Below are 70,900 nucleotides of genomic sequence, written 5' to 3' on the forward strand. Positions count from 1 at the left end.
GTGTTGTGTGTGTATTTGTGGTGTGTGTATATATTTGTGGTGTGTGTGTATATTTGTGGTGTGTGTGTGGTGTATGTGTATTTGTAGTGCGTGTGTGCGTGTGTGTGGTGTGTTTGTGTGTGTGGCGTGTGTGTATTTGTGGTGTGTGTGTGTTTGTGGTGTGTGTTGTGTGTGTGTGTGTATTTGTGGTGTGTGTGTGGTGTATTTGTTGTGTGTGTGTGGCTGTGGTGTGTGTATATTTGTGGTGTGTGTATTTGTGGTGTGTGTGTGTGTATTTGTGGTGTGTGTGTGGTGTATTTGTGGTGTGTGTGTGTGTGTGTGGTGTGTGTATTTGTGGTGTGTGTATTTGTGGTGTGTGTGTGTATTTGTGGTATATGTGTTTGTGGTGTGTGTGTTTGTGGTGTGTGTATTTGTGGTGTGTGTGTTTGTGGTGTGTGTGTGTGGTGTGTATGTGTTTATGGTGTGCGTGGTCAGTGTGTGTATATTTGTGGTGTGTGTGTGTATTTGTGGTGTGTGTATTTGTGGTGTATGTGTGTGGTGTGTGTGTGTGTGGTGTGTGTTTGTGTTTGTGGTGGGTGTGGTGCGTGTGTATATTTGTGGTGTGTGTGTGTGGATTTGTGGTGTGTGTGTGGATTTGTGGTGTGTGTGTATTTGTGGTGTGTGTGTGTGGTGTGTATGTGTTTATGGTGTGCATGGTCTGTGTGTGTATATTTGTGGTGTGTGTGTATTTGTGGTGTGTGTGTATTTGTGGTGTGTGTATATATTTGGTGTTTGTGTGTGTGCGCGTGTTTGGTGTGTGTGTGTGTGGGTATTTGTGGTGTGCGTGTGTGTTTGTATTTGGTGTGCGCGTGTGTGACTGGTGTATTTGTGGTGTGTGTGTGTATTTGTGGTATGTGTGTATTTGTGCTGTGTGTGTGGTGTGTTTGTGTTTGTGATGTGTGTTGTGTGTGTATGTATTTGTGGTGTGTGTGTGGTGTGTGTATTTGTGGTGTGTGTGTGTGTGGGGTGTGTTTCTGTTTGTGGTGGCTGTGGTGCGTCTATATTTGTGGTGTGTGTATTTGTGGTGTGTGTGTGTGTATTTGTGGTGTGTGTGTGGTGTATTTGTGGTGTGTGTGTGTGGTGTGTGTATTTGTGGTGTTTGTGTATTTGTGGTGTGTGTGTGGTGTATTTGTGGTGTGTGTGTGTGGTGTGTGTATTTGTGGTGTTTGTGTGGTGTATTTGTGGTGTGTGTGTGGTGTGTGTATTTGTGGTGTTTGTGTATTTGTGGTGTGTGTGTGTGGGGTGTGTTTGTGTTTGTGGTGGGTGTGGTGTGTGTGTGGATTTGTGGTGTGTGTGTGTATTTGTGGTGTGTGTGTTTGTGGTGTGTGTGTGTATTTGTGGTGTGTGTGTGGTGTATTTGTGGTGTGTGTGTGGTGTGTGTATTTGTGGTGTGTTTATTTGTGGTGTGTGTGTGTATTTGTGGTATATGTGTTTGTGGTGTGTGTGTTTGTGGTGTGTGTGTTTGTGGTGTGTGTATTTGTGGTGTGTGTGTTTGTGGTGTGTGTGTGTATTTGTGGTATATGTGTTTGTGGTGTGTGTGTGTTTGTGGTGTGTGAGTGTATTTGTGCTGTGTGTGTGTGGTGTGTATGTGTTTATGGTGTGCGTGGTCTGTGTGTGTATATTTGTGGTGTGTGTGTGTATTTGTGGTGTGTGTATTTGTGGTGTGTGTGTGTGTGTGGTGTGTGTTTGTGTTTGTGGTGGGTGTGGTGCGTGTGTATATTTGTGGTGTGTGTGTGAATTTGTGGTGTGTGTGTGGATTTGTGGTGTGTGTGTATTTGTGGTGTATGTGTTTGTGGTGTGTGTGTGTGTTTGTGGTGTGTGTGTTTGTGGTGTGTGTGTGTGTTTGTGGTGTGTGAGTGTATTTGTGCTGTGTGTGTGTGGTGTGTATGTGTTTATGGTGTGCATGGCCTGTGTGTGTATATTTGTGGTGTGTGTGTATTTGTGGTGTGTGTGTGTGGTGTGTGTATTTGTGGTGTGTGTGTGTGTGGGGTGTGTTTGTGTTTGTGGTGGCTGTGGTGCGTCTATATTTGTGGTGTGTGTATTTGTGGTGTGTGTGTGTGTATTTGTGGTGTGTGTGTGGTGTATTTGTGGTGTGTGTGTGTGGTGTGTGTATTTGTGGTGTTTGTGTATTTGTGGTGTGTGTGTGTGTGTGGGGTGTGTTTGTGTTTGTGGTGGGTGTGGTGTGTGTGTGGATTTGTGGTGTGTGTGTGTATTTGTGGTGTGTGTGTTTGTGGTGTGTGTGTTTGTGGTGTGTGTATTTGTGGTGTGTGTGTTTGTGGTGTGTGTGTGTGGGGTGTGTTTGTGTTTGTGGTGGGTGTGGTGTGTGTGTGGATTTGTGGTGTGTGTGTGTATTTGTGGTGTGTGTGTTTGTGGTGTGTGTGTTTGTGGTGTGTGTATTTGTGGTGTGTGTGTTTGTGGTGTGTGTGTGTATTTGTGGTATATGTGTTTGTGGTGTGTGTGTGTTTGTGGTGTGTGAGTGTATTTGTGCTCTGTGTGTGTGGTGTGTATGTGTTTATGGTGTGCGTGGTCTGTGTGTGTATATTTGTGGTGTGTGTGTGTATTTGTGGTGTGTGTATTTGTGGTGTGTGTGTGTGTGTGGTGTGTGTTTGTGTTTGTGGTGGGTGTGGTGCGTGTGTATATTTGTGGTGTGTGTGTGGATTTGTGGTGTGTGTGTGGATTTGTGGTGTGTGTGTATTTGTGGTGTGTGTGTTTGTGGTGTGCGTGTGTGTGTTTGTGGTGTGTGAGTGTATTTGTGCTGTGTGTGTGTGGTGTGTATGTGTTTATGGTGTGCATGGTCTGTGTGTGTATATTTGTGGTGTGTGTGTATTTGTGGTGTGTGTGTATATTTGGTGTTTGTGTGTGTGCGCGTGTTTGGTGTGTGTGTGTGGGTATTTGTGGTGTGCGTGTGTGTTTGTATTTGGTGTGCGCGTGTGTGACTGGTGTATTTGTGGTGTGTGTGTGTATTTGTGGTGTGTGTGCGTGTGTGTGGTGTGCTTGTGTGTGTGGTGTGTGTGTATTTGTGGTGTGTGTGTGGTGTGTTTGTGTTTGTGGTGTGTGTTGTGTGTATGTATTTGTGTTGTGTGTGGTGTATTTGTGGTGTGTGTGTGTGGTGTGTGTGTGTGTAGTGTGTGTGTATTTGTGGTGTGTGAGTGTATTTATGCTGTTTGTGTGTGGTGTGCGTGGTGTGTGTGTGTATATTTGTGGTGTGTGTGTGTATTTGTGGTGTGTGTGTATATTTGGTGTTTGTGTGTGTGTGTTTGGTGTGTGTGGGTATTTGTGGTGTGTGTGTGCTGTGGTGTGTGTATGTATTTGTGGTGTGTTTGTGTTTGTGGTGTGTGCGTGTGTATTTGTAGTGTGTGTGTGTATTTGTGGTGTGTGTGTGTGGTGTGTGTATTTGTGGTGTGTGTGTGTGGTGTGTGTGTATTTGTGCTCTGTGTGTGTGGTGTGTGTGTGGTGTGTTTGTGTTTGTAGTATGCATGGTGTGTTTGTGTATATTTGTGAAGTGTGTGGGTATTTGTGGTGTTTGTGTGTGTGGTGCGTTTGTGTTTGTGGTGTGTGTGTGTGTTTTGTGTGTGTATTTGTGGTGTGTGTGTGGTGTGCGTGTGTGTTTGTATTTGTTGTGTGTGTGTGTGTGTCTGATGTATTTGTGGTGTGTGTGTGGTGTGTGTGGTATGTTTGTATTTGTGGTATGTGTGTGTATTTGTGGTGTGTGTGTATATTTACGTGTGTGTGTGGTGTATGTGTATTTGTGGTGTGTGTGTGCGTGTGTGTGGTGTGTGTATTTGTGGTGTGTGTGTGTGGGTGTGGTGTGTGTTTTTGTGGTGTGTGTGTGTGTGGGTGTGGTGTGTGTTTTTGTGTTGTGTGGTGTGTGTATATTTGTGGTGTGTGTGTGTATTTGTGGGGTGTGTATTTGTGGTGTGTGTGTGTGTATTTGTGGTGTGTGTGTGGTGTATTTGTGGTGTGTGTGTTTGTGGTGTGTGTGTATTTGTGGTGTGTGGTGTGTGTGTTTGTGGTGTGTGTGTGTTTGTGGTGTGTGTTGTGTGTGTGTGTGTATTTGTGGTGTGTGTGGTGTATTTGTTGTGTGTGTGTGGCTGTGGTGTGTGTATATTTGTGGTGTGTGTATTTGTGGTGTGTGTGTGTGTATTTGTGGTGTGTGTGTGGTGTATTTGTGGTGTGTGTGTGTGGTGTGTGTATTTGTGGTGTGTGTTTATTTGTGGTTTGTGTGTGTGTGGGGTGTGTTTGTGTTTGTGGTGGGTGTGGTGTGTGTGTGTATTTGTGGTGTGTGTGTGTATTTGTGGTGTGTGTGTTTGTGGTGTGTGTGTTTGTGGTGTGTGTATTTGTGGTGTGTGTGTTTGTGGTGTGTGTGTGTGGGGTGTGTTTGTGTTTGTGGTGGGTGTGGTGTGTGTGTGGATTTGTGGTGTGTGTGTTTGTGGTGTGTGTGTTTGTGGTGTGTGTATTTGTGGTGTGTGCGTTTGTGGTGTGTGTGTGTATTTGTGGTATATGTGTTTGTGGTGTGTGTGTGTTTGTGGTGTGTGAGTGTATTTGTGCTGTGTGTGTGTGGTGTGTATGTGTTTATGGTGTGCGTGGTCTGTGTGTGTATATTTGTGGTGTGTGTGTATTTGTGGTGTGTGTATTTGTGGTGTGTGTGTGGTGTGTGTGTGTGGTGTGTGTGTGTGTGTGGTGTGTGTTTGTGTTTGTGGTGGGTGTGGTGCGTGTGTATATTTGTGGTGTGTGTGTGGATTTGTGGTGTGTGTGTATTTGTGGTGTATGTGTTTGTGGTGTGTGTGTGTTTGTGGTGTGTGTGTTTGTGGTGTGTGTGTGTTTGTGGTGTGTGAGTGTATTTGTGCTGTGTGTGTGTGGTGTGTATGTGTTTATGGTGTGCATGGTCTGTGTGTGTATATTTGTGGTGTGTGTGTATTTGTGGTGTGTGTGTATTTGTGGTGTGTGTGTATATTTGGTGTTTGTGTGTGTGCGCGTGTTTGGTGTGTGTGTGTGGGTATTTGTGGTGTGCGTGTGTGTTTGTATTTGGTGTGCGCGTGTGTGACTGGTGTATTTGTGGTGTGTGTGTGTATTTGTGGTGTGTGTGCGTGTGTGTGGTGTGCTTGTGTGTGTGGTGTGTGTGTATTTGTGGTGTGTGTGTGGTGTGTTTGTGTTTGTGGTGTGTGTTGTGTGTATGTATTTGTGTTGTGTGTGGTGTATTTGTGGTGTGTGTGTGTGTGTGGTGTGTGTGTGTAGTGTGTGTGTATTTGTGGTGTGTGAGTGTATTTATGCTGTTTGTGTGTGGTGTGCGTGGTGTGTGTGTGTGTATATTTGTGGTGTGTGTGTGTATTTGTGGTGTGTGTGTATTTGTGGTGTGTGTGTATATTTTGTGTTTGTGTGTGTGTGTGGGTATTTGTGGTGTGTGTGTGCTGTGGTGTGTGTGTGTATTTGTGGTGTGTTTGTGTTTGTGGTGTGTGTGTGTATTTGTAGTGTGTGTGTGTATTTGTGGTGTGTGTGTGTGGTGTGTGTATTTGTGGTGTGTTTGTGTTTGTTGTGTGCGTATGTATTTGTGGTGTGTGTGGATTTGTGGTGTGTGTGTGTATTTGTGGTGTTTGTGTGGTGTGTTTGTGTGTGTGGTGGGTTTGTGTTTGTGATATGTGTGGTGTGTATGTATTTGTGGTGTGTGTGTAGTGTGTTTGTGTTTGTGGTGTGTTTGTGTGTGTGGTGTGTGTGTGTATTTGTGGTGTGTGTGTTGTGTGTGTGTGTGTGGTGTGTGTATTTTGTGGTGTGTGTATTTGTGGTGTGTGTGTATTTGTGGTGTGTGTGTATTTGTGGTGTGTGTGTGTGTATTTGTGGTGTGTGTGTCCATTGGTGTGTGTGTATTTGTGCTGTGTGTGTGTGAATGTGGTGTGTGTGTATTTGTGGTGTGTGTGTATTTGTGGTGTGTGTGTGTGTGTGGTGTGTTTGTGTTTGTGTGTGTGGTGTGTGTATTTGTGGTGTGTGTTTATTTGTGGTTTGTGTGTGTGTGGTGTGTTTGTGTGTATGTGTTGGGTTTGTATTTGTGAAATGTGTGGTGTGTGTGTATTTGTGGTGTGTGTGTGGTGTGTGTGTGTGTATTTGTGGTGTGTGTGTATTTGTGGTGTGTGTGTGTGTATTTATGGTGTGTGTGTGTATCTGTGGTGTGTGTGTGTATTTGTGGTGTATGTGTGTGGTGTGTGTGTGTGGTGTTTGTGTATTTGTGGTGTGCGTGTGTGTGTGTGTGGTGTGTGTGTGTATTGTGTGTGTGTGGTGTGTGTGTGTATTTGTGGTGTGTGTGTGGTGTGTGTGTATTTGTGCTCTGTGTGTGTGGTGTGTGTGTGGTGTGTTTGTGTTTGTAGTATGCATGGTGTGTTTGTGTATATTTGTGAAGTGTGTGGGTATTTGTGGTGTTTGTGTGTGTGGTGCGTTTGTGTTTGTGGTGTGTGTGTGTTTTGTGTGTGTATTTGTGGTGTGTGTGTGGTGTGCGTGTGTGTTTGTATTTGTTGTGTGTGTGTGTGTGTCTGATGTATTTGTGGTGTGTGTGTATTTTTGGTGTGTGTGTGGTGTGTGTGTGTGGTGTGTGTGTGGTATGTTTGTATTTGTGGTATGTGTGTGTATTTGTGGTGTGTGTGTATATTTACGGTGTGTGTGGTGTATGTGTATTTGTGGTGTGTGTGTGCGTGTGTGTGGTGTGTGTATTTGTGGTGTGTGTGTGTGTGGGTGTGGTGTGTGTTTTTGTGGTGTGTGTGTGGGGGTGTGGTGTGTGTTTTTGTGTGTGTGTGGTGTGTGTATATTTGTGGTGTGTGTGTGTATTTGTGGGGTGTGTATTTGTGGTGTGTGTGTGTATTTGTGGTGTGTGTGTTTGTGGTGTGTGTGTGTATTTGTGGTGTGTGTGTTTGTGGTGTGTGTGTGTATTTGTGGTGTGTGTGTGTGGTGTGTGTGTGTTTGTGGTGTGTGTGTGTTTGTGGTGTGTGTTGTGTGTGTGTGTGTGTATTTGTGGTGTGTGTGGTGTATTTGTTGTGTGTGTGTGGCTGTGGTGTGTGTATATTTGTGGTGTGTGTATTTGTGGTGTGTGTGTGTGTATTTGTGGTGTGTGTGTGGTGTATTTGTGGTGTGTGTGTGTGGTGTGTGTATTTGTGGTGTGTGTGTATTTGCGGTGTGTGTGTGGTGTGTGTGTGTGTGTGGGGTGTGTTTGTGTTTGTGGTGGGTGTGGTGTGTTTGTGGATTTGTGGTGTGTGTGTGTATTTGTGGTGTGTGTGTTTGTGGTGTGTGTGTTTGTGGTGTGTGTATTTGTGGTGTGTGTGTTTGTGGTGTGTGTGTGTGTATTTGTGGTATATGTGTTTGTGGTGTGTGTGTGTTTGTGGTGTGTTTGTGTGTGTGTGTTGGGTTTGTATTTGTGATATGTGTGGTGTGTGTGTATTTGTGGTGTGTGTGTGTGGTGTGTGTATATTTGTGGTGTGTGTGTGTATTTGTGGTGTGTGTGGATTTGTGGTGTGTGTGTGTATTTGTGGTGTTTGTGTGGGTGTGTTTGTGTGTGTGGTGGGGTTGTGTTTGTGTATGTGTGGGGGGTGTGTTTGTGGGGGGTGTGTAGTGTGGTTGGGGGGTGTGGTGTGTGTGTGTGTGTGGTGTGTGTGTGTGTGGGTGTGTGTGTGTGTTGGGGGGGGGGGGGGGGGGGGGGGGGTGGGGGTGTGGTGTGTGTATTTTGTGGTGTGTGTATTTGTGGTGTGTGTGTATTTGTGGTGTGTGTGTATTTGTGGTGTGTGTGTGTGTATTTGTGGTGTGTGTGTCCATTGGTGTGTGTGTATTTGTGCTGTGTGTGTGTGAATGTGGTGTGTGTGTATTTGTGGTGTGTGTGTATTTGTGGTGTGTGTGTGTGTGTGGTGTGTTTGTGTTTGTGTGTGTGGTGTGTGTATTTGTGGTGTGTGTGTATTTGTGGTTTGTGTGTGTGTGGTGTGTTTGTGTGTATGTGTTGGGTTTGTATTTGTGATATGTGTGGTGTGTGTGTATTTGTGGTGTGTGTGTGGTGTGTGTGTGTGTATTTGTGGTGTGTGTGTATTTGTGGTGTGTGTGTGTATTTATGGTGTGTGTGTGTATCTGTGGTGTGTGTGTGTATTTGTGGTGTATGTGTGTGGTGTGTGTGTGTGGTGTTTGTGTATTTGTGGTGTGCGTGTGTGTGTGTGTGGTGTGTGTGTGTATTGTGTGTGTGTGGTGTGTGTGTGTATTTGTGGTGTGTGTGTGGTGTGTGTGTATTTGTGCTCTGTGTGTGTGGTGTGTGTGTGGTGTGTTTGTGTTTGTAGTATGCATGGTGTGTTTGTGTATATTTGTGAAGTGTGTGGGTATTTGTGGTGTTTGTGTGTGTGGTGCGTTTGTGTTTGTGGTGTGTGTGTGTTTTGTGTGTGTATTTGTGGTGTGTGTGTGGTGTGCGTGTGTGTTTGTATTTGTTGTGTGTGTGTGTGTGTCTGATGTATTTGTGGTGTGTGTGTATTTTTGGTGTGTGTGTGGTGTGTGTGTGTGGTGTGTGTGTGGTATGTTTGTATTTGTGGTATGTGTGTGTATTTGTGGTGTGTGTGTATATTTACGGTGTGTGTGGTGTATGTGTATTTGTGGTGTGTGTGTGCGTGTGTGTGGTGTGTGTATTTGTGGTGTGTGTGTGTGTGGGTGTGGTGTGTGTTTTTGTGGTGTGTGTGTGGGGGTGTGGTGTGTGTTTTTGTGTGTGTGTGGTGTGTGTATATTTGTGGTGTGTGTGTGTATTTGTGGGGTGTGTATTTGTGGTGTGTGTGTGTATTTGTGGTGTGTGTGTTTGTGGTGTGTGTGTGTATTTGTGGTGTGTGTGTTTGTGGTGTGTGTGTGTATTTGTGGTGTGTGTGTGTGGTGTGTGTGTGTTTGTGGTGTGTGTGTGTTTGTGGTGTGTGTTGTGTGTGTGTGTGTGTATTTGTGGTGTGTGTGGTGTATTTGTTGTGTGTGTGTGGCTGTGGTGTGTGTATATTTGTGGTGTGTGTATTTGTGGTGTGTGTGTGTGTATTTGTGGTGTGTGTGTGGTGTATTTGTGGTGTGTGTGTGTGGTGTGTGTATTTGTGGTGTGTGTGTATTTGCGGTGTGTGTGTGGTGTGTGTGTGTGTGTGTGGGGTGTGTTTGTGTTTGTGGTGGGTGTGGTGTGTTTGTGGATTTGTGGTGTGTGTGTGTATTTGTGGTGTGTGTGTTTGTGGTGTGTGTGTTTGTGGTGTGTGTATTTGTGGTGTGTGTGTTTGTGGTGTGTGTGTGTGTATTTGTGGTATATGTGTTTGTGGTGTGTGTGTGTTTGTGGTGTGTTTGTGTGTGTGTGTTGGGTTTGTATTTGTGATATGTGTGGTGTGTGTGTATTTGTGGTGTGTGTGTGTGGTGTGTGTATATTTGTGGTGTGTGTGTGTATTTGTGGTGTGTGTGTATTTGTGGTGTGTGTGTATATTTGGTGTTTGTGTGTGTGTGTTTGGTGTGTGTGTGGGGGTATTTGTAGTGTGTGTGTGTATTTGTGGTGTGTGTGTGTGGTGTGTGTATTTGTGGTGTGTTTGTGTTTGTTGTGTGCGTATGTATTTGTGGTGTGTGTGGATTTGTGGTGTGTGTGTATTTGTGGTGTTTGTGTGGTGTGTTTGTGTGTGTGGTGGGTTTGTGTTTGTGATATGTGTGGTGTGTGTGTAGTGTGTTTGTGTGTGTGGTGTGTTTGTGTTTGTGGTGTGTTTGTGTGTGTGGTGGGTGTGTGTATTTGTGGTGTGTGTGTTGTGTGTGTGTGTGTGGTGTGTGTATTTTGTGGTGTGTGTGTATTTGTGGTGTGTGTGTATTTGAGGTGTGTGTGTATTTGTGGTGTGTGTGTGTATTTGTGGTGTGTGTGTCCATTGGTGTGTGTGTATTTGTGCTGTGTGTGTGTGAATGTGGTGTGTGTGTATTTGTGGTGTGTGTGTGTGTGTGTCTGGTGTGTTTGTGTTTGTGTGTGTGGTGTGTGTATTTGTGGTGTGTGTGTATTTGTGGTGTGTGTGTGGTGTGTTTGTGTGTGTGTGTTGGGTTTGTATTTGTGATATGTGTGGTGTGTGTGTATTTGTGGTGTGTGTGTGGTGTGTGTGTGTGTATTTGTGGTGTGTGTGTATCTGTGGTGTGTGTCTGTATTTGTGGTGTGTGTGTGTGGTGTGTGTGTGTGGTGTTTGTGTATTTGTGTTGTGTGTGTGTGTATTTGTGGTGTGTGTGTGTGTGTATTGTGTGTGTGTGGTGTGTGTGTGTATTTGTGGTGTGTGTGTGGTGTGTGTGTATTTGTGCTCTGTGTGTGTGGTGTGTGTGTGGTGTGTTTGTGTTTGTAGTATGCATGGTGTGTTTGTGTATATTTGTGAAGTGTGTGGGTATTTGTGGTGTTTGTGTGTGTGGTGCGTTTGTGTTTGTGGTGTGTGTGTGTTTTGTGTGTGTATTTGTGGTGTGTGTGTGGTGTGCGTGTGTGTTTGTATTTGTTGTGTGTGTGTGTGTGTCTGATGTATTTGTGGTGTGTGTGTATTTTTGGTGTGTGTGTGGTGTGTGTGTGGTATGTTTGTATTTGTGGTATGTGTGTGTATTTGTGGTGTGTGTGTATATTTACGGTGTGTGTGTGGTGTATGTGTATTTGTGGTGTGTGTGTGGTGTGTGTGTATTTGTGCTCTGTGTGTGTGGTGTGTGTGTGGTGTGTTTGTGTTTGTAGTATGCATGGTGTGTTTGTGTATATTTGTGAAGTGTGTGGGTATTTGTGGTGTTTGTGTGTGTGGTGCGTTTGTGTTTGTGGTGTGTGTGTGTATTTGTGGTGTGTGTGTGGTGTGCGTGTGTGTTTGTATTTGTTGTGTGTGTGTGTGTGTCTGATGTATTTGTGGTGTGTGTGTATTTTTGGTGTGTGTGTGGTGTGTGTGTGGTATGTTTGTATTTGTGGTATGTGTGTGTATTTGTGGTGTGTGTGTATATTTACGGTGTGTGTGTGGTGTATGTGTATTTGTGGTGTGTGTGTGTGTGTGGTGTGTGTATATTTGTGGTGTGTGCGTGTATTTGTGGTGTGTGTGTATTTGTGGTGTGTGTGTATATTTGGTGTTTGTGTGTGTGTGTTTGGTGTGTGTGTGGGGGTATTTGTAGTGTGTGTGTGTATTTGTGGTGTGTGTGTGTGGTGTGTGTATTTGTGGTGTGTTTGTGTTTGTTGTGTGCGTATGTATTTGTGGTGTGTGTGGATTTGTGGTGTGTGTGTATTTGTGGTGTTTGTGTGGTGTGTTTGTGTGTGTGGTGGGTTTGTGTTTGTGATATGTGTGGTGTGTGTGTATTTGTGGTGTGTGTGTAGTGTGTTTGTGTGTGTGGTGTGTTTGTGTTTGTGGTGTGTTTGTGTGTGTGGTGGGTGTGTGTATTTGTGGTGTGTGTGTTGTGTGTGTGTGTGTGGTGTGTGTATTTTGTGGTGTGTGTGTATTTGTGGTGTGTGTGTATTTGAGGTGTGTGTGTATTTGTGGTGTGTGTGTGTGTATTTGTGGTGTGTGTGTCCATTGGTGTGTGTGTATTTGTGCTGTGTGTGTGTGAATGTGGTGTGTGTGTATTTGTGGTGTGTGTGTGTGTGTGTGTCTGGTGTGTTTGTGTTTGTGTGTGTGGTGTGTGTATTTGTGGTGTGTGTGTATTTGTGGTGTGTGTGTGGTGTGTTTGTGTGTGTGTGTTGGGTTTGTATTTGTGATATGTGTGGTGTGTGTGTATTTGTGGTGTGTGTGTGGTGTGTGTGTGTATTTGTGGTGTGTGTGTATCTGTGGTGTGTGTCTGTATTTGTGGTGTGTGTGTGTGGTGTGTGTGTGTGGTGTTTGTGTATTTGTGGTGTGTGTGTGTATTTGTGGTGTGTGTGTGTGTGTATTGTGTGTGTGTGGTGTGTGTGTGTATTTGTGGTGTGTGTGTGGTGTGTGTGTATTTGTGCTCTGTGTGTGTGGTGTGTGTGTGGTGTGTTTGTGTTTGTAGTATGCATGGTGTGTTTGTGTATATTTGTGAAGTGTGTGGGTATTTGTGGTGTTTGTGTGTGTGGTGCGTTTGTGTTTGTGGTGTGTGTGTGTTTTGTGTGTGTATTTGTGGTGTGTGTGTGGTGTGCGTGTGTGTTTGTATTTGTTGTGTGTGTGTGTGTGTCTGATGTATTTGTGGTGTGTGTGTATTTTTGGTGTGTGTGTGGTGTGTGTGTGGTATGTTTGTATTTGTGGTATGTGTGTGTATTTGTGGTGTGTGTGTATATTTACGGTGTGTGTGTGGTGTATGTGTATTTGTGGTGTGTGTGCGTGTGTGTGGTGTGTGTATTTGTGGTGTGTGTGTGTGGGTGTGGTGTGTGTTTTTGTGTGTGTGTGGTGTGTGTATATTTGTGGTGTGTGTGTATTTGTGGGGTGTGTATTTGTGGTGTGTGTGTGGTGTATTTGTGGTGTGTGTGTTTGTGGTGTGTGTGTGTATTTGTGGTGTGTGTGTGTGGTGTGTGTGTGTTTGTGGTGTGTGTGTGTTTGTGGTGTGTGTTGTGTGTGTGTGTATTTGTGGTGTGTGTGGTGTATTTGTTGTGTGTGTGTGGCTGTGGTGTGTGTATATTTGTGGTGTGTGTATTTGTGGTGTGTGTGTGTGTATTTGTGGTGTGTGTGTGGTGTATTTGTGGTGTGTGTGTGTGGTGTGTGTATTTGTGGTGTGCGTGTATTTGTGGTGTGTGTGTGGTGTGTGTGTGTGTGGATTTGTGGTGTGTGTGTGTATTTGTGGTGTGTGTGTTTGTGGTGTGTGTGTTTGTGGTGTGTGTATTTGTGGTGTGTGTGTTTGTGGTGTGTGTGTGTATTTGTGGTATATGTGTTTGTGGTGTGTGTGTGTTTGTGGTGTGTGAGTGTATTTGTGCTGTGTGTGTGTGGTGTGTATGTGTTTATGGTGTGCGTGGTCTGTGTGTGTATATTTGTGGTGTGTGTGTATTTGTGGTGTGTGTATTTGTGGTGTGTGTGTGGTGTGTGTGTGTATTGTGTGTGTGTGGTGTGTGTGTGTATTTGTGGTGTGTGTGTGGTGTGTGTGTATTTGTGCTCTGTGTGTGTGGTGTGTGTGTGGTGTGTTTGTGTTTGTAGTATGCATGGTGTGTTTGTGTATATTTGTGAAGTGTGTGGGTATTTGTGGTGTTTGTGTGTGTGGTGCGTTTGTGTTTGTGGTGTGTGTGTGTTTTGTGTGTGTATTTGTGGTGTGTGTGTGGTGTGCGTGTGTGTTTGTATTTGTTGTGTGTGTGTGTGTGTCTGATGTATTTGTGGTGTGTGTGTATTTTTGGTGTGTGTGTGGTGTGTGTGTGGTATGTTTGTATTTGTGGTATGTGTGTGTATTTGTGGTGTGTGTGTATATTTACGGTGTGTGTGTGGTGTATGTGTATTTGTGGTGTGTGTGCGTGTGTGTGGTGTGTGTATTTGTGGTGTGTGTGTGTGGGTGTGGTGTGTGTTTTTGTGTGTGTGTGGTGTGTGTATATTTGTGGTGTGTGTGTATTTGTGGGGTGTGTATTTGTGGTGTGTGTGTGGTGTGTTTGTGGTGTGTGTGTTTGTGGTGTGTGTGTGTATTTGTGGTGTGTGTGTGTGGTGTGTGTGTGTTTGTGGTGTGTGTGTGTTTGTGGTGTGTGTTGTGTGTGTGTGTATTTGTGGTGTGTGTGGTGTATTTGTTGTGTGTGTGTGGCTGTGGTGTGTGTATATTTGTGGTGTGTGTATTTGTGGTGTGTGTGAGTGTATTTGTGGTGTGTGTGTGGTGTATTTGTGGTGTGTGTGTGTGGTGTGTGTATTTGTGGTGTGCTTGTATTTGTGGTGTGTGTGTGGTGTGTGTGTGTGTGGATTTGTGGTGTGTGTGTGTATTTGTGGTGTGTGTGTTTGTGGTGTGTGTGTTTGTGGTGTGTGTATTTGTGGTGTGTGTGTTTGTGGTGTGTGTGTGTATTTGTGGTATATGTGTTTGTGGTGTGTGTGTGTTTGTGGTGTGTGAGTGTATTTGTGCTGTGTGTGTGTGGTGTGTATGTGTTTATGGTGTGCGTGGTCTGTGTGTGTATATTTGTGGTGTGTGTGTATTTGTGGTGTGTGTATTTGTGGTGTGTGTGTGGTGTGTGTGTGTGGTGTGTGTGTGTATGGTGTGTGTTTGTGTTTGTGGTGGGTGTGGTGCGTGTGTATATTTGTGGTGTGTGTGTGGATTTGTGGTGTGTGTGTATTTGTGGTGTATGTGTTTGTGGTGTGTGTGTGTATTTTTGGTGTGTGTGTGGTGTGTGTGTGTGGTGTGTGTGTGTGGTATGTTTGTATTTGTGGTATGTGTGTGTATTTGTGGTGTGTGTGTATATTTACGGTGTGTGTGTGGTGTATGTGTATTTGTGGTGTGTGTGCGTGTGTGTGGTGTGTGTATTTGTGGTGTGTGTGTGTGTGGGTGTGGTGTGTGTTTTTGTGTGTGTGTGGTGTGTGTATATTTGTGGTGTGTGTGTGTATTTGTGGGGTGTGTATTTGTGGTGTGTGTGTGTATTTGTGGTGTGTGTGTGGTGTATTTGTGGTGTGTGTGTGTGGTGTGTGTGTGTGGGGTGTGTTTGTGTTTGTGGTGGGTGTGTGTATTTGTGGTGTGTGCGTTGGTTGTGTGTGTGTGTGGTGTATGTGTGTGGTGTGTTTGTGTTTGTGGTGTGTGCTGTGTGTGTGTGTGTATTTGTGGTGTGTGTGTGTGGTGTGTGTGTGTATTTGTGGTGTGTGTGGTGTATTTGTGGTGTGTGTGTGGTGTGTGTGTGTATTTGTGGGGTGTGGTGTATTTGTGGTGTGTGGTGTGTGTGTATTTGTGGTGTGTGGTGTGTGTGTGTATTTGTGGTGTGTGTGGTGTGTGTGTATTTGTGGTGTGTGTGTTGTGTTTTTGTGTTTGTGGTGTATTTGTGGTGTGTGTGTATTTGTGGTGTGTGGGCTGTCTGTGTATTTGTGGTGTGTTTGTATTTGTGGTGTGTGTGTATTTGTGGTGTGTGTGGTGTGTGTGTGTATTTGTGGTGTGTGTGTATTTGTGGTGTGTGTGGTGTGTGTGTATTTGTGGTGTGTGGGGTGTGTTTATTTGTGGTGTGTGTATTTGTGGTGTGTGTGTGTGTATTTGTGGTGTGTGTGTGGTGTATTTGTGGTGTGTGTGTGTGGTGTGTGTATTTGTGGTGTGCGTGTATTTGTGGTGTGTGTGTGGTGTGTGTGTGTGTGGATTTGTGGTGTGTGTGTGTATTTGTGGTGTGTGTGTTTGTGGTGTGTGTGTTTGTGGTGTGTGTATTTGTGGTGTGTGTGTTTGTGGTGTGTGTGTGTATTTGTGGTATATGTGTTTGTGGTGTGTGTGTGTTTGTGGTGTGTGAGTGTATTTGTGCTGTGTGTGTGTGGTGTGTATGTGTTTATGGTGTGCGTGGTCTGTGTGTGTATATTTGTGGTGTGTGTGTATTTGTGGTGTGTGTATTTGTGGTGTGTGTGTGGTGTGTGTGTGTGGTGTGTGTGTGTATGGTGTGTGTTTGTGTTTGTGGTGGGTGTGGTGCGTGTGTATATTTGTGGTGTGTGTGTGGATTTGTGGTGTGTGTGTATTTGTGGTGTATGTGTTTGTGGTGTGTGTGTGTATTTTTGGTGTGTGTGTGGTGTGTGTGTGTGGTGTGTGTGTGTGGTATGTTTGTATTTGTGGTATGTGTGTGTATTTGTGGTGTGTGTGTATATTTACGGTGTGTGTGTGGTGTATGTGTATTTGTGGTGTGTGTGCGTGTGTGTGGTGTGTGTATTTGTGGTGTGTGTGTGTGGGTGTGGTGTGTGTTTTTGTGTGTGTGTGGTGTGTGTATATTTGTGGTGTGTGTGTGTATTTGTGGTGTGTGTGTGTATTTGTGGTGTGTGTGTGGTGTATTTGTGGTGTGTGTGTGTGGTGTGTGTGTGTGGGGTGTGTTTGTGTTTGTGGTGGGTGTGTGTATTTGTGGTGTGTGCGTTGGTTGTGTGTGTGTGTGGTGTATGTGTGTGGTGTGTTTGTGTTTGTGGTGTGTGCTGTGTGTGTGTGTGTATTTGTGGTGTGTGTGTGTGGTGTGTGTGTGTATTTGTGGTGTGTGTGGTGTATTTGTGGTGTGTGTGTGGTGTGTGTGTGTATTTGTGGGGTGTGGTGTATTTGTGGTGTGTGGTGTGTGTGTATTTGTGGTGTGTGGTGTGTGTGTGTATTTGTGGTGTGTGTGGTGTGTGTGTATTTGTGGTGTGTGTGTTGTGTTTTTGTGTTTGTGGTGTATTTGTGGTGTGTGTGTATTTGTGGTGTGTGGGCTGTCTGTGTATTTGTGGTGTGTTTGTATTTGTGGTGTGTGTGTATTTGTGGTGTGTGTGGTGTGTGTGTGTATTTGTGGTGTGTGTGTATTTGTGGTGTGTGTGGTGTGTGTGTATTTGTGGTGTGTGGGGTGTGTTTATTTGTGGTGTGTGTATTTGTGGTGTGTGTGTGTGTATTTGTGGTGTGTGTGTGGTGTATTTGTGGTGTGTGTGTGTGGTGTGTGTGATTTGTGGTGTGGGTTTGTGGTGATATGTGGTGGTGTGTGTGTGTGGTGATTTGTGGTGTGTGTGTGTATTTGTGGTGTGTGGTGTATGTGGTGTGTGTGTTTGTGGTGGTGTGTATTTGTGGTGTGTGTGGTGGTGTGTGTGTGTATTTGTGGTATATGTGTTTGTGGTGTGTGTGTGTTGTGGTGTGTGAGTGTATTTGTGCTGTGTGCTGTGTGTGGTGTGTATGTGTTTATGGTGTGCGTGGTCTGTGTGTGTATATTTGTGGTGTGTGTGTATTTGTGGTGTGTGTATTTGTGGTGTGTGTGTGGTGTGTGTGTGTGGTGTGTGTGTGTATTTGTGGTGTGTGTGGTGTATTTGTGGTGTGTGTGTGGTGTGTGTGTGTATTTGTGGGGTGTGGTGTATTTGTGGTGTGTGGTGTGTGTGTATTTGTGGTGTGTGGTGTGTGTGTGTATTTGTGGTGTGTGTGGTGTGTGTGTATTTGTGGTGTGTGTGTTGTGTTTTTGTGTTTGTGGTGTATTTGTGGTGTGTGTGTATTTGTGGTGTGTGGGCTGTCTGTGTATTTGTGGTGTGTTTGTATTTGTGGTGTGTGTGTATTTGTGGTGTGTGTGGTGTGTGTGTGTATTTGTGGTGTGTGTGTATTTGTGGTGTGTGTGGTGTGTGTGTATTTGTGGTGTGTGGGGTGTGTTTATTTGTGGTGTGTGTATTTGTGGTGTGTGTGTGTATTTGTGGTGTGTGTGTGGTGTATTTGTGGTGTGTGTGTGTGGTGTGTGTATTTGTGGTGTGCGTGTATTTGTGGTGTGTGTGTGGTGTGTGTGTGTGTGGATTTGTGGTGTGTGTGTGTATTTGTGGTGTGTGTGTTTGTGGTGTGTGTGTTTGTGGTGTGTGTATTTGTGGTGTGTGTGTTTGTGGTGTGTGTGTGTATTTGTGGTATATGTGTTTGTGGTGTGTGTGTGTTTGTGGTGTGTGAGTGTATTTGTGCTGTGTGTGTGTGGTGTGTATGTGTTTATGGTGTGCGTGGTCTGTGTGTGTATATTTGTGGTGTGTGTGTATTTGTGGTGTGTGTATTTGTGGTGTGTGTGTGGTGTGTGTGTGTGGTGTGTGTGTGTATGGTGTGTGTTTGTGTTTGTGGTGGGTGTGGTGCGTGTGTATATTTGTGGTGTGTGTGTGGATTTGTGGTGTGTGTGTATTTGTGGTGTATGTGTTTGTGGTGTGTGTGTGTATTTTTGGTGTGTGTGTGGTGTGTGTGTGTGGTGTGTGTGTGTGGTATGTTTGTATTTGTGGTATGTGTGTGTATTTGTGGTGTGTGTGTATATTTACGGTGTGTGTGTGGTGTATGTGTATTTGTGGTGTGTGTGCGTGTGTGTGGTGTGTGTATTTGTGGTGTGTGTGTGTGGGTGTGGTGTGTGTTTTTGTGTGTGTGTGGTGTGTGTATATTTGTGGTGTGTGTGTGTATTTGTGGTGTGTGTGTGTATTTGTGGTGTGTGTGTGGTGTATTTGTGGTGTGTGTGTGTGGTGTGTGTGTGTGGGGTGTGTTTGTGTTTGTGGTGGGTGTGTGTATTTGTGGTGTGTGCGTTGGTTGTGTGTGTGTGTGGTGTATGTGTGTGGTGTGTTTGTGTTTGTGGTGTGTGCTGTGTGTGTGTGTGTATTTGTGGTGTGTGTGTGTGGTGTGTGTGTGTATTTGTGGTGTGTGTGGTGTATTTGTGGTGTGTGTGTGGTGTGTGTGTGTATTTGTGGGGTGTGGTGTATTTGTGGTGTGTGGTGTGTGTGTATTTGTGGTGTGTGGTGTGTGTGTGTATTTGTGGTGTGTGTGGTGTGTGTGTATTTGTGGTGTGTGTGTTGTGTTTTTGTGTTTGTGGTGTATTTGTGGTGTGTGTGTATTTGTGGTGTGTGGGCTGTCTGTGTATTTGTGGTGTGTTTGTATTTGTGGTGTGTGTGTATTTGTGGTGTGTGTGGTGTGTGTGTGTATTTGTGGTGTGTGTGTATTTGTGGTGTGTGTGGTGTGTGTGTATTTGTGGTGTGTGGGGTGTGTTTATTTGTGGTGTGTGTATTTGTGGTGTGTGTGTGTGTATTTGTGGTGTGTGTGTGGTGTATTTGTGGTGTGTGTGTGTGGTGTGTGTATTTGTGGTGTGCGTGTATTTGTGGTGTGTGTGTGGTGTGTGTGTGTGTGGATTTGTGGTGTGTGTGTGTATTTGTGGTGTGTGTGTTTGTGGTGTGTGTGTTTGTGGTGTGTGTATTTGTGGTGTGTGTGTTTGTGGTGTGTGTGTGTATTTGTGGTATATGTGTTTGTGGTGTGTGTGTGTTTGTGGTGTGTGAGTGTATTTGTGCTGTGTGTGTGTGGTGTGTATGTGTTTATGGTGTGCGTGGTCTGTGTGTGTATATTTGTGGTGTGTGTGTATTTGTGGTGTGTGTATTTGTGGTGTGTGTGTGGTGTGTGTGTGTGGTGTGTGTGTGTATGGTGTGTGTTTGTGTTTGTGGTGGGTGTGGTGCGTGTGTATATTTGTGGTGTGTGTGTGGATTTGTGGTGTGTGTGTATTTGTGGTGTATGTGTTTGTGGTGTGTGTGTGTATTTTTGGTGTGTGTGTGGTGTGTGTGTGTGGTGTGTGTGTGTGGTATGTTTGTATTTGTGGTATGTGTGTGTATTTGTGGTGTGTGTGTATATTTACGGTGTGTGTGTGGTGTATGTGTATTTGTGGTGTGTGTGCGTGTGTGTGGTGTGTGTATTTGTGGTGTGTGTGTGTGGGTGTGGTGTGTGTTTTTGTGTGTGTGTGGTGTGTGTATATTTGTGGTGTGTGTGTGTATTTGTGGTGTGTGTGTGTATTTGTGGTGTGTGTGTGGTGTATTTGTGGTGTGTGTGTGTGGTGTGTGTGTGTGGGGTGTGTTTGTGTTTGTGGTGGGTGTGTGTATTTGTGGTGTGTGCGTTGGTTGTGTGTGTGTGTGGTGTATGTGTGTGGTGTGTTTGTGTTTGTGGTGTGTGCTGTGTGTGTGTGTGTATTTGTGGTGTGTGTGTGTGGTGTGTGTGTGTATTTGTGGTGTGTGTGGTGTATTTGTGGTGTGTGTGTGGTGTGTGTGTGTATTTGTGGGGTGTGGTGTATTTGTGGTGTGTGGTGTGTGTGTATTTGTGGTGTGTGGTGTGTGTGTGTATTTGTGGTGTGTGTGGTGTGTGTGTATTTGTGGTGTGTGTGTTGTGTTTTTGTGTTTGTGGTGTATTTGTGGTGTGTGTGTATTTGTGGTGTGTGGGCTGTCTGTGTATTTGTGGTGTGTTTGTATTTGTGGTGTGTGTGTATTTGTGGTGTGTGTGGTGTGTGTGTGTATTTGTGGTGTGTGTGTATTTGTGGTGTGTGTGGTGTGTGTGTATTTGTGGTGTGTGGGGTGTGTTTATTTGTGGTGTGTGTGTATTTGTGGTGTGTGTGTATTTGTGGTGTGTGTGGTGTGTGTGTATTTGTGGTGTGTGTGTATTTGTGGTGTGTGTGGTGTGTGTGTGTAATTGTGGTGTGTGTGGTGTGTGTGTGTATTTGTGGTGTGTGGGGTGTGTGTGTGTATTTGTGGTGTGTGGGGTGTGTGTGTATTTGTGGTGTGTGGGGTGTGTGTGTATTTGTGGTGTGTGTGGTGTGTGTGTATTTGTGGTGTGTGTGTATTTGTGGTGTGTGGGGTGTGTTTATTTGTGGTGTGTGTGTATTTGTGGTGTGTGTGTATTTGTGGTGTGTGTGGTGTGTGTGTATTTGTGGTGTGTGTGTATTTGTGGTGTGTGTGGTGTGTGTGTGTAATTGTGGTGTGTGTGGTGTGTGTGTGTATTTGTGGTGTGTGGGGTGTGTGTGTGTATTTGTGGTGTGTGGGGTGTGTGTGTATTTGTGGTGTGTGGGGTGTGTGTGTATTTGTGGTGTGTGTGGTGTGTGTGTATTTGTGGTGTGTGTGTATTTGTGGTGTGTGGGGTGTGTGTGTATTTGTGGTGTGTGTGTATTTGTGGTGTGTGGGGTGTGTGTGTATTTGTGGTGTGTGTGTATTTGTGGTGTGTGGTGTGTGTGTGTATTTGTGGTGTGTGTGTATTTGTGGTGTGTGGGCTGTCTGTGTATTTGTGGTGTGTTTGTATTTGTGGTGTGTGGGGTGTGTGTGTATTTGTGGTGTGTGTGTATTTGTGGTGTGTGTGGTGTGTGTGTATTTGTGGTGTGTGTGTATTTGTGGTGTGTGGGGTGTGTGTGTATTTGTGGTGTGTGTGTATTTGTGGTGTGTGGTGTGTGTGTGTATTTGTGGTGTGTGTGTATTTGTGATGTGTGGGCTGTCTGTGTATTTGTGGTGTGTTTGTATTTGTGGTGTGTGGGGTGTGTGTGTGTATTTGTGGTGTGTGTGGTGTGTGTGTATTTGTGGTGTGTGTGTGTGTATTTGTGGTGTGTGTGTGTGTGTATTTGTGGTGTGTGTGGTGTGTGTGTGTATTTGTGGTGTGTGTGTGTGTGTATTTGTGGTGTGTGTGTGTGTGTGTATTTGTGGTGTGTGTGTGTGTGTGTGTATTTGTGGTGTGTGTGGTGTGTGTGTGTATTTGTGGTGTGTGTGTGTGTGTGTATTTGTGGTGTGTGTGTGTGTGTGTGTATTTGTGGTGTGTGTGTATTTGTGATGTGTGGGCTGTCTGTGTATTTGTGGTGTGTTTGTATTTGTGGTGTGTGGGGTGTGTGTGTGTATTTGTGGTGTGTGTGGTGTGTGTGTATTTGTGGTGTGTGTGTGTGTATTTGTGGTGTGTGTGTGTGTGTATTTGTGGTGTGTGTGGTGTGTGTGTGTATTTGTGGTGTGTGTGTGTGTGTATTTGTGGTGTGTGTGTGTGTGTGTGTATTTGTGGTGTGTGTGGTGTGTGTGTATTTGTGGTGTGTGTGTGTGTGTATTTGTGGTGTGTGTGTGTGTGTATTTGTGGTGTGTGTGGTGTGTGTGTGTATTTGTGGTGTGTGTGTGTGTGTGTATTTGTGGTATGTGTGTGTATTTGTGGTGTGTGTGTATATTTACGGTGTGTGTGTGGTGTATGTGTATTTGTGGTGTGTGTGCGTGTGTGTGGTGTGTGTATTTGTGGTGTGTGTGTGTGGGTGTGGTGTGTGTTTTTGTGTGTGTGTGGTGTGTGTATATTTGTGGTGTGTGTGTATTTGTGGGGTGTGTATTTGTGGTGTGTGTGTGGTGTATTTGTGGTGTGTGTGTTTGTGGTGTGTGTGTGTATTTGTGGTGTGTGTGTGTGGTGTGTGTGTGTTTGTGGTGTGTGTGTGTTTGTGGTGTGTGTTGTGTGTGTGTGTATTTGTGGTGTGTGTGGTGTATTTGTTGTGTGTGTGTGGCTGTGGTGTGTGTATATTTGTGGTGTGTGTATTTGTGGTGTGTGTGTGTGTATTTGTGGTGTGTGTGTGGTGTATTTGTGGTGTGTGTGTGTGGTGTATTTGTGGTGTGTGTGTGTGGTGTGTGTATTTGTGGTGTGCGTGTATTTGTGGTGTGTGTGTGGTGTGTGTGTGTGTGGATTTGTGGTGTGTGTGTGTATTTGTGGTGTGTGTGTTTGTGGTGTGTGTGTTTGTGGTGTGTGTATTTGTGGTGTGTGTGTTTGTGGTGTGTGTGTGTATTTGTGGTATATGTGTTTGTGGTGTGTGTGTGTTTGTGGTGTGTGAGTGTATTTGTGCTGTGTGTGTGTGGTGTGTATGTGTTTATGGTGTGCGTGGTCTGTGTGTGTATATTTGTGGTGTGTGTGTATTTGTGGTGTGTGTATTTGTGGTGTGTGTGTGGTGTGTGTGTGTGGTGTGTGTGTGTATGGTGTGTGTTTGTGTTTGTGGTGGGTGTGGTGCGTGTGTATATTTGTGGTGTGTGTGTGGATTTGTGGTGTGTGTGTATTTGTGGTGTATGTGTTTGTGGTGTGTGTGTGTATTTTTGGTGTGTGTGTGGTGTGTGTGTGTGGTATGTTTGTATTTGTGGTATGTGTGTGTATTTGTGGTGTGTGTGTATATTTACGGTGTGTGTGTGGTGTATGTGTATTTGTGGTGTGTGTGCGTGTGTGTGGTGTGTGTATTTGTGGTGTGTGTGTGTGGGTGTGGTGTGTGTTTTTGTGTGTGTGTGGTGTGTGTATATTTGTGGTGTGTGTGTGTATTTGTGGGGTGTGTATTTGTGGTGTGTGTGTGTATTTGTGGTGTGTGTGTGGTGTATTTGTGGTGTGTGTGTGTGGTGTGTGTGTGTGGGGTGTGTTTGTGTTTGTGGTGGGTGTGTGTATTTGTGGTGTGTGCGTTGGTTGTGTGTGTGTGTGGTGTATGTGTGTGGTGTGTTTGTGTTTGTGGTGTGTGCTGTGTGTGTGTGTGTATTTGTGGTGTGTGTGTGTGGTGTGTGTGTGTATTTGTGGTGTGTGTGGTGTATTTGTGGTGTGTGTGTGGTGTGTGTGTGTATTTGTGGGGTGTGGTGTATTTGTGGTGTGTGTGTATTTGTGGTGTGTGGTGTGTGTGTGTATTTGTGGTGTGTGTGGTGTGTGTGTATTTGTGGTGTGTGTGTTGTGTTTTTGTGTTTGTGGTGTATTTGTGGTGTGTGTGTATTTGTGGTGTGTGGGCTGTCTGTGTATTTGTGGTGTGTTTGTATTTGTGGTGTGTGGGGTGTGTGTGTATTTGTGGTGTGTGTGGTGTGTGTGTGTATTTGTGGTGTGTGTGTATTTGTGGTGTGTGTGGTGTGTGTGTATTTGTGGTGTGTGGGGTGTGTTTATTTGTGGTGTGTGTGTATTTGTGGTGTGTGTGTATTTGTGGTGTGTGTGGTGTGTGTGTATTTGTGGTGTGTGTGTATTTGTGGTGTGTGTGGTGTGTGTGTGTAATTGTGGTGTGTGTGGTGTGTGTGTGTATTTGTGGTGTGTGGGGTGTGTGTGTGTATTTGTGGTGTGTGGGGTGTGTGTGTATTTGTGGTGTGTGGGGTGTGTGTGTATTTGTGGTGTGTGTGGTGTGTGTGTATTTGTGGTGTGTGTGTATTTGTGGTGTGTGGGGTGTGTGTGTATTTGTGGTGTGTGTGTATTTGTGGTGTGTGGGGTGTGTGTGTATTTGTGGTGTGTGTGTATTTGTGGTGTGTGGTGTGTGTGTGTATTTGTGGTGTGTGTGTATTTGTGGTGTGTGGGCTGTCTGTGTATTTGTGGTGTGTTTGTATTTGTGGTGTGTGGGGTGTGTGTGTATTTGTGGTGTGTGTGTATTTGTGGTGTGTGTGGTGTGTGTGTATTTGTGGTGTGTGTGTATTTGTGGTGTGTGGGGTGTGTGTGTATTTGTGGTGTGTGTGTATTTGTGGTGTGTGGTGTGTGTGTGTATTTGTGGTGTGTGTGTATTTGTGATGTGTGGGCTGTCTGTGTATTTGTGGTGTGTTTGTATTTGTGGTGTGTGGGGTGTGTGTGTGTATTTGTGGTGTGTGTGGTGTGTGTGTATTTGTGGTGTGTGTGTGTGTGTATTTGTGGTGTGTGTGTGTGTGTATTTGTGGTGTGTGTGGTGTGTGTGTGTATTTGTGGTGTGTGTGTGTGTGTATTTGTGGTGTGTGTGCGTGTGTGTATTTGTGGTGTGTGTGTGTGTGTGTGTATTTGTGGTGTGTGTGTGTATTTGTGGTGTGTGTGTGTGTGTGTATTTGTGGTGTGTGTGTGTGTGTGTATTTGTGGTGTGTGTGTATTTGTGATGTGTGGGCTGTCTGTGTATTTGTGGTGTGTTTGTATTTGTGGTGTGTGGGGTGTGTGTGTGTATTTGTGGTGTGTGTGGTGTGTGTGTATTTGTGGTGTGTGTGTGTGTGTATTTGTGGTGTGTGTGTGTGTGTATTTGTGGTGTGTGTGGTGTGTGTGTGTATTTGTGGTGTGTGTGTGTGTGTATTTGTGGTGTGTGTGTGTGTGTGTATTTGTGGTGTGTGTGGTGTGTGTGTATTTGTGGTGTGTGTGTGTGTGTATTTGTGGTGTGTGTGTGTGTATTTGTGGTGTGTGTGGTGTGTGTGTGTATTTGTGGTGTGTGTGTGTGTATTTGTGGTATGTGTGTGTATTTGTGGTGTGTGTGTATATTTACGGTGTGTGTGTGGTGTATGTGTATTTGTGGTGTGTGTGCGTGTGTGTGGTGTGTGTATTTGTGGTGTGTGTGTGTGGGTGTGGTGTGTGTTTTTGTGTGTGTGTGGTGTGTGTATATTTGTGGTGTGTGTGTATTTGTGGGGTGTGTATTTGTGGTGTGTGTGTGGTGTATTTGTGGTGTGTGTGTTTGTGGTGTGTGTGTGTATTTGTGGTGTGTGTGTGTGGTGTGTGTGTGTTTGTGGTGTGTGTTTGTTTGTGGTGTGTGTTGTGTGTGTGTGTATTTGTGGTGTGTGTGGTGTATTTGTTGTGTGTGTGTGGCTGTGGTGTGTGTATATTTGTGGTGTGTGTATTTGTGGTGTGTGTGTGTGTATTTGTGGTGTGTGTGTGGTGTATTTGTGGTGTGTGTGTGTGGTGTGTGTATTTGTGGTGTGCGTGTATTTGTGGTGTGTGTGTGGTGTGTGTGTGTGTGGATTTGTGGTGTGTGTGTGTATTTGTGGTGTGTGTGTTTGTGGTGTGTGTGTTTGTGGTGTGTGTATTTGTGGTGTGTGTGTTTGTGGTGTGTGTGTGTATTTGTGGTATATGTGTTTGTGGTGTGTGTGTGTTTGTGGTGTGTGAGTGTATTTGTGCTGTGTGTGTGTGGTGTGTATGTGTTTATGGTGTGCGTGGTCTGTGTGTGTATATTTGTGGTGTGTGTGTATTTGTGGTGTGTGTATTTGTGGTGTGTGTGTGGTGTGTGTGTGTGGTGTGTGTGTGTATGGTGTGTGTTTGTGTTTGTGGTGGGTGTGGTGCGTGTGTATATTTGTGGTGTGTGTGTGGATTTGTGGTGTGTGTGTATTTGTGGTGTATGTGTTTGTGGTGTGTGTGTGTATTTTTGGTGTGTGTGTGGTGTGTGTGTGTGGTGTGTGTGTGTGGTATGTTTGTATTTGTGGTATGTGTGTGTATTTGTGGTGTGTGTGTATATTTACGGTGTGTGTGTGGTGTATGTGTATTTGTGGTGTGTGTGCGTGTGTGTGGTGTGTGTATTTGTGGTGTGTGTGTGTGGGTGTGGTGTGTGTTTTTGTGTGTGTGTGGTGTGTGTATATTTGTGGTGTGTGTGTGTATTTGTGGGGTGTGTATTTGTGGTGTGTGTGTGTATTTGTGGTGTGTGTGTGGTGTATTTGTGGTGTGTGTGTGTGGTGTGTGTGTGTGGGGTGTGTTTGTGTTTGTGGTGGGTGTGTGTATTTGTGGTGTGTGCGTTGGTTGTGTGTGTGTGTGGTGTATGTGTGTGGTGTGTTTGTGTTTGTGGTGTGTGCTGTGTGTGTGTGTGTATTTGTGGTGTGTGTGTGTGGTGTGTGTGTGTATTTGTGGTGTGTGTGGTGTATTTGTGGTGTGTGTGTGGTGTGTGTGTGTATTTGTGGGGTGTGGTGTATTTGTGGTGTGTGTGTATTTGTGGTGTGTGGTGTGTGTGTGTATTTGTGGTGTGTGTGGTGTGTGTGTATTTGTGGTGTGTGTGTTGTGTTTTTGTGTTTGTGGTGTATTTGTGGTGTGTGTGTATTTGTGGTGTGTGGGCTGTCTGTGTATTTGTGGTGTGTTTGTATTTGTGGTGTGTGGGGTGTGTGTGTATTTGTGGTGTGTGTGGTGTGTGTGTGTATTTGTGGTGTGTGTGTATTTGTGGTGTGTGTGGTGTGTGTGTATTTGTGGTGTGTGGGGTGTGTTTATTTGTGGTGTGTGTGTATTTGTGGTGTGTGTGTATTTGTGGTGTGTGTGGTGTGTGTGTATTTGTGGTGTGTGTGTATTTGTGGTGTGTGTGGTGTGTGTGTAATTGTGGTGTGTGTGGTGTGTGTGTGTATTTGTGGTGTGTGGGGTGTGTGTGTGTATTTGTGGTGTGTGGGGTGTGTGTGTATTTGTGGTGTGTGGGGTGTGTGTGTATTTGTGGTGTGTGTGGTGTGTGTGTATTTGTGGTGTGTGTGTATTTGTGGTGTGTGGGGTGTGTGTGTATTTGTGGTGTGTGTGTATTTGTGGTGTGTGGGGTGTGTGTGTATTTGTGGTGTGTGTGTATTTGTGGTGTGTGGTGTGTGTGTGTATTTGTGGTGTGTGTGTATTTGTGGTGTGTGGGCTGTCTGTGTATTTGTGGTGTGTTTGTATTTGTGGTGTGTGGGGTGTGTGTGTATTTGTGGTGTGTGTGTATTTGTGGTGTGTGTGGTGTGTGTGTATTTGTGGTGTGTGTGTATTTGTGGTGTGTGGGGTGTGTGTGTATTTGTGGTGTGTGTGTATTTGTGGTGTGTGGTGTGTGTGTGTATTTGTGGTGTGTGTGTATTTGTGATGTGTGGGCTGTCTGTGTATTTGTGGTGTGTTTGTATTTGTGGTGTGTGGGGTGTGTGTGTGTATTTGTGGTGTGTGTGGTGTGTGTGTATTTGTGGTGTGTGTGTGTGTGTATTTGTGGTGTGTGTGTGTGTGTATTTGTGGTGTGTGTGGTGTGTGTGTGTATTTGTGGTGTGTGTGTGTGTGTGTATTTGTGGTGTGTGTGTGTGTGTGTATTTGTGGTGTGTGTGTGTGTGTGTGTATTTGTGGTGTGTGTGTGTGTGTGTATTTGTGGTGTGTGTGTGTGTGTGTATTTGTGGTGTGTGTGGTGTGTGTGTGTATTTGTGGTGTGTGTGTGTGTGTGTATTTGTGGTGTGTGTGTGTGTGTGTATTTGTGGTGTGTGTGTCTTTGTGATGTGTGGGCTGTCTGTGTATTTGTGGTGTGTTTGTATTTGTGGTGTGTGGGGTGTGTGTGTGTATTTGTGGTGTGTGTGGTGTGTGTGTATTTGTGGTGTGTGTGTGTGTGTATTTGTGGTGTGTGTGTGTGTATTTGTGGTGTGTGTGGTGTGTGTGTGTATTTGTGGTGTGTGTGTGTGTGTGTGTGTGTATTTGTGGTGTGTGTGTGTGTGTATTTGTGGTGTGTGTGGTGTGTGTGTGTATTTGTGGTGTGTGTGTGTGTGTATTTGTGGTGTGTGTGTGTGTGTGTATTTGTGGTGTGTGTGGTGTGTGTGTATTTGTGGTGTGTGTGGTGTGTGTGTGTATTTGTGGTGTGTGTGGTGTGTGTGTGTATTTGTGGTGTGTGTGGTGTGTGTATTTGTGGTGTGTGTGGTGTGTGTGTGTATTTGTCGTGTGTGTGTGGTGTGTGTGTGTATTTGTGGTGTGTGTGTGTGTGTGTATTTGTGGTGTGTGTGGTGTGTGTGTGTATTTGTGGTGTGTGTGTGTATTTGTGGTGTGTGTGTGTGTGTGTATTTGTGGTGTGTGTGGTGTGTGTGTATTTGTGGTGTGTGGTGTGTGTGTGTATTTGTGGTGTGTGTGGTGTGTGTGTGTATTTGTGGTGTGTGTGGTGTGTGTGTGTATTTGTGGTGTGTGTGGTGTGTGTGGTGTGTGTGTATTTGTGGTGTGTGTGTATTTGTGGTGTGTGTGGTGTGTGTGTATTTGTGGTGTGTGTGGTGTGTGTGTATTTGTGGTGTGTGTGGTGTGTGTGTGTATTTGTGGTGTGTGTGGTGTGTGTGTATTTGTGGTGTGTGTGTATTTGTGGTGTGTGTGGTGTGTGTGTATTTGTGGTGTGTGTGTATTTGTGGTGTGTGTGGTGTGTGTGTATTTGTGGTGTGTGTGGTGTGTGTGTGTATTTGTGGTGTGTGGTGTGTGTGTATTTGTGGTGTGTGTGTATTTGTGGTGTGTGTGGTGTGTGTGTATTTGTGGTGTGTGTGTATTTGTGGTGTGTGTGGTGTGTGTGTATTTGTGGTGTGTGTGGTGTGTGTGTGTATTTGTGGTGTGTGGGGTGTGTGTATTTGTGGTGTGTGTGGTGTGTGTGTGTATTTGTGGTGTGTGGTGTGTGTGTGTATTTGTGGTGTGTGTGTGTATTTGTGGTGTGTGTGTGTATTTGTGGTGTGTGTGTGTATTTGTGGTGTGTGGTGTGTGTGTATTTGTGGTGTGTGTGTGTATTTGTGGTGTGTGTGTGTATTTGTGGTGTGTGTGTGTGTATTTGTGGTGTGTGTGTGTATTTGTGGTGTGTGTGTGTATTTGTGGTGTGTGTGTGTATTTGTGGTGTGTGTGTGTGTATTTGTGGTGTGTGTGTGTATTTGTGGTGTGTGTGTGTGTGTAATTTTGTTAATATATCACATCTGTCTGAGTGATGTTCTGCCTGTATGGACTGAGCCTCTCCAGGGGCTGAATATCGTACTCAGAATGATCTCCTGCAGTTTTGCTCAGGGATTGAAGAGCCATTTCACTGAGTTGTATCTGGGATGTTTTCCCTTTGTTATTGACCAGGGAGGTTGAACAATTCGGGTGGGTCCAGTGTAAGTTGAGTGTGATATCCCCAGCACAGTGTTGATGTAACTGTCTCGAGCTGTACGGTCTGTCGTGTTTCACTGGTGACTCACTCCTGAGAAATCTCAGTCTTGGCGTCGAACATCCCTCACACACCAACAACAACACAGTAAAACCCTCCTTTCTCGATCGAATGACAAGCATTTCATGTCAGACAAATTACACATTATATTGCCAATATATCTCGGACTGAACATATGTCTTTGTCACTGCTCTCCCCTCCTTTCTTGAAGGTGTTCTGGTGTACAGTCTCAGGGGCTGGGGTACAGTCTCAGGGGCTGGGGTACAGTCTCAGGGGCTGGGGTAGAGTCTCAGGGTCTGGGGTACAGTCTCAGGGGCTGGGGTACAGTCTCAGGGGCTGGGGTACAGTCTCAGGGTCTGGGGTACAGTCTCAGGGGCTGGGGTACAGTCTCAGGGGCTGGGGTACAGTCTCAGGGGCTGGGGTACAGTCTCAGGGGCTGGGGTACAGTCTCAGGGGCTGGGGTACAGTCTCAGGGTCTGGGGTACAGTGTCAGGGTCTGGTGTACAGTCTCAGGGGCTGGGGTACAGTCTCAGGGGCTGGGGTACAGTCTCAGGGTCTGGTGTACAGTCTCAGGGTCTGGGGTACAGTGTCAGGGTCTGGTGTACAGTCTCAGGGGCTAGGGTACAGTCTCAGGGTCTGGGGTACAGTCTCAGGGTCTGGGGTACAGTCTCAGGGTCTGAGGTACAGTCTCAGGGTCTGGCGTACAGTCTCAGGGTCTGGGGTACAGTCTCAGGGTCTGGTGTACAGTCTCAGGGGCTAGGGTACAGTCTCAGGGTCTGGGGTACAGTCTCAGGGTCTGGGGTACAGTCTCAGGGTCTGGGGTACAGTCTCAGGGTCTGGGGTACAGTCTCAGGGGCTAGGGTACAGTCTCAGGGTCTGGCGTACAGTCTCAGGGGGTGGGGTACACTCAGGGACTGGGGTACAGTCTCAGGGTCTGGGGTACAGTCTCAGGGGCTGGTGTACAGTCTCAGGGATTGGGGTACAGTCTCAGGGGCTTGGGTACAGTCTCAGGGGCTGGGGTACAGTCTCAGGGGCTGGGGTACAGTCTCAGGGGCTGGGGTACAGTCTCAGGGTCTGGGGTACAGTCTCAGGGGCTGGGGTACAGTCTCAGGGGCTGGGGTACAGTCTCAGGGTCTGGTGTACAGTCTCAGGGTCTGGGGTACAGTGTCAGGGTCTGGTGTACAGTCTCAGGGGCTAGGGTACAGTCTCAGGGTCTGGGGTACAGTCTCAGGGTCTGGGGTACAGTCTCAGGATCTGGGGTACAGTCTCAGGGTCTGGCGTACAGTCTCAGGGTCTGGGGTACAGTCTCAGGGTCTGGTGTACAGTCTCAGGGGCTAGGGTACAGTCTCAGGGTCTGGGGTACAGTCTCAGGGTCTGGGGTACAGTCTCAGGGTCTGGGGTACAGTCTCAGGGTCTGGGGTACAGTCTCAGGGGCTAGGGTACAGTCTCAGGGTCTGGCGTACAGTCTCAGGGGGTGGGGTACACTCAGGGACTGGTGTACAGTCTCAGGGATTGGGGTACAGTCTCAGGGTCCAGTGTCAGTATATTGGGGATTATCCCACCAGTGTCAGTATATTGGGGATTATCCCACCAGTGTCAGTATATTGGGGATTATCCCACCAGTGTCAGTATATTGGGGATTATCCTACCAGTGTGAGTATATTGGGGATTACCCCACTAGTGTCAGTATATTGGGGATTATCCCACTAGTGTCAGTATATTGGGGATTATCCCACCAGTGTCAGTATATTGGGGATTATCCCACCAGTGTCAGTATATTGGGGATTATCCCACCAGTGTCAGTATATTGGGGATTATCCTACCAGTGTCAGTATATTGGGGATTATCCCACTAGTGTCAGTATATTGGGGATTACCCCACCAGTGTGAGTATATTTCAGAAGAACATAAGAATATAAGAAATTGGAGCAGGAGTAGGCCAATCTGCCCCTCGAGCCTGCTCCGCCATTCAATAAGATCATGGCTGATCTGATCCTAACCTCAAATCTAAAGAACACAAGAAGTCGGAGCAGGACCCGGCCACTCAGCCCCTGGGCCCTCTCCGCCACCCACAGGGCCTCGACCGATCCGAACTCAGCTTCATGTCCAATTTCCTGCCCGCTCCCCGTAACCCCTAATTCCCTTTACTTCTAGGAAACTGTCTATTTCTGTTTTAAATTTATTTAATGATGCAGCTTCCACAGCTTCCTGGGGCAGCAAATTGCACAGACCTACTACCCTCTGAGTGAAGAAGTTTCTCCTCATCTCAGTTTTGAAAGAGCAGCCCCTTATTCTAAGATTATGCCCCCTAGTTCTAGTTTCACCCATCCTTGGGAACATCCTTACCGCATCCACCCGATTAAGCCCCTTCACAATCTTTTATGTTTCAATAAGATCGCCTCTCATTCTTCTGAACTCCAATGAGTAGAGTCCCAATCTACTCAACCTCTCCTCATATGTCCACCCTCTCATCCCCGGGATTAACCGAGTGAACCTTCTTTGTATTGCCTCGAGAGCAAGTATGTCTTTTCTTAAGTATGGACACCAAAACTGTATGCAGTATTCCAGGTGCGGTCTCACCAATACCTTATATAACTGCAGCAATACCTCCCTGTTTTTATATTCTATCCCCCTGGCAATAAAAGCCAACATTCCATTGGCCTTCTTGATCACCTGCTGCACCTGCAAACTAACTTTTTGATTTTCTTGCACGAGGACCCTCAGATCCCTTTGTACTGCAGTACTTTCCAGTTTCTCGCCATTAAGATAATAACTTGCTCTCTGATTTTTCCTGCCAAAGTGCATAACCTCACATTTTCCAATATTGTATTGCATCTGCCAAATCTCCGCCCACTCACCCAGCCTGTCCATATCCCCTTGTAGATTTTTTATGTCCTCCTCACTCTCTACTTTCCCTCCCATCTTTGTATCATCTGCAAACTTTGATATGTCACACTCGGTCCCCTCCTCCAAATCGTTAATATAGATTGTAAAGAGTTGGGGACCCAGCACCGACCCCTGCGGAACACCACTGGCAACTGGTTGCCAGTCCGAGAATGTACCATTTATCCCAACTCTCTGCTTCCTGTTAGATAACCAATCCTCCACCCATGCCAGAATATTACCCCCAATCCAGTGATTCTTTATCTTGAGCAATAATCTTTTATGTGGCACCTTGTCGAATGCCTTCTGGAAGTCTAAATACACTACGTCTACTGGTTCCCCTTTATCCACCCTGTACGTTATGTCCTCAAAGAACTCAAGCAAATTTGTCAGACATGACTTCCCCTTTGTAAAACCATGCTGACTTTGTCCTATTAAATTATGTTTATCCAAATGTTCCGCTACTGTCTCCTTAATAATAGACTCCAAAATTTTACCCACCACAGATGTTAGGCTAACTGGTCTATAATTTCCAGCCTTCTGCCTACTACCCTTTTTAAATAAGGGTGTTACATTAGCAGTTTTCCAATCTGCCAGGACCTTTGCCGAGTCCAGAGAATTTTGGAAAATTATTACCAAAGCATCCACAATCCCTACTGCCACTTCCCTCAAGACCCTGGGATGTAAGCCATCAGGTCCAGGGGATTTATCCGCCTTGAGTCCCATTAATTTACTGAGTACCAATTCCTTAGTGATTTTAATCGTATTTAGCTCCTCCCCCCCTAGAGCCCCCTGTTTGTCCAGTGTTGGGATATTCTTAGTGTCCTCTACCATAAAGACTGAAACAAAATATTTGTTCAGCATTTTTGCCATCTCCATGTTTCCCACCATTAATTTCCCGGTCTCATCCTCTAAAGGACCTACGTTTGCCTTAGCCACCCTTTTTCTTTTTATATAACTGTAGAAACTCTTGCTATCTGTTTTTATATTTTTTGCTAAATTATTTTCATAATCTATCTTCCCTTTCTTAATCAATCCTTTCGTTACTTTTTGCTGTCTTTTGAAGACTTCCCAATCTTCTATCCTCCCACTAATTTTGGGGATTACCCCACCAGTGTCAGTATATTGGGGATTACCCCACCAGTGTCAGTATATTGGGGATTACCCCACCAGTGTCAGTATATTGGGGATTACCCCACCAGTGTCAGTATATTGGGGTTTTACCCAACAGTGTCAGTATATTGGGGATTATCCCTCCAGTGTCAGTATATTGGGGTTTTACCCAACAGTGTCAGTATATTGGGGATTATCCCTCCAGTGTCAGTATATTGGGGATTACCCCACCAGTGTCAGTATATTGAGGTTTTACCCAACAGTGTCAGTATATTGGGGATTATCCCTCCAGTGTCAGTATATTGGGGATTATCCCTCCAGTGTCAGTATATTGGGGATTACCCCACCAGTGTCAGTATATTGGGGATTACCCCACCAGTGTGAGTATATTGGGGATTATCCCTCCAGTGTCAGTATATTGGGGATTACCCCACCAGTGTCAGTATATTGGGGATTACCCCACCAGTGTCAGTATATTGGGGTTTTACCCACCAGTGTCAGTATATTGGGGATTACCCCACCAGTGTCAGTATATTGGGGATTACCCCACCAGTGTCAGTATATTGGGGATTACCCCACCAGTGTCAGTATATTGGGGATTACCCCAGCAGTGTCAGTATATTGGGGATTATCCCACCAGTGTCAGTATATTGGGGTTTTACCCACCAGTGTCAGTATATTGGGGATTATCCCTCCAGTGTCAGTATATTGGGGATTACCCCAGCAGTGTCAGTATATTGGGGATTATCCCTCCAGTGTCAGTATATTGGGGATTACCCCACCAGTGTCAGTATAATAGGGATTACCCCAGCAGTGTCAGTATATTGGGGATTACCCCAGCAGTGTCAGTATATTGGGGATTACCCCACCAGTGTCAGTATATTGGGGATTATCCCACCAGTGTCAGTATATTGGGGATTATCCCACCAGTGTCAGTATATTGGGGATTACCCCACCAGTGTCCCTATACTGGGTTTATACTGTAAACCACCAAATAGTGGGGAGATGATAGAGGAGCAAATTTTCATTCAAATTACAGAAAGATGCAAGAACTATAAAGCAGTGTAAAGAATCTTACAACACCAGGTTATAGTCCAACAGTTTTATTTGAAAATCACAAGCTTTCGGAGATTACCTCCTTCGTCAGGTGAGTGAGCGTGGGAATCCTTGAACATTTCGCATTTATAGTCAGAGAACAATACCTGGTGATTACAGATAATCTTTCCAACTGCCCGTTGTCAAGGCAATCAAAGTGTTCAAACAGAGAGATGTTACCTACAGGACCACCGAATACACAAACGGCCAGAACAAAAGTAAGAGAGAGAGGGAGAAACATCCGAAAGGAAGAGAAAGACAGAGAATGACCCGTTGTATTAAAAACAGATAACTTTTATTCGCTGGTGGGGTTACGTGTAGCGTGACATGAACCCAAGATCCCGGTTGAGGCCGTCCTCATGGAACTTGGCTATCAATTTCTGCTCGACGATTTTGCGTTGTCGTGTGTCTCGAAGGCCGCCTTGGAGAACGCTTACCCGAAGATCGGTGGCTGAATGACCTTGACTGCTGAAGTATTCCCCGACTGGGAGGGAACCCTCCTGTCTGGCGATTGTTGCGTGGTGTCCGTTCATCCGTTGTCGCAGTGTCTGCATGGTCTCGCCAATGTACCATTCTCTGGGGCATCCTTTCCTGCAACGTATGAGGTAGACAACGTTAGCCGAGTCACAGGAGTATGAACCATGTACCTGGTGGGTGGTGTCCTCTTGTGTGATGGTGGTATCTGTTTCGATGATCTGGCATGTCTTGCAGAGGTTGCCGTGGCAGGGTTGTGTGGTGTCGTGGACGCTGTTCTCCTGAAAGCTGGGTAATTTGCTGTGAACGATGGTCTGTTTGAGGTTGGGTGGCTGTTTAAAGGTGAGTAGTGGAGGTGTGGGGATGGCCATAGCGAGGTGTTCGTCGTCATTGATGACATGTTGAAGGCTGCGGAGAACATGGCGTAGTTTCTCCGCTCCGGGGAAGTACTGGACGACGAAGGGTACTCTGTTGGTTGCGTCCCATGTTAGACTTCTGAGGAGGTCTATACGATTCTTCGCTGTGGCCCGTCGGAACTGTCGATCGACAAGTCGAGCGTTATATCCCGTTCTTACGAGGGCGTCTTTCAGCGTCTGTAGGTATCCATCGCGTTCCTCCTCGTCTGAGCAGATCCTGTGTATTCGCAGGGCCTGTCCATAGGGGATGGCCTCTTTGACGTGGTTAGACAGGAGGGTTCCCTCCCAGTCGGGGAACACTTCAGCAGTCAAGGACATTCAGCCACCGATCTTCGGGTAAGTGTTCTCCAAGGCGGCCTTCGAGACACACGACAACGCAAAATCGTCGAGCAGAAATTGATAGCCAAGTTCCGCACCCATGAGGACGGCCTCAACCGGGATCTTGGGTTCATGTCACGCTACACGTAACCCCACCAGCAAATAAAAGTCATCTGTTTTTAATACAACGGGTCATTTTCTGTCTTTCTCTTCCTTTCGGATGTTTCTCCCTCTCTCTCTCTCTGTTTTGTGTTCTGGCCGTTTGTGTATTCGGTGGTCCTGTAGGTAACATCTCTCTGTCTGAACACTTTGATTGCCTTGACAACGGGCAGTTGGAAAGATTATCTGTAATCACCAGGTATTGTTCTCTGACTATAAATGCGAAACGTTCAAGGAATCCCACTCACTCACCTGACGAAGGAGATAATCTCCGAAAGCTTGTGATTTTCAAAGAAAACTGTTGGACTATAACCTGGCGTTGTAAGATTCTTTACATTTGTCAACCCCAGTCCATCACCGGCATCTCCACATCATAGAGCAGTGATAATGGGCGACTTCAATTATCCCAATATAGACTCGGACAATAGGGGCTGACTTTTGAAATGGTGCTGGGTGTGCAGCGGGGCCGGGGCGGGTGGTGGAGGCTGAAAGTTCGCGAGGTAAATTCGAATAAAGAAAACTTTCCGTTTCCAACCCGATCGCAATGTAATTGCTGGCGATTAAAGCTCTTTCCGGCAGCCCCTGATTGACAGGCTGGCTGCTGACAGGAGCTACAACGTCAAGTGAGGGGGAGGAGAGAAAGAGAGAGAGTGAGACGTCATTCAGCGCTGGAACGGAAGATCAGAGGGGGGGGGGGTAGAGGGGACAATCGGGGTGGGGGAGAGGGGAAGATCGGGGGTGAAGAGGGGGAGATTGTGGGGGGGGTCATTGGACATCAGGTGAGGGTGGAAAGGTAGGTCAATTTTGTGTTTTAACTTTGTGCAATAGTTTTTTATTTAATTTATTTTTGCCTGATCTGGCCCTTCATGCCTGGTGAAACCAGGCTGGAATCAGAAGCCGTGGGAAAGCCGCCCAGGTTAATTAAAAATTGTTCTAACTACCTAATATGTCACAAGTAAAGTGCCTTAAGTACCACAATGAGGTACATTTAGTTCTTTCACTGTCATTCCTGCTGGCGGGTCTTTTGGATGCGGGACGCCCGCGCGCACACAGTCTGTTGGAAACTCAGACGTCGGAGGGTTGGAGCCGGCTTCTGAACCCGCTCTGCAGTTTTGCAATTTTCGAGCACCCCTGCCCCCAACGCACCCGCAATTTAAATTTAAAATTGAGCCCTTGGAGTGTGAAGAACAAAGAGGGGGAGGAATTCCTGAAATGTGTACAAGAGAACATTCTTGATCATTGTGTTTCCAGCCCAATGAGGAAGGAAGCAGTGCTGGATCTAGTTCTGGGGAATGAAATGGGCCAAGTGGAACATGTTTCAGTGGGGGAGCATTTGGGGAACAGTGATCACAATATCATTAGGTTTAGAATAGTTCTGGAAAAGGACAATGAACAATCAGGCATGAAAATACTTAACTGGAGGAGGGCTAATTTCAGTGAGTTGGAATCAAAAATTGATAGGCAAAACAGTAATTGAACAATGAGAGGCCTTCAAGGAGGAGATTGTTTGGGTACAGAGTAGATACATTCCCAAAAGAGAGAAAAGAAGGACATCCAAAGCTAGAGCTCCCTGGATGACTAAAGATATAGAGATTAAAATGAAGCAGATAAAGGAGGCTTATGATAAATGTCAGGTTCACAATACAGTAGAGAACCAGGCTGAATACAGAAAGTACAGAGGAGAACTGAAAAGTGAAATAAGAGGGGCAAAGAGAGAACCATAATAGGGTCCCCCTTGTCCTCACCTTCCACCCCACCAGCCTCCACATTCAACGTAACCACCTTGAAGAAGTTCTGCTCTTCTCTCTGACGGGATTTCCGTTTGTCTCTTTTACCTTGTGCGCCTTCATTGCTTTCTGTTTCCCTTCTCGTGTTTGATTAGGTTTCTTCTAAAACTCCCTTTCACAGCCACATCTCTTTCCTCAGCAACTGTCTCCGGCTCCGACTTATTCCACGGAGATTCGAACTTAAATTCCACCCTTCAAGTTTTGAATCCACCTGTGATTACAGATATCTCCATGATATTCAGCGTTCCTCAAACCACTGCTCTCGCCGCTTCCTGAGATCCACGCTCAATGCCATGCGCTGCCACACGCACGTTCTCGACCTCTCTCTCCAGCAGCACCGACCCACTCTTTTACAGTGTTGTCCTGGTCCGCAGTTCCATTTCATCCTTCGCCTCATCCGGCGCTTTAACAAAAAACTTTTTGTCTTCCTTTCAGGTGTCAAGGACCGCAAGCTTCAACAACTCTTAGAAACCAACACCCCTCCTGATCCTTCGTCCTCCTCACCCCATCCCTTCCTCCAATCTCACCTTTGTCGTGTTTTCACTATCCCCTCTGACCTTCCCCTCTCTGACCCTGAACGATCAGTCCTCAGCAAAGGCCTTAGCTTCATCCTCTTACGCCCCCACCTCAATGAATCTCAAGCTCCACACGACGCTGAGCTCTTCTTCCGTCGTCTTCGCCTCCGCGCCCACTTCTTTGACCAGGAGGCTTCCCTCCACACAGCGGACCTTTTCTCCCGTCTTCAGAATTCTTGTTCCACCTGGACCCCTCCCTCGGGCCCCTTATCCTCTCTTGATCTTTTCATTGCGAACTGCCTGCGTGACGTTGGCCGTCTCAACTTCTCTACTCTCCTCACTCACTCTAACCTCCCTCCCTCTGAACTCGCAGCACTCCGTTCTCTCAGGTCCAACCCTGACATTATCATTAAACCCGCTGACAAGGGCGGCGCTGTTGTCGTGTGGCGAACAGACCTCTACCTTGCGGAAGCTGAACGCCAACTCTCCGACACCTCCGCCTACCTCCCTCTGGACCATGACCCCACCATCGAACATCAAGCCATAGTTTCCCAGGCCGTCACTGGTCTCATCTCCTCTGGAGATTCTCCCAACCCCGTACAGTCTGCTTCGACCTCCTTCCCAAGATCCACAAACAGGACTGCCCTGGGAGACCCATCGTTTCAGCCTGTTCTTGCCCCATGGAACTTATTTCCTCCCATCTTGACTCTATTTTTTATCTCCTTGTCCAGTCTCTTCCAACCTACATCCGCGACACTTCTAATGCCCTCCGCCACTTTAACAGTTTCTAGTTCCCCGGCCCGAACCATCACCTTTTCACCATGGACGTCCAGTCCTTCTACACCTCTGTTCCCCACCAGGGCGGCCTGCGAGCCCTCCACTTCTTCCTTGAACGGAGGCCCAACCAGTCCCCATCCACCACCAACCTCCTCCGCCTGGCTGAACTTGCTCTTATGTGGAACAACCTCTCCTTTGACTCCACTCACTTCCTCCAAATAAAAGGTGTTGCTATGGGAGCTCGTATGGGTCCCAGCTATGCCTGCCTTTTTGTGGGATACATGGAACATTCCTTGTTCCAGTCCTACTCAGGTCCCCTATGGGATTAGAGTAGACAGGGCTTGATGGCCGGCGCGGACACGATGGGCCGAAGGGCCTCTATCCGTGCTGTATAACTCTATGACTCTCTATGACTCCATCACCTTTTTTTCCGGTACATTGATGACTGTATCGGTGCCGTTTCCTGCTCTCTCCCCGAACTGGAAAATTTCATCAACTTTGCTTCCAATTTCCACCCTTCCCTCACCTTCCCATGGTCCATCTCCGACTCTTCCCTTCCCTTCCCCGACTTCTCTATCTCCATTCTGGGGATAGGCTGTCAACTAATATCTATTATAAGCCCACCGACTCCCACAGCTACCTTGATTACACTTCCTCCCACCCCACTTCCTGTAAGGACTCGATTCCCTTCTCCCAGTTTCTCCCTCTCCATCCCATCTGTTCTGACCATACCACCTTCTGCACCAGTGCTCCCGATATGTTTTCCTTTTCCCTCATCCGAGGGCTCCCCTCCACTGAAGTTGACAGGGCCCTCGACCGTGTCCGTCCTATTTCCCGCACATCTGCCCTCACCCCTTCCCTTCCCTCCCAGGACCATGATAGGTTCCCCCTTGTCCTCACCTTCCATCCCACCACCCTCCACATTCAACGTATCATCCTCCGCCATTTCCGCCACCTCCAGCACGATCCCATCACCAAACACATCTCCCCCTCCCCTCCCCTCCCAGCATTCCGAAGGGACCGCACCAGTGTCAGTATATTGGGGATTATCCCACCAGTGTCAGTATATTGGGGATTACCCCACCAGTGTCAGTATATTGGGGATTATCCCTCCAGTGTCAGTATATTGGGGATTATCCCTCCAGTGTCAGTATATTGGGGATTACCCCACCAGTGTGAGTATATTGGGGATTACCCCACCAGTGTCAGTATATTGGGGATTAACCCACCAGTGTGAGTATATTGGGGATTACCCCACCAGTGTCAGTATATTGGGGATTAACCCACCAGTGTGAGTATATTGGGGATTACCCCACCAGTGTCAGTATATTGGGGATTACCCCACCAGTGTGAGGAGATTGGGGATTAGTCCACCAGTGTCAGTATATTGGGGATTACCCCACCAGTGTCAGTATATTGGGGATTACCCCACCAGTGTCAGTATATTGGGGATTACCCCACCAGTGTGAGTATATTGGGGATTACCCCACCAGTGTCAGTATATTGGGGATTACCCCACCAGTGTGAGTATATTGGGGATTACCCCACCAGTGTCAGTATATTGGGGATTACCCCACCAGTGTGAGTATATTGGGGATTACCCCACCAGTGTCAGTATATTGGGGATTATCCCTCCAGTGTCAGTATATTGGGGATTACCCCACCAGTGTCAGTATATTGGGGATTATCCCACCAGTGTCAGTATATTGGGGATTACCCCACCAGTGTCAGTATATTGGGGATTACCCCACCAGTGTCAGTATATTGGGGATTACCCCACCAGTGTCAGTATATTGGGGATTATCCCTCCAGTGTCAGTATATTGGGGATTACCCCACCAGTGTCAGTATATTGGGGATTATCCCTCCAGTGTCAGTATATTGGGGATTATCCCTCCAGTGTCAGTATATTGGGGATTACCCCACCAGTGTCAGTATATTGGGGATTATCCCTCCAGTTCAGGTGAGGTATTCTGAGGATACTGGGTCGAGGCAGTTCGTTGACGGGTGAGGGTGAGGAGGAGGTGTGTAATGAATGAGACTGACATTGAGCAGGACACCAGCCTTTAATCCGAATTGGACATTGAATTGTATCCTTTGTGATTGAATCTAATGTTATTGGTGGTGAAAGAGAGATAAGTGTTTAGCTGCCAGCCCTGAGAAATCGATGTCCGCCCTCAATTGGACTTCAATGGAGGTGCAAAATTGCCAAGTCTTGTACCACAGCACCCTCCAGTGCCGAGGTTTACTCATTGACACCGACAAAACGATGGACCAGGCTGATCCACGACCAATTCACCAGGAACAGAAACCGTCCGTTATATAAAACCCCCAGTTACAGAAACCATCCGTTATAGAAACCGTCCGTTATAGAAACCGTCAGTTATAGAAACAATCCGTTATAGAAACAATCCGTTATAGAAACCGTCCGTTATAGACACCGTCCGTTATAGAAACCGTCAGTTATAGAAACAATCCGTTATAGAAACCGTCCGTTATAGAAACCGTCCGTTATAGAAACAATCCGTTATAGAAACCGTCCGTTGTAGAAACCGTCCGTTATAGAAACCGTCCGTGAGAGAAACCGTCCGTTATAGAAACCGTCCGTTATAGAAACCGTCCGTTACAGAAACCGTCCGTTACAGAAACCGTCCGTTATAGAAACCGTCCGTTACAGAAACCGTCCGTTATAGAAACCGTCCGTTACAGAAACCGTCCGTTACAGAAACCGTCCGTTATAGAAACCGTCCGTTATAGAAACCGTCCGTTACAGAAACCGTCCGTTATAGAAACCGTCCGTTACAGAAACCGTCCGTTATAGAAACCGTCCGTTATAGAAACCGTCCGTTATAGAAACCGTCCGTTATAGAAACCGTCCGTGAAAAAAACCGTCCGTTATAGAAACCGTCCGTTATAGAAACCGTCCGTTATAGAAACCGTCCGTTATAGAAACCCCCCGTTATAGAAACCGTCCGTTATAGAAACCGTCCGTTATAGAAACCCCCCGTTATTAGAAACCGTCCGTTATAGAAACCGTCCGTTACAGAAAACGTCCGTTATAGAAACCGTCCGTTATAGAAACCGTCCGTTATAGAAACCGTCCGTTATAGAAACCGTCCGTTGTAGAAACCGTCCGTTATAGAAACCGTCCGTTATAGAAACCGTCCGTTATAGAAACCCCCCGTTATAGAAACCGTCCGTTATAGAAACCGTCCGTTATAGAAACCCCCCGTTATTAGAAACCGTCCGTTATAGAAACCGTCCGTTACAGAAAACGTCCGTTATAGAAACCGTCCGTTATAGAAACCGTCCGTTATAGAAACCGTCCGTGATAGAAACCGTCCGTAACAGAAACCGTCCGTTATCGAAACCGTCCGTTATAGAAACCGTCAGTTATAGAAACCGTCCGTTATAGAAACCGTCCGTTATAGAAACCGTCCGTTATAGAAACCGTCCGTTATAGAAACCGTCCGTTATAGAAACCGTCCGTGATAGAAACCGTCCGTAACAGAAACCGTCCGTTATCGAAACCGTCCGTTATAGAAACCGTCAGTTATAGAAACCGTCCGTTATAGAAACCGTCCGTTATAGAAACCGTCCGTTATCGAAACCGTCCGTTATAGAAACCGTCCGTTATAGAAACCGTCCGTTACAGAAACCGTCCGTTATAGAAACCGTCCGTTATAGAAACCGTCCGTTATAGAAACCGTCCGTGATAGAAACCGTCCGTTATAGAAACCGTCCGTTATGGAAACCGTCCGTTATAGAAACCGTCCGTTATAGAAACGGTCCGTTATAGAAACCGTCCGTTACAGAAACCGTCCGTTACAGAAACCGTCCGTTATAGAAACCGTCCGTTATAGAAACCGTCCGTTATAGAAACCGTCCGTTACAGAAACCGTCCGTTATAGAAACCGTCCGTTATAGAAACGGTCCGTTATAGAAACCGTCCGTTACAGAAACCGTCCGTTATAGAAACCGTCCGTTACAGAAACCGTCCGTCATAGAAACCGTCCCGAAGAGAAACCGTCCGTTACAGAAACCGTCCGTCATAGAAACCGTCCCGAAGAGAAACCGTCCGTTATAGAAACCGTCCGTTACGGAAACCGTCCGTTATAGAAACCGTCCGTTATAGAAACCGTCCGTTATAGAAACCGTCCGTTATAGAAACCGTCCGTTATAGAAACCGTCCGTTATAGAAACCGTCCGTAAAAGAAACCGTCCGTTATAGAAACCGTCTGTTACAGAAACCGTCCGTGAGAAACCGTCCGTTATAGAAACCTTCCGTTACAGAAACCGTCCGTTATAGAAACCGTCCGTTATAGAAACCGTCCGTTATAGAAACCGTCCATTATAGAAACCGTCCGTTATAGAAACCTTCCGTTACAGAAACCGTCCGTTATAGAAACCGTCCGTTATAGAAACCTTCCGTTACAGAAACCGTCCGTTATAGAAACCGTCCGTTATAGAAACCGTCCGTTATAGAAACCGTCCATTATAGAAACCGTCCGTGATAGAAACCGTCCGTAACAGAAACCGTCCGTTATCGAAACCGTCCGTTATAGAAACCGTCAGTTATAGAAACCGTCCGTTATAGAAACCGTCCGTTATAGAAACCGTCCGTTATAGAAACCGTCCGTTATAGAAACCGTCCGTGATAGAAACCGTCCGTAACAGAAACCGTCCGTTATCGAAACCGTCCGTTATAGAAACCGTCAGTTATAGAAACCGTCCGTTATAGAAACCGTCCGTTATAGAAACCGTCCGTTATCGAAACCGTCCGTTACAGAAACCGTCCGTTACAGAAACCGTCCGTTATAGAAACCGTCCGTTATAGAAACCGTCCGTTGTAGAAACCGTCCGTGATAGAAACCGTCCGTTATAGAAACCGTCCGTTATGGAAACCGTCCGTTATAGAAACCGTCCGTTATAGAAACCGTCCGTTATGGAAACCGTCCGTTATAGAAACCGTCCGTTATAGAAACCGTCCGTTATAGAAACCGTCCGTTATGGAAACCGTCCGTTATAGAAACCGTCCGTTATAGAAACCGTCCGTTATAGAAACCGTCCGTTATGGAAACCGTCCGTTATAGAAACCGTCCGTTATAGAAACCGTCCGTTATAGAAACCGTCCGTTATGGAAACCGTCCGTTATGGAAACCGTCCGTTATGGAAACCGTCCGTTATAGAAACCGTCCGTTATAGAAACCGTCCGTTATGGAAACCGTCCGTTATAGAAACCGTCCGTTATAGAAACCGTCCGTTATGGAAACCGTCCGTGATAGAAACCGTCCGTTATAGAAACCGTCCGTTATGGAAACCGTCCGTTATAGAAACCGTCCGTTATAGAAACCGTCCGTTACAGAAACCGTCCGTTACAGAAACCGTCCGTTATAGAAACCGTCCGTTATAGAAACCGTCCGTTATAGAAACCGTCCGTTACAGAAACCGTCCGTTATAGAAACCGTCCGTTATAGAAACGGTCCGTTATAGAAACCGTCCGTTACAGAAACCGTCCGTCATAGAAACCGTCCCGAAGAGAAACCGTCCGTTACAGAAACCGTCCGTCATAGAAACCGTCCCGAAGAGAAACCGTCCGTTATAGAAACCGTCCGTTACGGAAACCGTCCGTTATAGAAACCGTCCGTTATAGAAACCGTCCGTTATAGAAACCGTCCGTTATAGAAACCGTCCGTTATAGAAACCGTCCGTTATAGAAACCGTCCGTAAAAGAAACCGTCCGTTATAGAAACCGTCTGTTACAGAAACCGTCCGTGAGAAACCGTCCGTTATAGAAACCTTCCGTTACAGAAACCGTCCGTTATAGAAACCGTCCGTTATAGAAACCGTCCGTTACAGAAACCGTCCGTTATAGAAACCGTCCGTTATAGAAACCTTCCGTTACAGAAACCGGCCGTTATAGAAACCGTCCGTTATGGAAACCGTCCGTTACAGAAACCGTCCGTTATAGAAACCGTCCGTTACAGAAACCGTCCGTTATAGAAACCGTCCGTTACAGAAACCGTCCGTTATAGAAACCGTCCGTTATAGAAACCGTCCGTTACAGAAACCGTCCGTTATAGAAACCGTCCGTTATAGAAACCGTCCGTTATAGAAACCGTCCGTTACAGAAACCGTCCGTTATAGAAACCGTCCGTTATAGAAACCGTCCGTTATAGAAACCGTCCGTTATAGAAACCGTCCGTTACAGAAACCGTCCGTTATAGAAACCGTCCGTTATAGAAACCGTCCGTTACAGAAACCGTCCGTTATAGAAACCGTCCGTTACAGAAATCGTCCGTTATAGAAACCGTCCGTTACAGAAACCGTCCGTTACAGAAACCGTCCGTTACAGAAACCGTCCGTTACAGAAACCGTCCGTTATAGAAACCGTCCGTTACAGAAACCGTCCGTTACAGAAACCGTCCGTTACAGAAACCGTCCGTTACAGAAACCGTCCGTTACAGAAACCGTCCGTTATAGAAACCGTCCGTTACAGAAACCGTCCGTTACAGAAACCGTCCGTTATAGAAACCGTCCGTTATAGAAACCGTCCGTTACAGAAACCGTCCGTTATAGAAACCGTCCGTTATAGAAACCGTCCATTATAGAAACCGTCCGTTATAGAAACCTTCCGTTACAGAAACCGTCCGTTATAGAAACCGTCCGTTATAGAAACCTTCCGTTACAGAAACCGTCCGTTATAGAAACCGTCCGTTACAGAAACCGTCCGTTATAGAAACCGTCCGTTATAGAAACCGTCCGTTATAGAAACCGTCCGTTATAGAAACCTTCCGTTACAGAAACCGTCCGTTATAGAAACCGTCCGTTATAGAAACCGTCCGTGATAGAAACCGTCCGTAACAGAAACCGTCCGTTACAGAAACCGTCCGTTACAGAAACCGTCCGTTATAGAAACCGTCCGTTATAGAAACCGTCCGTTATAGAAACCGTCCGTTACAGAAACCGTCCGTTATAGAAACCGTCCGTTATAGAAACGGTCCGTTATAGAAACCGTCCGTTACAGAAACCGTCCGTTATAGAAACCGTCCGTTACAGAAACCGTCCGTCATAGAAACCGTCCCGAAGAGAAACCGTCCGTTACAGAAACCGTCCGTCATAGAAACCGTCCCGAAGAGAAACCGTCCGTTATAGAAACCGTCCGTTACGGAAACCGTCCGTTATAGAAACCGTCCGTTATAGAAACCGTCCGTTATAGAAACCGTCCGTTATAGAAACCGTCCGTTATAGAAACCGTCCGTTATGGAAACCGTCCGTTATAGAAACCGTCCGTTATAGAAACCGTCCGTTATAGAAACCGTCCGTTACAGAAACCGTCCGTTATAGAAACCGTCCGTTATAGAAACCGTCCGTTATGGAAACCGTCCGTTATAGAAACCGTCCGTTACGGAAACCGTCCGTTATAGAAACCGTCCGTTATAGAAACCGTCCGTTATAGAAACCGTCCGTTATAGAAACCGTCCGTTATAGAAACCTTCCGTTACAGAAACCGTCCGTTATAGAAACCGTCCGTTATAGAAACCGTCCGTGATAGAAACCGTCCGTAACAGAAACCGTCCGTTACAGAAACCGTCCGTTACAGAAACCGTCCGTTATAGAAACCGTCCGTTATAGAAACCGTCCGTTATAGAAACCGTCCGTTACAGAAACCGTCCGTTATAGAAACCGTCCGTTATAGAAACGGTCCGTTATAGAAACCGTCCGTTACAGAAACCGTCCGTTATAGAAACCGTCCGTTACAGAAACCGTCCGTCATAGAAACCGTCCCGAAGAGAAACCGTCCGTTACAGAAACCGTCCGTCATAGAAACCGTCCCGAAGAGAAACCGTCCGTTATAGAAACCGTCCGTTACGGAAACCGTCCGTTATAGAAACCGTCCGTTATAGAAACCGTCCGTTATAGAAACCGTCCGTTATAGAAACCGTCCGTTATAGAAACCGTCCGTTATGGAAACCGTCCGTTATAGAAACCGTCCGTTATAGAAACCGTCCGTTACAGAAACCGTCCGTTATAGAAACCGTCCGTTATAGAAACCGTCCGTTATAGAAACCGTCCGTTATGGAAACCGTCCGTTATAGAAACCGTCCGTTACGGAAACCGTCCGTTATAGAAACCGTCCGTTATAGAAACCGTCCGTTATAGAAACCGTCCGTTATAGAAACCGTCCGTTATAGAAACCGTCCGTTATAGAAACCGTCCGTTATAGAAACCGTCCGTTATGGAAACCGTCCGTTATAGAAACCGTCCGTTATGGAAACCGTCCGTTATAGAAACCGTCCGTTATAGAAACCCTCCGTTATAGAAACCCTCCGTTATGGAAACCGTCCGTTATAGAAACCCTCCGTTATGGAAACCGTCCGTTATGGAAACCGTCCGTTATAGAAACCGTCCGTTATAGAAACCGTCCGTTATAGAAACCGTCCGTTACAGAAACCGTCCGTTATAGAAACCGTCCGTTATAGAAACCGTCCGTTATAGAAACCGTCCGTTATAGAAACCGTCCGTTATAGAAACCGTCCGTTATGGAAACCGTCCGTTATAGAAACCGTCCGTTATAGAAACCGTCCGTTATAGAAACCGTCCGTTATAGAAACCGTCCGTTATAGAAACCGTCCGTTATAGAAACCGTCCGTTATAGAAACCGTCCGTTATAGAAACCGTCCGTTATAGAAACCGTCCGTTATGGAAACCGTCCGTTATAGAAACCGTCCGTTATGGAAACCGTCCGTTATAGAAACCGTCCGTGATGGAAACCGTCCGTTATAGAAACCGTCCGTTATGGAAACCGTCCGTTATGGAAACCCTCCGTTATAGAAACCCTCCGTTATAGAAACCCTCCGTTATGGAAACCGTCCGTTATAGAAACCGTCCGTTATAGAAACCGTCCGTTATAGAAACCGTCCGTTATAGAAACCGTCCGTTATAGAAACCGTCCGTTATAGAAACCGTCCGTTATAGAAACCGTCCGTTATAGAAACCGTCCGTTATAGAAACCGTCCGTTATAGAAACCGTCCGTTATAGAAACCGTCCGTTATAGAAACCGTCCGTTATAGAAACCGTCCGTTACAGAAACCGTCCGTTATGGAAACCGTCCGTTATAGAAACCCTCCGTTATGGAAACCGTCCGTTATAGAAACCGTCCGTTATAGAAACCGTCCGTTATGGAAACCGTCCGTTATAGAAACCGTCCGTTATAGAAACCGTCCGTTACAGAAACCGTCCGTTATAGAAACCGTCCGTTATGGAAACCGTCCGTTATGGAAAACGTCCGTTACAGAAACCGTCCGTTATAGAAACCGTCCGTTATGGAAACCGTCCGTTACAGAAACCGTCCGTTACGGAAACCGTCCGTTATAGAAACCGTCCGTTATAGAAACCGTCCGTTACAGAAACCGTCCGTTATAGAAACCGTCCGTTATAGAAACCGTCCGTTACGGAAACCGTCCGTTACGGAAACCGTCCGTTACAGAAACCGTCCGTTACAGAAACCGTCCGTTACAGAAACCGTCCGTTATAGAAACCGTCCGTTATAGAAACCGTCCGTTATAGAAACCGTCCGTTACAGAAACCGTCCGTTATAGAAACCGTCCGTTACGGAAACCGTCCGTTACAGAAACCGTCCGTTACAGAAACCGTCCGTTACAGAAACCGTCCGTTATAGAAACCGTCCGTTATAGAAACCGTCCGTTATAGAAACCGTCCGTTACAGAAACCGTCCGTTATAGAAACCGTCCGTTATCGAAACCGTCCGTTATAGAAACCGTCCGTTATAGAAACCGTCCGTTATAGAAACCGTCCGTTATAGAAACCGTCCGTTACAGAAACCGTCCGTTATAGAAACCGTCCGTTACGGAAACCGTCCGTTACGGAAACCGTCCGTTACAGAAACCGTCCGTTACGGAAACCGTCCGTTACGGAAACCGTCCGTTACAGAAACCGTCCGTTATAGAAACCGTCCGTTATAGAAACCGTCCGTTATAGAAACCGTCCGTTACAGAAACCGTCCGTTATAGAAACCGTCCGTTATCGAAACCGTCCGTTATAGAAACCGTCCGTTATGGAAACCGTCCGTTATAGAAACCGTCCGTGATAGAAACCTTCCGTTATAGAAACCGTCCGTTATAGAAACCGTCCGTTATGGAAACCGTCCGTTATAGAAACCGTCCGTTATGGAAACCGTCCGTTATAGAAACCGTCCGTTATAGAAACCGTCCGTTATGGAAACCGTCCGTTATAGAAACCGTCCGTTATAGAAACCGTCCGTTACTGAAACCGTCCGTTATAGAAACCGTCCGTTATGGAAACCGTCCGTGATAGAAACCGTCCGTTATAGAAACCGTCCGTTACTGAAACCGTCCGTTATAGAAACCGTCCGTGATAGAAACCGTCCGTGATAGAAACCGTCCGTGATAGAAACCTTCCGTTATAGAAACCGTCCGTTACAGAAACCGTCCGTTATAGAAACCGTCCGTTACAGAAACCGTCCGTTATAGAAACCGTCCGTTATAGAAACCGTCCGTTATGGAAACCGTCCGTTATAGAAACCGTCCGTGATAGAAACCGTCCGTTATAGAAACCGTCCGTTATGGAAACCGTCCGTTATAGAAACCGTCCGTTATAGAAACCGTCCGTTATAGAAACCGTCCGTTATGGAAACCGTCCGTTATAGAAACCGTCCGTTATGGAAACCGTCCGTTATAGAAACCGTCCGTGATAGAAACCGTCCGTGATAGAAACCTTCCGTTATAGAAACCGTCCGTTATAGAAACCGTCCGTTACAGAAACCGTCCGTTATAGAAACCGTCCGTTACAGAAACCGTCCGTTATAGAAACCTTCCGTTATAGAAACCGTCCGTTATAGAAACCGTCCGTGATAGAAACCTTCCGTTATGGAAACCGTCCGTTATAGAAACCGTCCGTTATAGAAACCGTCCGTTATAGAAACCGTTCGTTATAGAAACCGTCCGTAACAGAAACCGTCCGTTATCGAAACCGTCCGTTATAGAAACCGTCCGTTATCGAAACCGTCCGTTATAGAAACCGTCCGTAACAGAAACCGTCCGTTATAGAAACCGTCCGTTATCGAAACCGTCCGTTATAGAAACCGTCCGTTATCGAAACCGTCCGTTATGGAAACCGTCCGTTATAGAAACCGTCCGTTATAGAAACCGTCCGTTATCGAAACCGTCCGTTATAGAAACCGTCCGTTATCGAAACCGTCCGTTATAGAAACCGTCCGTTATAGAAACCGTCCGTTATAGAAACCGTCCGTTCGAGAAACTGTCCGTTATAGAAACCGTCCGTTATCGAAACAGTCCGTTGTAGAAACCGTCCGTTATAGAAACCGTCCGTTATAGAAACCGTCCGTTATAGAAACCGTCCGTTCGAGAAACTGTCCGTTATAGAAACCGTCCGTTATAGAAACCGTCCGTTCGAGAAACTGTCCGTTATAGAAACCGTCCGTTATGGAAACCGTCCGTTATAGAAACCGTCCGTTATCGAAACCGTCCGTTATAGAAACCGTCCGTTATCGAAACCGTCCGTTATAGAAACCGTCCGTTATAGAAACCGTCCGTTATCGAAACCGTCCGTTATAGAAACCGTCCGTTATCGAAACCGTCCGTTATAGAAACCGTCCGTTATAGAAACCCCCCGTTCTAGAAACCGTCCGTGATAGAAACCGTCCGTTATAGAAACCCCCCGTTATAGAAACCGTCCGTTATAGAAACCGTCCGTGAGAGAAACCGTCCGTTACGGAAACCGTCCGTTACGGAAACCGTCCGTTATGGAAACCGTCCGTTATAGAAACCCCCCGTTCTAGAAACCGTCCGTGATAGAAACCGTCCGTTATAGAAACCCCCCGTTATAGAAACCGTCCGTTATAGAAACCGTCCGTGAGAGAAACCGTCCGTTACGGAAACCGTCCGTTACGGAAACCGTCCGTTATGGAAACCGTCCGTTATAGAAACCGTCCGTTATAGAAACCGTCCGTTATAGAAACCGTCCGTTATAGAAACCTACCGTAATAGAAACCGTCCGTTATAGAAACCGTCCGTTACAGAAACCGTCCGTTACGGAAACCGTCCGTTACGGAAACCGTCCGTTATGGAAACCGTCCGTTATGGAAACCGTCCGTTACTGAAACCGTCCGTTATAGAAACCGTCCGTTATAGAAACCGTCCGTTACTGAAACCGTCCGTTATAGAAACCGTCCGTTATGGAAACCGTCCGTTACTGAAACCGTCCGTTATAGAAACCGTCCGTTATGGAAACCGTCCGTTATAGAAACCGTCCGTTATAGAAACCGTCCGTTATAGAAACCGTCCGTTATAGAAACCGTCCGTTACTGAAACCGTCCGTTATAGAAACCGTCCGTTATGGAAACCGTCCGTTACTGAAACCGTCCGTTATAGAAACCGTCCGTTATAGAAACCGTCCGTTATGGAAACCGTCCGTTATAGAAACCGTCCGTTATAGAAACCGTCCATTATGGAAACCGTCCGTTACTGAAACCGTCCGTTATAGAAACCGTCCGTTACTGAAACCGTCCGTTATAGAAACCGTCCGTTATGGAAACCGTCCGTTACTGAAACCGTCCGTTATAGAAACCGTCCGTTATAGAAACCGTCCGTTATGGAAACCGTCCGTTATAGAAACCGTCCGTTATAGAAACCGTCCGTTATGGAAACCGTCCGTTATAGAAACCGTCCCTTATGGAAACCGTCCGTTATGGAAACCGTCCGTTATAGAAACCGTCCGTTATAGAAACCGTCCGTTATGGAAACCGTCCGTTATAGAAACCGTCCGTTATAGAAACCGTCCGTTATAGAAACCGTCCGTTATAGAAACCGTCCGTTGCAGAAACCGTCCGTGATAGAAACCGTCCGTTATAGAAACCGTCCGTTATAGAAACCGTCCGTTATAGAAACCGTCCGTTATAGAAACCGTCCGTTATAGAAACCGTCCGTTATAGAAACCCCCCGTTATAGAAACCGTCCGTGATAGAAACCGTCCGTTATAGAAACCGTCCGTTAGAGAAACCGTCCGTTATAGAAACCGTCCGTTATAGAAACCCCCCGTTATAGAAACCGTCCGTGATAGAAACCGTCCGTTATAGAAACCGTCCGTTATAGAAACCCCCCGTTATAGAAACCGTCCGTGATAGAAACCGTCCGTGATAGAAACCGTCCGTTATAGAAACCGTCCGTTATAGAAACCGTCCGTTATAGAAACCGTCCGTTATAGAAACCGTCCGTTATAGAAACCGTCCGTTATAGAAACCCCCCGTTATAGAAACCGTCCGTGATAGAAACCGTCCGTTATAGAAACCGTCCGTTAGAGAAACCGTCCGTTATAGAAACCGTCCGTTATAGAAACCCCCCGTTATAGAAACCGTCCGTGATAGAAACCGTCCGTTATAGAAACCGTCCGTTATAGAAACCCCCCGTTATAGAAACCGTCCGTGATAGAAACCGTCCGTTATAGAAACCGTCCGTTATGGAAACCCCCCGTTATGGAAACCGTCCGTTGTAGAAACCGTCCGTTAGAGAAACCGTCCGTTATAGAAACCGTCCGTTGTAGAAACCGTCTGTTATAGAAACCGTCCGTGATAGAAACCGTCCGTTAGAGAAACCGTCCATTATGGAAACCGTCCGTTATAGAAACCGTCCGTTGTAGAAACCGTCCGTTATAGAAACCGTCTGTTATAGAAACCGTCCGTGATAGAAACCGTCCGTTATGGAAACCGTCCGTTATGGAAACCGTCCGTTATGGAAACCGTCCGTTATGGAAACCGTCCGTTATAGAAACCGTCCGTTATAAAAACCGTCCGTGATAGAAACCGTCCGTTATGGAAACCGTCCGTTATGGAAACCGTCCGTTATAGAAACCGTCCGTTATAAAAACTGTCCGTTGTAGAAACCGTCCGTTATAGAAACCGTCCGTTATGGAAACCGTCCGTTATGGAAACCGTCCTTAATAGAAACCGTCCGTTATAGAAACCGTCCGTTATAGAAACCGTCCGTTATGGAAACCGTCCGTTTTCGAAACCGTCCGTTATAGAAACCGTCCGTTATGGAAACCGTCCGTTATAGAAACCGTCCGTTATGGAAACCGTCCGTTATAGAAACCGTCCGTTATGGAAACCGTCCGTTATAGAAACCGTCCGTTGTAGAAACCGTCCGTTATAGAAACCGTCCGTTATAAAAACCGTCCGTTATGGAAACCGTCCGTTATAGAAACCGTCCGTTGTAGAAACCGTCCGTTATAGAAACCGTCCGTTATAGAAACCGTCCGTTATGGAAACCGTCCGTTATAGAAACCGTCCGTTGTAGAAACCGTCCGTTATAGAAACCGTCCGTTATAAAAACCGTCCGTTATGGAAACCGTCCGTTATAAAAACCGTCCGTTATGGAAACCGTCCGTTATAGAAACCGTCCGTTGTAGAAACCGTCCGTTATAGAAACCGTCCGTTATAGAAACCGTCCGTTATGGAAACCGTCCGTTATAGAAACCGTCCGTTGTAGAAACCGTCCGTTATAGAAACCGTCCGTTATAAAAACCGTCCGTTATAGAAACCGTCCGTTATAGAAACCGTCCGTTGTAGAAACCGTCCGTTATAGAAACCGTCCGTTATAGAAACCGTCCGTTATAGAAACCGTCCGTTATGGAAACCGTCCGTTATAGAAACCGTCCGTTATAGAAACCGTCCGTTATAGAAACCGTCCGTTATAGAAACCGTCCGTTATGGAAACCGTCCGTTATAGAAACCGTCCGTTATGGAAACCGTCCGTTATGGAAACCGTCCGTTATAGAAACCGTCCGTGATAGAAACCGTCCGTGATAGAAACCGTCCGTTACAGAAACCGTCCGTTATAGAAACCGTCCGTTATGGAAACCGTCCGTTATAGAAACCGTCCGTTATAGAAACCGTCCGTTATAGAAACCGTCCGTTACAGAAACCGTCCGTTATAGAAACCGTCCGTTATGGAAACCGTCCGTTATAGAAACCGTCCGTTACAGAAACCGTCCGTTATAGAAACCGTCCGTTATGGAAACCGTCCGTTTTCGAAACCGTCCGTTATAGAAACCGTCCGTTATGGAAACCGTCCGTTATGGAAACCGTCCGTTATAGAAACCGTCCGTTATAGAAACCGTCCGTTATAGAAACCGTCCGTTATGGAAACCGTCCGTTATGGAAACCGTCCGTTATAGAAACCGTCCGTTTTCGAAACCGTCCGTTATAGAAACCTTCCGTTATAGAAACCGTCCGTGATAGAAACCGTCCGTTACGGAAACCGTCCGTTATGGAAACTGTCCGTTATAGAAACCGTCCGTTATGGAAACCGTCCGTTATAGAAACCGTCCGTTATAGAAACCGTCAGTTATAGAAACCGTCCGTTACAGAAACCGTCCGTTATAGAAACCGTCCGTTATAGAAACCGTCCGTTATAGAAACCGTCCGTTGCAGAAACCGTCCGTTATAGAAACCGTCCGTTACAGAAACCGTCCGTTATAGAAACCGTCCGTTATAGAAACCGTCCGTTATAGAAACCGTCCGTTGCAGAAACCGTCCGTTATAGAAACCGTCCGTTATAGAAACCGTCCGTTATGGAAACCGTCCGTTATAGAAACCGTCCGTTATAGAAACCGTCCGTTATGGAAACCGTCCGTTATAGAAACCGTCCGTTATGGAAACCGTCCGTTATAGAAACCGTCCGTTATGGAAACCGTCCGTTATAGAAACCGTCCGTTATAGAAACCGTCCGTTATGGAAACCGTCCGTTATAGAAACCGTCCGTTATAGAAACCGTCCGTTATAGAAACCGTCCGTTATAGAAACCGTCCGTTATGGAAACCGTCCGTTATAGAAACCGTCCGTTATGGAAACCGTCCGTTGTAGAAACCGTCCGTTATGGAAACCGTCCGTTATAGAAACCGTCCGTTATGGAAACCGTCCGTGATAGAAACCGTCCGTTATAGAAACCGTCCGTTATAGAAACCGTCCGTTATAGAAACCGTCCGTTATAGAAACCGTCCGTTACAGAAACCGTCCGTTATAGAAACCGTCCGTTATAGAAACCGTCCGTTATAGAAACCGTCCGTTATAGAAACCGTCCGTTATAGAAACCGTCCGTTATAGAAACCGTCCGTTGTAGAAACCGTCCGTTATGGAAACCGTCCGTTATAGAAACCGTCCGTTATGGAAACCGTCCGTGATAGAAACCGTCCGTTATAGAAACCGTCCGTTATAGAAACCGTCCGTTATAGAAACCGTCCGTTATAGAAATCGTCCGTTATAGAAACCGTCCGTTATAGAAACCGTCCGTTATAGAAACCGTCCGTTATAGAAACCGTCCGTTATGGAAACCGTCCGTGATAGAAACCGTCCGTTATAGAAACCGTCCGTTATAGAAACCGTCCGTTATAGAAACCGTCCGTTATGGAAACCGTCCGTTGCAGAAACCGTCCGTTATGGAAACCGTCCGTTATAGAAACCGTCCGTTGTAGAAACCGTCCGTTATGGAAACCGTCCGTTACAGAAACCGTCCGTTATAGAAATCGTCCGTTATAGAAACCGTCCGTTATAGAAACCGTCCGTTATAGAAACCGTCCGTTGTAGAAACCGTCCGTTATGGAAACCGTCCGTTATAGAAACCGTCCGTTATAGAAACCGTCCGTTATAGAAACCGTCCGTTATAGAAACCGTCCGTTATAGAAACCGTCCGTTATAGAAACCGTCCGTTGTAGAAACCGTCCGTTATGGAAACCGTCCGTTATAGAAACCGTCCGTTATGGAAACCGTCCGTTATAGAAACCGTCCGTTATAGAAACCGTCCGTTATAGAAACCGTCCGTTATAGAAACCGTCCGTTGTAGAAACCGTCCGTTATGGAAACCGTCCGTTATAGAAACCGTCCGTTATAGAAACCGTCCGTTATAGAAACCGTCCGTTATACAAACCGTCCGTTATAGAAACCGTCCGTTGTAGAAACCGTCCGTTATGGAAACCGTCCGTTATAGAAACCGTCCGTTATAGAAACCGTCCGTTGCAGAAACCGTCCGTTATGGAAACCGTCCGTTATAGAAACCGTCCGTTATAGAAACCGTCCGTTATAGAAACCGTCCGTTATAGAAACCGTCCGTTATAGAAACCGTCCGTTATAGAAACCGTCCGTTGTAGAAACCGTCCGTTATAGAAACCGTCCGTTATAGAAACCGTCCGTGATAGAAACCGTCCGTTATAGAAACCGTCCGTTATAGAAACCGTCCGTTATAGAAACCGTCCGTTGTAGAAACCGTCCGTTATGGAAACCGTCCGTTATGGAAACCGTCCGTTATAGAAACCGTCCGTTGTAGAAACCGTCCGTTATAGAAACCGTCCGTTATAGAAACCGTCCGTTATGGAAACCGTCCGTTGTAGAAACCGTCCGTTATGGAAACCGTCCGTAATAGAAACCGTCCGTTATAATAAACGTCCATTATAGAAACCGTCCGTTATAGAAACCGTCCGTGAGAGAAACCGTCCGTTATGGAAACCGTCCGTTGTAGAAACCGTCCGTTATAGAAACCGTCCGTTATAGAAACCGTCCGTTATGGAAACCGTCCGTTATAGAAACCGTCCGTTATGGAAACCGTCCGTAATAGAAACCGTCCGTTATAAAAAACGTCCGTTATAGAAACCGTCCGTTATAGAAACCGTCCGTGAGAGAAACCGTCCGTTTTCGAAACCGTCCGTTATAGAAACCGTCCGTTATGGAAACCGTCCGTTGTAGAAACCGTCCGTTATAGAAACCGTCCGTTATAAAAACCGTCCGTTATGGAAACCGTCCGTTATAGAAACCGTCCGTTATAGAAACCGTCCGTTATAAAAACCGTCCGTTATAGAAACCGTCCGTTATAGAAACCGTCCGTTATAGAAACCGTCCGTTATGGAAACCGTCCGTTGTAGAAACCGTCCGTTATGGAAACCGTCCGTTATGGAAACCGTCCGTTATGGAAACTGTCCGTTGTAGAAACCGTCCGTTATAGAAACCGTCCGTTATAGAAACCGTCCGTTATAAAAACCGTCCGTTATGGAAACCGTCCGTTATGGAAACTGTCCGTTGTAGAAACCGTCCGTTATAGAAACCGTCCGTTATAAAAACCGTCCGTTATGGAAACCGTCCGTTATAGAAACCGTCCGTTATAGAAACCGTCCGTTATAAAAACCGCCCGTTATAGAAACCGTCCGTTATGGAAACCGTCCGTTGTAGAAACCGTCCGTTATAGAAACCGTCCGTTATGGAAACCGTCCGTTATAGAAACCGTCCGTTATAAAAACCGTCCGTTATAGAAACCGTCCGTTATGGAAACTGTCCGTTGTAGAAACCGTCCGTATTAAAAACCGTCCGTTATAGAAACCGTCCGTTATGGAAACCGTCCGTTGTAGAAACCGTCCGTTATAGAAACCGTCCGTTATAGAAACCGTCCGTATTAAAAACCGTCCGTTATAGAAACCGTCCGTTATGGAAACCGTCCGTTATAGAAACCGTCCGTTATAGAAACCGTCCGTTATAGAAACCGTCCGTTATAGAAACCGTCCGTTATAGAAACCGTCCGTTATACAAACCGTCCGTTATAGAAACCGTCCGTTGTAGAAACCGTCCGTTATGGAAACCGTCCGTTATAGAAACCGTCCGTTATGGAAACCGTCCGTTATAGAAACCCCCCATTATAGAAACCGTCCGTTATCGCAACCGTCCGTTATAGAAACCGTCCGTTATAGAAACCGTCCGTTATAGAAACCGTCCGTTATAGAAACCGTCCGTTATAGAAACCGTCCGTTACTGAAACCGTCCGTTATAGAAACCGTCCGTTATGGAAACCGTCCGTTACTGAAACCGTCCGTTATAGAAACCGTCCGTTATAGAAACCGTCCGTTATGGAAACCGTCCGTTATAGAAACCGTCCGTTATAGAAACCGTCCATTATGGAAACCGTCCGTTACTGAAACCGTCCGTTATGGAAACCGTCCGTTATGGAAACCGTCCGTTACTGAAACCGTCCGTTATAGAAACCGTCCGTTATAGAAACCGTCCGTTACTGAAACCGTCCGTTATGGAAACCGTCCGTTATGGAAACCGTCCGTTACTGAAACCGTCCGTTACTGAAACCGTCCGTTATAGAAACCGTCCGTTATGGAAACCGTCCGTTACTGAAACCGTCCGTTATAGAAACCGTCCGTTATAGAAACCGTCCGTTATGGAAACCGTCCGTTATAGAAACCGTCCGTTATAGAAACCGTCCGTTATAGAAACCGTCCCTTATGGAAACCGTCCGTTATGGAAACCGTCCGTTATAGAAACCGTCCGTTATAGAAACCGTCCGTTATGGAAACCGTCCGTTATAGAAACCGTCCGTTATAGAAACCGTCCGTTATAGAAACCGTCCGTTATAGAAACCGTCCGTTGCAGAAACCGTCCGTGATAGAAACCGTCCGTTATAGAAACCGTCCGTTATAGAAACCGTCCGTTATAGAAACCGTCCGTTATAGAAACCGTCCGTTATAGAAACCGTCCGTTATAGAAACCCCCCGTTATAGAAACCGTCCGTGATAGAAACCGTCCGTTATAGAAACCGTCCGTTATAGAAACCGTCCGTGATAGAAACCGTCCGTTATAGAAACCGTCCGTTATAGAAACCCCCCGTTATAGAAACCGTCCGTGATAGAAACCGTCCGTTATAGAAACCGTCCGTTATAGAAACCCCCCGTTATAGAAACCGTCCGTTATAGAAACCGTCCGTTATAGAAACCCCCCGTTATGGAAACCGTCCGTTGTAGAAACCGTCCGTTAGAGAAACCGTCCGTTATAGAAACCGTCCGTTATAGAAACCGTCCGTTATAGAAACCGTCCGTTGTAGAAACCGTCTGTTATAGAAACCGTCCGTGATAGAAACCGTCCGTTAGAGAAACCGTCCATTATGGAAACCGTCCGTTATAGAAACCGTCCGTTGTAGAAACCGTCCGTTATAGAAACCGTCTGTTATAGAAACCGTCCGTGATAGAAACCGTCCGTTATGGAAACCGTCCGTTATGGAAACCGTCCGTTATGGAAACCGTCCGTTATAGAAACCGTCCGTTATAAAAACCGTCCGTGATAGAAACCGTCCGTTATGGAAACCGTCCGTTATGGAAACCGTCCGTTATAGAAACCGTCCGTTATAAAAACTGTCCGTTGTAGAAACCGTCCGTTATAGAAACCGTCCGTTATGGAAACCGTCCGTTATGGAAACCGTCCTTAATAGAAACCGTCCGTTATAGAAACCGTCCGTGAGAGAAACCGTCCGTTATAGAAACCGTCCGTTATGGAAACCGTCCGTTTTCGAAACCGTCCGTTATAGAAACCGTCCGTTATGGAAACCCCCCGTTATGGAAACCGTCCGTTTTCGAAACCGTCCGTTATAGAAACCGTCCGTTATAGAAACCGTCCGTTATGGAAACCGTCCGTTATAGAAACCGTCCGTTATGGAAACCGTCCGTTATAGAAACCGTCCGTTGTAGAAACCGTCCGTTATAGAAACCGTCCGTTATAAAAACCGTCCGTTATGGAAACCGTCCGTTATAGAAACCGTCCGTTGTAGAAACCGTCCGTTGTAGAAACCGTCCGTTATAGAAACCGTCCGTTGTAGAAACCGTCCGTTATAGAAACCGTCCGTTATAAAAACCGTCCGTTATGGAAACCGTCCGTTATAGAAACCGTCCGTTGTAGAAACCGTCCGTTATAGAAACCGTCCGTTATAGAAACCGTCCGTTATGGAAACCGTCCGTTATAGAAACCGTCCGTTGTAGAAACCGTCCGTTATAGAAACCGTCCGTTATAAAAACCGTCCGTTATGGAAACCGTCCGTTATAGAAACCGTCCGTTGTAGAAACCGTCCGTTATAGAAACCGTCCGTTATAGAAACCGTCCGTTATAGAAACCGTCCGTTATGGAAACCGTCCGTTATGGAAACCGTCCGTTATAGAAACCGTCCGTGATAGAAACCGTCCGTGATAGAAACCGTCCGTTACAGAAACCGTCCGTTACAGAAACCGTCCGTTATGGAAACCGTCCGTTATAGAAACCGTCCGTTATGGAAACCGTCCGTTATAGAAACCGTCCGTTATAGAAACCGTCCGTTATGGAAACCGTCCGTTTTCGAAACCGTCCGTTATAGAAACCGTCCGTTATGGAAACCGTCCGTTATGGAAACCGTCCGTTATAGAAACCGTCCGTTATGGAAACCGTCCGTTATGGAAACCGTCCGTTATAGAAACCGTCCGTTATAGAAACCGTCCGTTATAGAAACCGTCCGTTATAGAAACCGTCCGTTATAGAAACCGTCCGTTATAGAAACCGTCCGTTATAGAAACCGTCCGTTATAGAAACCGTCCGTTATAGAAACCGTCCGTTATAGAAACCGTCCGTTATAGAAACCGTCCGTTATAGAAACCGTCCGTTATAGAAACCGTCCGTTATAGAAACCGTCCGTTATAGAAACCGTCCGTTATAGAAACCGTCCGTTATAGAAACCGTCCGTTATAGAAACCGTCCGTTATAGAAACCGTCCGTTATGGAAACCGTCCGTTATGGAAACCGTCCGTTATAGAAACCGTCCGTTATGGAAACCGTCCGTTATAGAAACCGTCCGTTATGGAAACCGTCCGTTATAGAAACCGTCCGTTTTCGAAACCGTCCGTTATAGAAACCTTCCGTTATAGAAACCGTCCGTGATAGAAACCGTCCGTTACGGAAACCGTCCGTTATGGAAACTGTCCGTTATAGAAACCGTCCGTTATGGAAACCGTCCGTTATAGAAACCGTCCGTTATAGAAACCGTCAGTTATAGAAACCGTCCGTTACAGAAACCGTCCGTTATAGAAACCGTCCGTTATAGAAACCGTCCGTTATAGAAACCGTCCGTTACAGAAACCGTCCGTTATAGAAACCGTCCGTTATAGAAACCGTCCGTTATAGAAACCGTCCGTTGCAGAAACCGTCCGTTATAGAAACCGTCCGTTATAGAAACCGTCCGTTATGGAAACCGTCCGTTATAGAAACCGTCCGTTATAGAAACCGTCCGTTATGGAAACCGTCCGTTATAGAAACCGTCCGTTATGGAAACCGTCCGTTATAGAAACCGTCCGTTATGGAAACCGTCCGTTATAGAAACCGTCCGTTATAGAAACCGTCCGTTATGGAAACCGTCCGTTATAGAAACCGTCCGTTATAGAAACCGTCCGTTATAGAAACCGTCCGTTATAGAAACCGTCCGTTATGGAAACCGTCCGTTATAGAAACCGTCCGTTATGGAAACCGTCCGTTGTAGAAACCGTCCGTTATGGAAACCGTCCGTTATAGAAACCGTCCGTTATGGAAACCGTCCGTGATAGAAACCGTCCGTTATAGAAACCGTCCGTTATAGAAACCGTCCGTTATAGAAACCGTCCGTTATAGAAACCGTCCGTTACAGAAACCGTCCGTTATAGAAACCGTCCGTTATAGAAACCGTCCGTTATAGAAACCGTCCGTTATAGAAACCGTCCGTTATAGAAACCGTCCGTTATAGAAACCGTCCGTTGTAGAAACCGTCCGTTATGGAAACCGTCCGTTATAGAAACCGTCCGTTATGGAAACCGTCCGTGATAGAAACCGTCCGTTATAGAAACCGTCCGTTATAGAAACCGTCCGTTATAGAAACCGTCCGTTATAGAAACCGTCCGTTATAGAAACCGTCCGTTATGGAAACCGTCCGTGATAGAAACCGTCCGTTATAGAAACCGTCCGTTATAGAAACCGTCCGTTATAGAAACCGTCCGTTATAGAAACCGTCCGTTATAGAAACCGTCCGTTATAGAAACCGTCCGTTATGGAAACCGTCCGTGATAGAAACCGTCCGTTATAGAAACCGTCCGTTATAGAAACCGTCCGTTATAGAAACCGTCCGTTATGGAAACCGTCCGTTGCAGAAACCGTCCGTTATGGAAACCGTCCGTTGCAGAAACCGTCCGTTATAGAAACCGTCCGTTATAGAAACCGTCCGTTGTAGAAACCGTCCGTTATGGAAACCGTCCGTTACAGAAACCGTCCGTTATAGAAATCGTCCGTTATAGAAACCGTCCGTTATAGAAACCGTCCGTTATAGAAACCGTCCGTTGTAGAAACCGTCCGTTATGGAAACCGTCCGTTATAGAAACCGTCCGTTATAGAAACCGTCCGTTATAGAAACCGTCCGTTATAGAAACCGTCCGTTATAGAAACCGTCCGTTGTAGAAACCGTCCGTTATGGAAACCGTCCGTTATAGAAACCGTCCGTTATGGAAACCGTCCGTTATAGAAACCGTCCGTTGTAGAAACCGTCCGTTATGGAAACCGTCCGTTATAGAAACCGTCCGTTGTAGAAACCGTCCGTTATAGAAACCGTCCGTTATAGAAACCGTCCGTTGTAGAAACCGTCCGTTATGGAAACCGTCCGTTATAGAAACCGTCCGTTATAGAAACCGTCCGTTATAGAAACCGTCCGTTATACAAACCGTCCGTTATAGAAACCGTCCGTTGTAGAAACCGTCCGTTATGGAAACCGTCCGTTATAGAAACCGTCCGTTATAGAAACCGTCCGTTCCAGAAACCGTCCGTTATGGAAACCGTCCGTTATAGAAACCGTCCGTTGTAGAAACCGTCCGTTATAGAAACCGTCCGTTATAGAAACCGTCCGTGATAGAAACCGTCCGTTATAGAAACCGTCCGTTATAGAAACCGTCCGTTATAGAAACCGTCCGTTGTAGAAACCGTCCGTTATGGAAACCGTCCGTTATGGAAACCGTCAGTTGTAGAAACCGTCCGTTATAGAAACCGTCCGTTATAGAAACCGTCCGTTATAGAAACCGTCCGTTATAGAAACCGTCCGTTATAGAAACCGTCCGTTGTAGAAACCGTCCGTTATAGAAACCGTCCGTTATAGAAACCGTCCGTTATGGAAACCGTCCGTTGTAGAAACCGTCCGTTATGGAAACCGTCCGTAATAGAAACCGTCCGTTATAATAAACGTCCATTATAGAAACCGTCCGTTATAGAAACCGTCCGTGAGAGAAACCGTCCGTTATGGAAACCGTCCGTTGTAGAAACCGTCCGTTATAGAAACCGTCCGTTATAGAAACCGTCCGTTATGGAAACCGTCCGTTATAGAAACCGTCCGTTATGGAAACCGTCCGTAATAGAAACCGTCCGTTATAAAAAACGTCCGTTATAGAAACCGTCCGTTATAGAAACCGTCCGTGAGAGAAACCGTCCGTTTTCGAAACCGTCCGTTATAGAAACCGTCCGTTATGGAAACCGTCCGTTGTAGAAACCGTCCGTTATAGAAACCGTCCGTTATAAAAACCGTCCGTTATGGAAACCGTCCGTTATAGAAACCGTCCGTTATAGAAACCGTCCGTTATAGAAACCGTCCGTTATGGAAACCGTCCGTTGTAGAAACCGTCCGTTATGGAAACCGTCCGTTATGGAAACCGTCCGTTATGGAAACTGTCCGTTGTAGAAACCGTCCGTTATAGAAACCGTCCGTTATAGAAACCGTCCGTTATAAAAACCGTCCGTTATGGAAACCGTCCGTTATGGAAACTGTCCGTTGTAGAAACCGTCCGTTATAGAAACCGTCCGTTATAAAAACCGTCCGTTATGGAAACCGTCCGTTATAGAAACCGTCCGTTATAGAAACCGTCCGTTATAAAAACCGCCCGTTATAGAAACCGTCCGTTATGGAAACCGTCCGTTGTAGAAACCGTCCGTTATAGAAACCGTCCGTTATGGAAACCGTCCGTTATAGAAACCGTCCGTTATAAAAACCGTCCGTTATAGAAACCGTCCGTTATGGAAACTGTCCGTTGTAGAAACCGTCCGTATTAAAAACCGTCCGTTATAGAAACCGTCCGTTATGGAAACCGTCCGTTGTAGAAACCGTCCGTTACAGAAACCGTCCGTTATAGAAACCCCCCGTTATAGAAACCGTCCGTTATGGAAACCGTCCGTTATAGAAACCGTCCGTTATAGAAACCGTCCGTATTAAAAACCGTCCGTTATAGAAACCGTCCGTTATGGAAACCGTCCGTTATAGAAACCGTCCGTTATAGAAACCGTCCGTTATAGAAACCGTCCGTTATAGAAACCGTCCGTTATAGAAACCGTCCGTTATAGAAACCGTCCGTGATAGAAACCGTCCGTTATAGAAACCGTCCGTTATAGAAACCGTCCGTTATACAAACCGTCCGTTATAGAAACCGTCCGTTATGGAAACCGTCCGTTATAGAAACCCCCCATTATAGAAACCGTCCGTTATCGCAACCGTCCGTTATAGAAACCGTCCGTTATAGAAACCGTCCGTTGTGGAAACCGTCCGTTATGGAAACCGTCCGTTATAGAAACCGTCCGTTATAGAAACCGTCCGTTATAGAAACCCCCCATTATAGAAACCGTCCGTTATCGCAACCGTCCGTTATAGAAACCGTCCGTTATAGAAACCGTCCGTTATAGAAACCGTCCGTTATAGAAACCGTCCGTTATCGAAACCGTCCATTATAGAAACCCCCCGCTATATAAACCGTTCGTTATAGAAACCGTCCGTTATAGAAACCGTCCGTTATGGAAACCGTCCGTTATAGAAACCGTCCGTTATAGAAACCGTCCGCTATAGAAACCGTCCGTGACAGAAACCGTCCGTTATAGAAACTGTCCGTTATAGAAACCGTCCGTGATAGAAACCGTCCGTTGTAGAAACCGTCCGTTGTAGAAACCGTCCGTTGTAGAAACCGTCCGTTTTCGAAACCGTCCGTTATAGAAACCGTCCGTTATGGAAACCGTCCGTTATAGAAACCGTCCGTTATAGAAACCGTCCGTTATAGAAACCGTCCGTTATAGAAACCGTCCGTTATGGAAACCGTCCGTTGTAGAAACCGTCCGTTATAAAAACCGTCCGTTATAGCAACCGTCCGTTATAGAAACCGTCAGTGATGGAAACCGTCCGTTGTAGAAACCGTCCGTTATAGAAACCGTCCGTTATGGAAACCCCCCGTTATAGAAACCGTCCGTTATAGAAACCGTCCGTTATGGAAACCCCCCGTTATAGAAACCGTCCGTTATGGAAACCGTCCGTTGTAGAAACCGTCCGTTGTAGAAACCATCCGTGATAGAACCCGTCCGTTGTAGAAACCGTCCGTTATAGAAACCGTCCGTTATAGAAAACGTCCGTGATAGAAACCGTCCGTTATAGAAACCGTCCGTTATAGAAACCGTCCGTGATAGAAACCGTCCGTTATAGAAACCGTCCGTTATAGAAACCGTCCGTGATAGAAACCGTCCGTTATAGAAACCGTCCGTTATAGAAACCGTCCGTTATAGAAACCGTCCGTGATAGAAACCGTCCGTTATAGAAACCGTCCGTTATCGAAACCGTCCATTATAGAAACCCCCCGCTATATAAACCGTTCGTTATAGAAACCGTCCTTTATAGAAACCGTCCGTTATGGAAACCGTCCGTTATAACAACCGTCCATTATAGGAACCTTCCGTTATGGAAACCGTCCGTTGTAGAAACCGTCCGTTATGGAAACCGTCCGTTTTCGAAACCGTCCGTTATAAAAACCGTCCGTTATGGAAATCGTCCGTTTTCGAAACCGTCCGTGAGAGAAACCGTCCGTTATGGAAACCGTCCGTTTTCGAAACCGTCCGTTATCGAAACCGTCCGTTATGGAAACTGTCCGTTGTAGAAACCGTCCGTTATAAAAACCGTCCGTTATAGAAACCGTCCGTTATAGAAACCGTCCGTTATGGAAACCGTCCGTTATAGAAACCGTCCGTTATAGAAACCGTCCGTTATAGAAACCCCCCGTTATAGAAACCGTCCGTCATAGAAACCGTCCGTTATGGAAACCCCCCGTTATGCAAACCGTCCGTAATAGAAACCGTCCGTTATAGAAACCGTCCGTTATAGAAACCGTCCGTTACAGAAACCGTCCGTTATAGAAACCGTCCGTGATAGAAACCGTCCGTTATAGAAACCGTCCGTTACAGAAACCGTCCGTTATAGAAACCGTCCGTTACAGAAACCGTCCATTATAGAAACCGTCCGTTATAGAAACCTTCCGTTATGGAAACCGTCCGTTATAGAATCCGTGCGTTATAGAAACCGTCCGTTATGGAAACCGTCCGTGATGGAAACCGTCCGTTATAGAAACCGTCCGTTATTGAAACCGTCCGTTACAGAAACCGTCCGTTATAAAAACCGTCCGTTATAAAAACCGTCCGTTATAGAAACCCCCCGTTATAAAAACCGTCCGTTATAGAAACCCCCCGTTGTAGAAACCGTCCGTTATGGAAACCGTCCGTTATAGAAACCCCCCGTTATAGAAACCGTCCGTCATAGAAACCGTCCGTTATGGAAACCCCCCGTTATGCAAACCGTCCGTAATAGAAACCGTCCGTTATAGAAACCGTCCGTTATAGAAACCCCCCGTTATAGAAACCGTCCGTTACAGAAACCGTCCGTTATAGAAACCGTCCGTGATAGAAACCGTCCGTTATAGAAACCGTCCGTTACAGAAACCGTCCGTTATAGAAACCGTCCGTTACAGAAACCGTCCATTATAGAAACCGTCCGTTATAGAAACCCCCCATTATGGAAACTGTCCGTGATAGAAACCGTCCGTTATAAAAACCGTCCGTTATAGAAACCCCCCGTTATAGAAACTGTCCGTTATAGAAACCCCCCGTTATCGAAACCGTCCGTTATAGAAACCCCCCGTTATAGAAACTGTCCGTTATAGAAACCCCCCGTTATCGAAACCGTCCGTTATAGAAACCGTCCGTTATAGAAACCCCCCGTTATCGAAACTGTCCGTTATAGAAACCCCCCGTTATAGAAACCATCCGTTATAGAAACCGTCCGTTAGAGAAACCGTCCATTATAGAAACCCCCCGTTATAGAAACCCCTCGTTATAGAAACCGTCCGTTATGGAAACCGTCCGTTATGGAAACCGTCCGTGATAGAAACCGTCCGTTATAGAAACCGTCCGTTATAGAAACCGTCCGTTATAGAAACCGTCCGTTATAGAAACCGTCCGTTAGAGAAACCGTCCGTTACAGAAACCGTCCGTTAGAGAAACCGTCCATTATAGAAACCCCCCGTTATAGAAACCCCCCGTTATAGAAACCGTCCGTTATAGAAACCGTCCGTTATAGAAACCCCCCGTTATAGAAACCGTCCGTTATAGAAACCGTCCGTTATAGAAACCGTCCGTTATGGAAACCGTCCGTTATAGAAACCCCCCGTTATAGAAACCGTCCGTTATAGAAACCGTCCGTTATAGAAACCGTCCGTTATAGAAACCGTCCGTTATAGAAACCGTCCGTTATAGAAACCGTCCGTTATGGAAACCGTCCGTGATAGAAACTGTCCGTTATAGAAACCGTCCGTTATGGAAACCCCCCGTTATGGAAACCGTCCGTGATAGAAACCGTCCGTTGTAGAAACCGTCCGTTACAGAAACCGTCCATTATAGAAACCGTCCGTGATAGAAACCGTCCGTTATAGAAACCGTCCGTTATAGAAACCGTCCGTGATAGAAACCGTCCGTGATAGAAACCGTCCGTTATGGAAACCCCCCGTGAAAGAAACCGTCCGTTATAGAAACCGTCCGTTATGGAAACCCCCCGTTATAGAAACCCCCCGTTATAGAAACCGTCCGTTACAGAAACCGTCCGTTATGGAAACCCCCCGTTATGGAAACCGTCCGTGATAGAAACCCCCCGTGATCGAAACCCCCCGTGATAGAAATCCCCCGTTATAGAAACCGTCCGTTATAGAAACCGTCCGTTATGGAAACCCCCCGTTATAGAAACCGTCCGTTATAGAAACCGTCCGTAAAAGAAACCGTCCGTTATAGAAACCGTCCGTTATAGAAACCGTCCGTTATGGAAACCGTCCGTTATAGAAACCGTCCGTTATAGAAACCGTCCGTTATTGAAACTGCCCGTTATAGAAACCCCCCGTTATAGAAACCGTCCGTTATATAAACAGTCCGTGATCGAAACCGTCCGTAATGGAAACGGCCCGTTATAGAAACCGCCCGTTATAGAAACCGTCCGTTATTGAAAATGTCCGTTACAGAAACCGTCCGTTATAGAAACCGTCCGTTATGAAAACCGTCCGTTATGGAAACCGTCCGTTATGGAAACCGTCCGTTATAGAAACCGTCCGTTATAGAAACCGTCCGTTATCGAAACCCCCCGTTATAGAAACCGTCCGTTATAGAAACCGTCCGTTATAGAAACCGTCCGTTATAGAAACCGTCCGTTATCGAAACCCCCCGTTATAGAAACCGTCCGTTATAGAAACCGTCCGTTATAGAAACCCCCCGTTATAGAAACCGTCCGTTATTGAAAATGTCCGTTACAGAAACCGTCCGTTATAGAAACCTTCCGTTATAGAAACCGTCCGTTATAGAAACCCCCCGTTATAGAAACCTTCCGTTATAGAAACCGTCCGTTATAGAAACCCCCCGTTATAGAAACCGTCCGTTATTGAAAATGTCCGTTACAGAAACCGTCCGTTATAGAAACCTTCCGTTATAGAAACCGTCCGTTATAGAAACCCCCCGTTATGAAAACCGTCCGTTATGGAAACCGTCCGTTATGGAAACCGTCCGTTATAGAAACCCCCCGTTATAGAAACCGTCCGTTATTGAAAATGTCCGTTACAGAAACCGTCCGTTATAGAAACCGTCCGTTATAGAAACCGTCCGTTATAGAAACCGTCCGTTATAGAAACCGTCCGTTATAGAAACCCCCCGTTATGGAAACCGTCCGTTATAGAAACCGTCCGTTATAGAAACCGTCCGTTATAGAAACCGTTCGTTATCGAAACCCCCCGTTATAGAAACCGTCCGTTATCGAAACCCCCCGTTATAGAAACCGTCCGTTATAGAAACCGTCCGTTATAGAAACCGTCCGTTACAGAAACCGTTCGTTATCGAAACCCCCCGTTATAGAAACCGTCCGTTATAGAAACCGTCCGTTATAGAAACCGTCCGTTATAGAAACCGTCCTTTATAGAAACCCCCCGTTATGGAAACCGTCCGTTATGGAAACCGTCCGTTATAGAAACCGTCCGTTACAGAAACCGTCCGTTATAGAAACCGTCCGTTATAGAAACCGTCCGTTACAGAAACCGTCCATTATGGAAACCGTCCGTTATAGAAACCGTCCGTTATAGAAACCGTCCGTTACAGAAACCGTCCGTTACAGAAACCGTCCATTATGGAAACCGTCCGTTATAGAAACCGCCCGTTATAGAAACCGTCCGTTACAGAAACCCCCCGTTATAGAAACCGTCCGTTACAGAAACCGTCCGTTACAGAAACCGTCCGTTATAGAAACCGTCCGTTATAGAAACCGTCCGTTATAGAAACCGTCCGTTACAGAAACCCCCCGTTATAGAAAACGTCCGTGATAGAAACCGTCCGTTACAGAAACCGTCCGTTATAGAAACCGTCCGTTATAGAAACCCCCCGTTATAGAAACCGTCCGTTATAGAAACCCCCCGTTATAGAAACCCCCCGTTATAGAAACCGTCCGTTATAGAAACCGTCCGTTATAGAAACCGTCCGTTATAGAAACCGTCCGTTATAGAAACCCTCCGTTATAGAAACTGTCCTTTATAGAAACCCCCCGTTATGGAAACTGTCCGTTATAGAAACCGTCTGTTATAGAAACCGTCCGTTATAGAAACCGTCCGTTATAGAAACCCTCCGTTATAGAAACTGTCCTTTATAGAAACCCCCCGTTATGGAAACTGTCTGTTACAGAAACCGTCCGTTATAGAAACCGTCCGTTATAGAAACCGTCCGTTATAGAAACCGTCCGTTATAGAAACCCTCCGTTATAGAAACTGTCCTTTATAGAAACCCCCCGTTATGGAAACTGTCTGTTATAGAAACCGTCCGTTATAGAAACCCCCCGTTATAGAAACTGTCCTTTATAGAAACCCCCCGTTATGGAAACTGTCCGTTATAGAAACCCCCCGTTATGGAAACCGTCCGTTATAGAAACCGTCCGTTATAGAAACCGTCCGTTGCAGAAACCGTCCGTTATAGAAACCGTCCGTTACAGAAACCGTCCGTTATAGAAACTGTCCTTTATAGAAACCCACCGTTATGGAAACTGTCCGTTATAGAAACCGTCCGTTATAGAAACCCCCCGTTATCGAAACCGTCCGTTATAGAAACCGTCCGTTATAGAAACCGTCCGTTATAGAAACCGTCCGTTATAGAAACCCCCCGTTATGGAAACTGTCCGTTATAGAAACCGTCCGTTATAGAAACCCCCCGTTATAGAAACCGTCCTTTATGGAAACCGTCCGTTATAGAAACCCCCCGTTATGGAAACCGTCCCTTATAGAAACCGTCCGTTATAGAAACCGTCCGTTATAGAAACCGTCCGTTGCAGAAACCGTCCGTTATAGAAACCGTCCGTTATAGAAACCGTCCGTTGCAGAAACCGTCCGTTATGGAAACCGTCCGTTATAGAAACCGTCCGTTATAGAAACCGTCCGTTATAGAAACCGTCCGTTATGGAAACCGTCCGTTATAGAAACCGTCCGTAATAGAAACCGTCCGTTATAGAAACCGTCCGTTATAGAAACCGTCCGTTATAGAAACCCCCCGTTATGGAAACCGTCCCTTATAGAAACCGTCCGTTATAGAAACCGTCCGTTGCAGAAACCGTCCGTTGCAGAAACCGTCCGTTGTAGAAACCCCCCGTTATAGAAACCGTCCCTTATAGAAACCGTCCGTTATAGAAACCGTCCGTTATAGAAACCGTCCGTTGCAGAAACCGTCCGTTATAGAAACCGTCCGTTATAGAAACCGTCCGTTGCAGAAACCGTCCGTTATAGAAACCGTCCGTTATAGAAACCGTCCGTTATAGAAACGGTCCGTTATAGAAACCGTCCGTTATAGAAACGGTCCGTTATAGAAACCGTCCGTTATAGAAACCGTCCGTTATAGAAACCGTCCGTTTTCGAAACCGTCCGTTAGAGAAAACGTCCGTTAAAGAAACCGTCCGTTATGGAAACCGTCCGTTATAAAAACCGTCCGTTAAAGAAACCGTCCGTTATGGAAACCGTCCGTTTTCGAAACCGTCCGTTATAGAAACCGTCCGTTTTCGAAAACGTCCGTTATAGAAACAGTCCGTTAAAGAAACCGTCCGTTATGGAAACCGTCCGTTTTCGAAACCGTCCGTTAGAGAAACCTTCCGTTATAAAAACCGTCCGTTATAGAAACCGTCCGTTATAAAAACCGTCTGTTATAGAAACCGTCCGTTATAAAAACCGTCTGTTATAGAAACCGTCCGTTAAAGAAACCGTCCGTTATGGAAACCGTCCGTTTTCGAAACCGTCCGTTAGA

Source organism: Heptranchias perlo, chromosome 10 (genome assembly GCF_035084215.1).
Source record: "Heptranchias perlo isolate sHepPer1 chromosome 10, sHepPer1.hap1, whole genome shotgun sequence".
In the NCBI taxonomy this organism is placed as follows: domain Eukaryota; kingdom Metazoa; phylum Chordata; class Chondrichthyes; order Hexanchiformes; family Hexanchidae; genus Heptranchias; species Heptranchias perlo.